At 38.9% G+C, this 72,089-nt stretch overlaps 1 protein-coding gene across 2 annotated transcripts; it reads right to left on the reverse strand.

The window, feature by feature from the left end:
* Nucleotides 1–4,774: 4,774 nt before the first annotated feature.
* On the reverse strand, nt 4,775–39,041 carry LOC139443372 (homeobox protein SIX6-like). 2 transcript variants are annotated; one of them, XM_071224360.1, is made up of 2 exons: nt 38,215–39,041; nt 4,775–7,696 (listed from the first exon to the last, which is right to left on the reverse strand). In XM_071224360.1, exons 1-2 carry the CDS (start codon nt 38,994–38,996, stop codon nt 7,492–7,494), a joined length of 987 nt encoding a protein of 328 aa, XP_071080461.1. In that variant the 5' UTR covers nt 38,997–39,041; the 3' UTR covers nt 4,775–7,491. The 2 variants fall into 2 exon arrangements, with proteins under 2 accessions (XP_071080461.1, XP_071080460.1); XM_071224359.1 differs by having other exon boundaries at nt 4,775–7,699.
* Nucleotides 39,042–72,089: the final 33,048 nt, after the last annotated feature.

Genomic DNA, 72,089 nt, shown 5'->3' on the forward strand with positions numbered 1-72,089 from the left:
TAAGTTTTCTACGGCGTTTAGCCTTCATATTATCACGCAGTGGCCTAAGCAGATTAGCATACTATTTGCCATTAATGGTCTGACTGTTCATGAGGTAGTCCACCAGCAGGTTCCCGTGGAATCACTGAAAACCGAAGACCGAAGCCATCTCCTTACCGGCTGATGGAACAGACTTTGCCTTCCTCTCGGAGAAAACATTAGAGATTTCTATTGCTTTGACGTTTGTTTAGTCTCGGGTTGTTACTGGTGAACCAAGACTCATACATAGTTAAAAAATCCCTCTTCACAATCGGCTGGGTCGGCTTCAGAACGTCGTGATTTCTCACGAGAGATGATCATGGCACGTTTCTGATCAGGTGTCAGAATCGTTGAAAACAGCGTACTGAAATCTTTCTCATAACCAGTTCATTCCTTATAATGTTCTCATCTATCTTATAAGAGGTGCCTACTGTATTGGCGCTATGTAACATGTGGTTAGTCGTCGATCATTCATAATAATACCATGTATTTGATCAACATTTTCCTTAGTGGTGGTGGGTGAATTACGGTCTTCCTGATATTGGATCATCTTGAAATCTTTCTCTTCCCTTCTTGAACTCCGCTACCCTCAATTCAACAGGGGCAAAGGAAGGAGCATATATAATCGTACGTTGACACCATGTCCCCATGGATGGCTGTTGGGGTTAGTCTTTCATGATTGAAGATGCCTGAGAACAGTTCGGTAGCCAATTTTGTCCATTTCCGTTTAACAGAGAATTCTCAGTGATGACTGCATAACTATAATGCCTGGTGTCGTATTAGTTCAAATGCTGCATGTAAGCATGGGCAGTGTTGTTCGTAATACATACACATTTGTTGTTGAGAAGTACTTTACATTCTACGTAGTTAGGTTCAGAACATGTGCTAGAGAGTGTTACAGAGGTTCCTGTATGGTGAGTCGTATGTTCCTAGTCGAGTGTTGCAAAGGTCCCTGTATGGTGAGACGTATGTTCCCAGTCGAATGTTGCAGAGGTCCCTGTATGGTGAGACGTATGTTCCCAGTCGAGTGTTGCAGAGGTCCCTGTATGGTGAGACGTATGTTCCCAGTCGAGTGTTGCAGAGGTCCCTGTATGGTGAGACGTATGTTCCCAGTCGAGAGTGTGAGAGTGGATGTTTGACACAGAGGTTGTGTATATCAGTGGTCGAGTGTCAGAGTGGATGTGCCTCAAGGAGGTTGTGTATGTCAGTGGTCGAGTGTGAGAGTGGATGTGTGTCATGGAGGTTGTGTATGTCAGTGGTCGAATGTCAGAGTGGATGTGTGACATGGAGGTTGTGTATATCAGTGGTCGAGTGTCAGAGTGGATGTGCCTCAAGGAGGTTGTGTATGTCAGTGGTCGAGTGTTGAGAGTGGATGTGTGACACGTAGGTTGTGTATGTTAGTAGTCGAGTGTGAGAGTGGATGTGTGTCATGGAGGTTGTGTATGTCAGTGGTCGAGTGTGAGAGTGGATGTGTGACATGGAGGTCGTGTAAATCAGTGGACGAGTGTGAGAGTGGATGTGTGACATGGAGTTTGTGTATGTCAGTGGTCGAGTGTCAGAGTGGATGTGTGTCATGGAGGTTGTGTATGTCAGTGGTCGAGTGTCAGAGTGGATGTGTGTCATGGAGGTTGTGTATGTCAGTGATCGAGTGTGAGAGTGGATGTGTGTCATGGAGGTTGTGTATGTCAGTGGTCGAGTGTCAGGGTGGATGTGTGTCATGGAGGTTGTGTATGTCAGTGGTCGAGTGTGGGAGCGGATGTGTGTCATGGAGGTTGTGTATGTCAGTGGTCGAGTGTGGGAGTGGATGTGTGTCATGGAGGTTGTGTATGTCAGTGGTCGAGTGTCAGAGTGGATGTGTGTCATGGAGGTTGTGTATGTCAGTGGTCGAGTGTGGGAGTGGATGTGTGTCATGGAGGTTGTGTATGTCAGTGGTCGAGTGTGAGAGTGGATGTGTGTCATGGAGGTTGTGTATGTCAGTGATCGAGTGTGAGAGTGGATGTGTGACATAGAGGTTGTGTATGTCAGTGATCGAGTGTGTGAGTTGATGTGTGACATGGAGGTTGTGTATGTCAGTGATCGAGTGTGAGAGTTGATGTGTGACATGGAGGTTGTTTATGTCAGTGGTCGAGTGTGAGAGTTGATGTGTGACATAGAGGTCGTGTATGTCAGTGATCGAGTGTGAGAGTGGATCTGTGACATGGAGGTTGTGTATGTCAGTGGTCGAGTGTGAGAGCGGATGTGTACCATGGAGGTTGTGTATGTCATTGATCGAGTGTGAGAGTGGATGTGTACCATGGAGGTTGTGTATGTCAATGGTTGGGTGTCAGAGTGGATGTGTGACATGGAGGTTGTGTGTGTCAGTGATCGAGTGTGAGAGTGGATGTGTGACATGGAGGTTGTGTATGTCAATGATCGAGTGTGAGAGTTGATGTGTGACATGGAGGTTGTGTATGTCAGTGATCGAGTGTGAGAGTGAATGTATGACATGGAGGTTGTGTATGTCAATGATCGAGTGTGAGAGTTGATGTGTGACATGGAGGTTGTGTATGTCAGTGATCGAGTGTGAGAGTGGATGTGTGACATGGAGGTTGTGTATGTCAGTGGTCGAGTGTGAGAGTGGATATATGACATGGAGGTTGTGTATGTCAATGATCGAGTGTGAGAGTTGATGTGTGACATGGAGGTTGTGTATGTCAGTGATCGAGTGTGAGAGTGGATGTATGACATGGAGGTTGTGTATGTCAATGATCGAGTGTGAGAGTTGATGTGTGACATGGAGGTTGTGTGTATCAGTGATCGAGTGTGAGAGTTGATGTGTGACATGGAGGTTGTGTATGTCAGTGGTCGAGTGTGAGAGTGGATGTATGACATGGAGGTTGTGTATGTCAATGATCGAGTGTGAGAGTTGATGTGTGACATGGAGGTTGTGTATGTCAGTGGTCGAGTGTGAGAGTGGATGTGAGACATGGAGGTCGTGTAAATCAGTGGACGAGTGTGAGAGTGGATGTGTGACATGGAGGTTGTGTATGTCAGTGGTCGAGTGTGAGAGTTGATGTGTGACATGGAGGTTGTGTATGTCAGTGGCCGTCTGTGTCAGTAATCGGATGTAACAGAGATTTGGTGTGACTGGTCGAGCGCCAGGTGTGACATTGACACGGGCACGCCTTCTGATGTTATATCCGCGGGGAGCTGTACTTAGTCTGTGTCTAACTAGTAACTTGTCAGAGATGTAATATTGTAATACTTTTCGTTGAATAAATATTCAAAATGTCTTGGAAGGGACGGGTTCGTTACGCAAGGGGAATAATATATCTGTGATGTTGATGGAAGTTGGTTGGTTTCATGAGTGGGTACCATACCAATGATGTTGCTGGCGAATGGTTGGTTTCATGAGTACAATTGTTCTAGTGTGTGCCGTATGTATAGTGCGTGCGTGCGTGCGTGCGTGCGTGCGTGTGTCTGTCTGTCTGTCTCTGTGTGTGTGCGACTATGCGTGTGTGTGTGCATTATGGGTAACAACATTGAACATCAGAGTACAACATAGTGCAAGCAAGTACAGCATTGGACATCAGGGTACAACTTGATACAACAGAGCAAAAGATGATATTATAGAGTACAACATTGAACTACGGAATAAAACGGAGTACAACATCGAACCACGGAATACAACAGAGTAAAAACATCGAACCACGGAATACAACAGAGTACAACATCGATCATAATTGAGTATCAATATATTTGCAAATCACAGTTCTGTCAGGGCAAGAGGTGAGAATAACGTGATGTTAAACATAGTATCCTTACACTTCACGAACAAGCAGGATTTCTGCGAAATGGTAGCTTCTGTGGAGGGCCATGTTCAAAGCGTAGGACTGGGCCTGGGCCCGGTCGCATAGCGATAATGAAAAATCAGCCCGTCTTTGCGGATAGATATGGCTATCACAAGAAGGTTTTGTTAATATGGCTAAATGTAGCTCTAACAGATGTGCACGACTCAATAAGTGCATCTGTAAGTCTTGGCCTTGTCCACACAGCAGAAGTCGCAGGTGTTCAGGTGCTCCACCAGGCACAACAACAGGCACAACATATTGTTAACCTTCTCGGATACACATGCAAATGCATGATAATTCTTCACCTTATAATACACAGCGGCATCGGCCTTGTTTTCATATGATGTTAAACCAAAAGCGACGAAACCCTTTTTATATTCATAAGAAATCTCTGCCCAAAGCAGGGTCGATTGTACAATTGTACTATATCATAAGCATGTGTTTATGAATAACCATAAAAAATACCAGATGATCGCGAAAAGGTGAGCGTATCCTGCTCCAGCGGTGGCATCGGTCACAAACACATGCAAACTCAAGACAATCGTGCATCTGAAAAAACACGGGAACATATGGTGAAAGCCAAAATAGGGACTTGCATCGGACATCATTCTCGTCACAGGTGCATGCCCGATTGTACCACAAAAGTTGTGAAATGTGGACACCAAGGGCCATGACTTGTTGCGGAACCACGACTTATTGATGGCGTTGACTAGACATATAACATTGCTCAACCTAGGGCCGTCAGGTAGCCCAGTGGTTAAAATGTTTGCTTGTCTCGTCGGGAAGCCAGGTTCGATTCCCGAAAGGTATAGTATGTGCAATATGTGATATCAAATCGTGTACAATAACTGTGTATCAATATAGCATAGCATAACAAAATAACGAATACTAAGAGCTGTTTTATCATTTGTTTATTTTCGGACATGATTGCACATATAAAATGAACACGAATATACGGTAACATGTGGAAACCATGAACGTCTTACTCACTCACACATAATCGATATTCATGTTGTACGAGAAATAAAGAATATAACAAACATAAAAAAAATGGAAAAATAGATTAAACTTTGTCAGCGCCCTGTGACTCAACACTCGGAGGTAAGGGCACTTAACTCTGTCAGATATACGTCCATTGTCTGAGAGGAACTTCTCGTTTACATTATATAAACACCTTTAGATATACACGTTGAGATCGACGGGGATATCCCAGAATCCCTCTGAAGGTCATGGCCACAATGTCTACTGCATTGACGCAAGTGTAACCTTTGTATCTAAGTCGTTAGCACCTGGAGTCCGTTCCACAGAGCGATTATAGAGCTATGGCTGCTAAAAATCTGCTGTAACTGCTGTAACTCATATGTTTTAAATTCGATGTGCTGCAGCCAACGCTTTGTGGTACGGAGTCAGGATCATGAGCAACAGAGATAAAAAACCTTAAGGGCATGGCACATCGTGCTGCTGAAGATTAAAGAATCAATTTAGCACTTTTTGTGAAAATACATTAGGACAATAATCAGGGACTTAAGCCTGGAGAAGTGCACTTACAGCAATGGGCAGTGACGTCATTAAACCTTTAAAAATACCAAGAGGTTTAACACTAAGAGAAAAAAATGATACATATTGACAATAAAACAGATGCAAAAATGTGTGCGTCTCTCGTTCTGCTATCTGAGTACTAGTGTACTTGACTTGGGGATCAGGGATTAACGATTTGGGTTCAGAGCCACTTTCATGTTTAACTTCCAGACTTACGATAATCGCAGAGTCATTGCTGTGTGGAACGGTTCCAGACTCGATGTTTCGGCAGCTCTCTATCTCGATTCCGGAAACACTGTTGAGTATGGCATAAGGACCAACGGCGCCCGTACGTGGTAGTGTCCCATAGAAACAGCATTATGTGGTGTAAAACTTAAAACACGAAATGGGAATTATCAACTACACGGTAGTGAGGAAACATAACACGTTTTATTCTGATTCCAGAAAACATATGATGCAATAATGTCTCTATGAAATTATCCATCTGACATAGAAAGATGTGACATAAGTTAAAGCATGCTGTAAAATATAAATTACTTTGTAATAGGAAATTCAGAACATTAATTCGAATATTCTTTAAACAATTGTTGACACACTGTATACATCATGACAAAGCGAGAACTCTGTATATTGTCTTACATTATATACATTACACGATGTACGCCAGCTCCACGCGTAGCTCTCACTGACCAGAACAATGCACACATGCTCTCTCTGGGAGTGGCCATAACGCAGTCATAAAACTTTGTAACATTTGGACATGTTTTGTTACTTGGTTCACGGATTAAACCTAACAATTTTTTAAAATATTAAATAGAATTAAAATCTTAAGGGCAGTCTTTGTTTTGGAATCTTTGTAATGAAAAATAAAAACAATCCCAAAAGAAGAGCGTAAAAAGAAGGGAACATCCTCATTATCTTGCCACTCAATGGAAAAGTTCCCCTTGATTCCAATTACCACAATACTGTTGAAACTCTCCACGCATTTCTTTATGTGTATGTATTTCTGTCTTTCAATCGTATGATATTACGAAAACAATCCTTAAACAAGTGAACAGAAGGCCTGGGGGTTTGTTTATATAAATAACTTATTTCAAGTACCACAGTCATGTACTTGTATATTAATCCCAGACTACTGAAATATATATCTCATATTTTACTTACTTTCTTTCTTCAGGCGAAAGGCTAGACACATTATGGAACCTAGAGTCTGTTTATTGATACTAAAATTTTAAACGTTAACCCAGAGGAGATAACCTGGTAGTGGCAGTGTCCAGGTCATATTGGTCAACAATTTACGTATGGTAATGCGTTCATTCAGAATTATTTTTTACCCCCGTACACTATGGTAACCCCTCATCCACACCGAAACTACTCAATTGGTTGTACCAGGAGCAGTGGGCTTTAGGTGTCGACATCATTCACTCTCGCATACATGTTTTCTTGAGACATTCCCATCATCATCATCATCATCATCATCTTCATCATCACAGCATACTGGGAACATACAAAAAAAACAAATGTTCAGATAAAACATAGCACTGTTACGTGATAACAAAGCACGGCACAGAAGGTTCGCCTTGCAGAACGTGAGATGGCAATGTCAACACCTTTCTTCCAAGGAACACCAATTACTTGGACAAAAGCTAGGAAATAAGTCCTTAAAGCCATCAAACGTCACCCCCAACACGGGAGGAAGACAGGTACGGAATGTTCGTTGATACATCTTGGAGACTTCACGCACTATTGTTGGTGTAGGTCTTAGTTTCAAACCAACGGCGTATATCGGATGTCCTCAGTTTACAAAGGACAATCCTACATAGCAGTTTTTGTCTAGAGCAAACTAGAGGTCAGAAAGCTGATGAATCAACTGAATTAAATACTGGAGACCGAGTCAGCTCATTATGGCGCAAAATACCCTCCCACAACGATGGGGCTCACATCCTTTCCAGGACTGGTCCGAAGCACATCCTTTCCCGATCTGGGATGAAGCACACCCTCTCCAGGATTGGGCTCAAGCAAGGTAACATGGCAGTTATACCACAACTCGTCAGCATGTCGTCTGCTACCAACAGGTCGAGTCCATTCCCGGATTGGCCCACTGTCAAACGGGGGGCACGGAGTGGTGCAGGTGGTGATGGTGGTGGTCCATGGGTGGCGAACAGAGATAGTGAGGTGGGATGGGCTCCGACTTGACCAAGGGCATGGACAGATTGAAATCCCGGTGGCCGTAGTCGTGCGTCATCATGGGCTGGTTCATGTTGCACATCTGGTGCATCGCCTGTTTCATGTTCTCCTCGACCAGGTCCCTGCTGAAACAGAACACTATAAATTTAACAAAAAGACCAAAGAAAGAAAGTTGTCATGATCACCACCACAACCTTCAGTCTGTAAGAAAGACATCATCATCATCATCATCATCATCATCATCATCATCATCATCATCATCACAACATACTGGGAACATAAAAAAAAATGTTCAGATAAAACATAGCACTGTTCCATGATAACAAAGTACGACACAGAAGGTTCGCCTTGCAGAACGTGTGATGGCAATGTCAACACCTTTCTTCCAAGGAACACCAATTACTTGGACAAAAACTAGGAAATAAGTCCTTAAAGCCATCAAACGTCACCCCCAACACGGGAGGAAAACATGTACGGAATGTTAGTTTATACATCTTGGAGACTTCACGCACTTCATGTTGGTATAGGTTAGTCATCATCATCATCAACATCATCATCATCACCACCGCCCTCAGTCAGTCAGTCAGATGTTAACAATTTCGATGTTATTAACAGACACTTGCATATTATACTTCTGTAATTTGACATAGAGCTGCACAAGCCTCACAAACAAGCATAACTTTGATACTCACTTCTACATGTCAATAGTTACATGTTTTACCCATTTTTACGTCTCTGGCTTTTTATACAATTAAAGTACTAAACCCTTTCAATATCCAATAGAAATCTCTGCATAAAGCAGAGTCGATTGTACGATTCCTACTATATCACGAGCATGTGTTTATGAATCACTATCAAATAGTAATGATACCAAGAGCTGTTTTTATGTTGAATTAGAGTGAAAGGCACAGTTATATGACGACATGTCAGGTGATTGTAGAAAGACTACAGTAACGTGGGCGTTAAATAAATACATAATACAAATACATGCGGGAGGTTACAATTCTCCTCTTAAATATAGCAAAAAAACAAAATGTCGTTCTGTTTTATGCAATTGCAGTGAATCATATTAATTTCGTTGTATTCCTAATCTATTGATCTGAACTTATTGCTTCTAGTATGTATGAGGGAGAGACACACATACGTCGAAACACACGTTGGACAAACGAGAGCGTGTTTGTGTATGATTTCAAAATTATCACAGGAATACGCTGCTGGGAGTTCATGGTAACCTAGACAAGACATGCTGATGATTCTCAAACCAAAAACAGCCACGCGGAACTTATGCTGCGTGAATCCTCTTGTTATTTCAAAGTTAGAGAAAGAAATTACATTGAGAATGTGCGGTCATAATTACTTCAATCTGAAGTCGCTGTTTATCCACGTTGATATTGTGTAAATTTCAATTCTAATCACAGTTCATGATATTGAAGTACTTAATAATTCATAACTCCAAACACAGACAGCACCAAATTGAAAGAAGGTCTCGATCTGAGGAAAGTCGATCAAAATAATATGTCGCGTTGGCACTGAAGAGACATGTCATTAATCACTCGACAATCTGCTTCGAGACTGATCCAAGCCACGCCGAGTGGCGGTTTAACTAAGTCTGACAGACAACTCTCGCGAGACCAACGACGAGCACCTGACATGAGAGTATGGCCGTCGTGCACGACATCGTCCCTGAGACAACTGGCTATCACCAACATCACAAATCAGTGGCTCTGATTCCTGGACAAACAGGTCTGCGTCGCGGCTGGCTGGTCCTGACACGACACATCAATCACAGGTCCCCCGCAGACCACAGCACAAACCCTGGCATAGTCCCCGTTATGATCAATCTTTTCTACACCATGGATCACTGACTGTTTCACATGGAACGGGGAATGGTTTTCTGAAATATGGCACTGGATGGTTGGAGACAATTGCATTGCGTTTTTGTTTCTGTCTCAAGCGGGCATTAATCTTTGCTTGTCAGGGTTACTTGATCGATAGTCCCACTTGCTGGGTTTAAATCTGACAACATACCCCCTGCTTCTATATTGCTAGAAGTACCCCATTCTCCACCCAGTGATGCTTGTTGAATCTCATTTTGGATGACCTCGAACCTTAACTAATTCCTCATCCTAACCTTGTCGAATCCGTTGTCATTTAAACTTATTGAAAGCAAAGTCGACCAGGATTAGCATTCAAACCAAACCCCGGTCCATTAATGATATTCGAAATATATATTAATGATGACAGTAGGTAATACAGCCATGAAGTCCTGACAGACCAAGGTCAACGATGCAAGTAAACGTTTTAGCAAAAGTTACACAGGTTTTGCTTCACGAGTGGATAAATATGCTTTTAACTTTGATTATTATTGCAGTTAGACAACACAAATTGTTACCGGAAGATAAAGCGTGTCGTGGTTGAAAGGCGAGGATATTTATAGTATGGCTTTGACAGATAAGGGCGTGGATACAGCTTATTATCACACTGCGTTTGTTAACGTGACAGAACAATAGGTCGATGAAGCATGTGTGAGTAATATCCATTATAAGCACGGTTCCTCCCTATGCTCTAATCATTATAGATCATATCTCTCCTCGCCCTAGTGTTAACGCCGCGCTTTCAAAGAAGGGATTTCATGTGTAAAACAGACATGGTTTGCTGAATTTTGCCATGTTTCATCTAAAGTGTACATCTAGATTTCGTTATTGGCATTGTCAGTGGCTAAAACATTTCCAATTAAAAGGCAATGAAATCGCCCAGTGGCGTTGATTTTTTATCCTTTTTCGGTATTTACTACTTTTATCATTAACTGTCGAATGTACGACATAACACACGTGGGATTTCATTGATAAAGATCAAAGTAATTTGTTTTGACCCGTGCTTGAAGATTAACCATTGTGACATGGCCCTTTCAGTAATCTGAAATTATACATTCATTTTTTTTATTCTGCAACAACATCGGACTTTTTGTATTGCATTAGTCGTATAAAATGTAATGTGACATATATAATAAATATTAAAACAAATGAAATAAACTATTTGCAACTGAAGATGACAAAAAGAGGAGATTTAATACAAAATGCAAAAATGTATGTAACTTATGATCTGTTTTCTTCAATTCATAGCGTTTAGGGAAACAGTATTTATTCCTCCTATGATAATCACCTCCTTTAAACTTGTTTCATCAATATGCATACTTCATATTTTGTTGAATTTGATTTATGCAGAGGGATATCATAATGAAAAATGTTCAGATTTTCAGCGTGTGTGGCGTTCCTAGGTGTTAGCGTTGATCACAATACTCCATTCATGACTTAACCTGTTACTGCGCCGCCATTATGATGTTGGCAAATAAGATTGAATGGACGGGACAAAGCTACAGTGACAAATCCACCATGACAGTACAAAAGACCGGACTCCCATCAATATCAGTGCTCAGATAGGGAATGGACGCTTGTTGTACTACAAGTGGGGACACAAACGATTATGGTTACATTTGCTTGGATAATCGGACATTTATATACTTGCTATTCAGAAACGTATACAGAAGGTAGATACGCGCTGTGATCAAACTCTGGATGTCGGACTAGAGACATTTTTCGGGTGGCGGTAGAATATAACCTCAGCGCCGATTTGACAATTTGTATTGCAATGACCATTTTTTTACAATGTGTAATAAAGAAAAACACGTATATTAAGTGTATTTCTGAAAATACATGTTCGATTGAAATGTATATTTGTATGAGCTAGTCCACAGCATTCCTCAATAATGTGATGTTCACGGTAATAGTTAGTGAAATTCAAAGGTATGCATTATAGGTTTTTTGGTTTGTTTGTTGATTAAAGCCGCACATGTATTATAGGTAGAACAACACACGAGAATGTGTACAGCTACACATTGATGACAAAATGAACATACATGAAAAATACAAATTTATGCATTTGCAAGGAAAAACACTTTGACTTAAAATGAAATAAAATGAGAAAACATATTAATCATCCCGTAATTCCGATTATTATGCAACTAATGATATTTATACTTGTTTGAACATAAATGTATCATTTGATACTGGTTGAGCGGCTTGTTGCCAGATTCCGTGTTATCACCCAGACAGTACAGAAGCCAAGCCCGAGTTCCTGCAAGTGTCCGCCCCACCCTCTCTCGGAATCCAACATGTGACCCCTACTATAAATCTCGGTGCCTTTACCCACTTATCTACAATCGTCTTTTCTGTTTTTCGTTACAAGCAAAACAAACTGACCTAGAAGAAGCGTTTCCGCCAACCCTGCCTGTTAAAGCCCACGTTATACCACAGAGAGATGCTACGGTATAGCGCGATGCTTCTCTGCAACTCGAAGCAATGTTGATCTACGTTCGTACTTGAAGACTGAAGATGTTTAAATTTGTTATAAACGACGTAACATATGAATAAATGTTTTATTCTGTAGACTTGATTCTGTAGTTGCGAAGAAGACATCTTTATATATGGTCATGTTGTTTTTTTAATACAAAGTAAATGATTGATTTCAAACATATTTTACTTTTTGAATATATATATATATATATATATATATATATATATATATATATATAAAATATATATAATATATATATAATAACGTGATCATAAATGTAATAATATCATGATATAATTAACAATTTTATAATATAAACGTTATTAATGTGGTTATAAATACATGCTTTTATCTGTGAGTGTATGATTGGTGTTCTGCGTCCTCTGTCTGAACATTCATGTGACCAGTCATAAAGCATAAGGTATTTTTTATTTGAAAACATTTCCGTTCTTTCCTTGTCTTTTTAGAAGACCATACCATTATCAATCACCTTGGATTTAGTAAGTCATGGGATTAAAATTAAACGAGCTAGGAAGCAGTTCCTTTCTTGGATAATTAACTTCACAAGTTGACTAGCACAGCATATACCGATTCACCACAATGACAGGTACTTTAGCAGACTTTCTTGGCGATAACTTTTAAACAAACTTTTGTTCGAAAGCTATACATCTTTGTCCATACAAATCCACTTTTCTTTAAAACTTGAACAAAACGTCCCCTGGGAGTTGAAATGTAATCAATCATATTTCCATGTATTTGGAATCGGATATAGTTTGAAAGAAATGGTGCTAGGTTAGCTTATGATCCCGCCTGTGGTCGCGACATCGCACAAAGACCCTGTCGACTTCCACTTACTCCACAATAAAGCTTGCCAGGTAGTTCCAAGATTTAACACTTAAAATTTGTCACTGGGGCGATTAAGGTATGTGGTAGAAAAATAGTCCCCTTTTTCCGAATGCAGCGAAGCGGTGATTTGAAACACAAAGTAATAATTCATCCGCGTCCAACTGAAATTACTTTTCATGCTCAACTTTTCATTAAGCAGCTTTACACATCAACATCTATATTCTTGTACACGAAAATAAATGACACATTTTGGTATATCTTAATCTTGTACATAATTAACTGTATGAAATATTTTCATTTATCATAGCTGTCTGTATGGATATTATCATATTAGAAAGATAAAAGAATATCATAATATTTAAGAAATATATATTTAAGTAGAATATGTATTGGGATATAGGTTTCTAGGTTTATCCTTTAAGGGTCGACGAGTGCTCTGTGAAATAATTCGGGAACATATAGTACTTGTGGCGTTACGGGCAAAACCAAGATGGTTTATATTAAAAGAAATAACATTAAATAAACATTTCAATTAAAAATTAGCAAACGATGCTATGATAACGACATCATCTACGACAGCCATCTGTTGCCTGAACGACATGGTCAACATCAGCAAGAATACTACAACAATTATTATTTGTCATATTCTACATATGTTTATTCAATGAAATTATTTTATTTCATTTCAGGAAATCAAATATTAATTAATGTTTACCTTACTTCATCAGCTTTCCTAAATAATTGATAACAACTCATATTTCAAATTTACACTTTTCAGAGAAGTGTTTGCAAAAAAGTCCTAATGCTGTAAGATGGCAAATGGTTGTTATCTGTCGCGACCGAGTGACGTCATGGGTGACGTGGCGCGCGTTCAGGGCTCTAACATCGCAGCTGGTATTAACATATGTCTGATGCGATGCCGCCCCTAATCACGACTAATTGGACAGATTGCGATTGGAATATAGAACTCTATCGTGAATAATTGATGAGAAAAGGGATGCAGAGGACTGTATGGCTTTAAATGACTACTGATTGTGACAAGCTCGTTTATGAGACAAAAACGAAAACCCTAACTCTATCTTCATGTAAAATAAATCAACCGAATACATATATAATAGAAATAACTATAACAACGTATGAATTAGTTTTGAATTGAATTTTTTTTAATCCCCCCCCCCCCCCCCCCCCCCCCACACACACACACACATACACCCGACACACACACACCCTAAAACAAAATATATAAATTTCAGTTTTACAATTTATAAATCAAGCACTCCTTCGAAGAAACATATTTTGAAGACTAATTCGAGTATCTTAGCAGTGCAGAGTACGGAGAGGGTTTCATAAATATTGATAATAGCAAAGCTGAAATGACTACTTCTTTGTTGGAGGTGTGAATGAATGTCCAGTCCCTCACATGCATCCTGACCGAACACAATAGACCATTAGCTATATAGAGGGTCAGTGGAGTTAGCCCTGGTTGTACCTGTCGGTCGCACGCTATTTAATGGTGGGTATTGATTGTTTTTACAATATTCATGGGAACAGCGTTGCTTGCTTGACTGAGGTGTCATGTTCAACTGTCTAATATCTTTGTTAGTATGTGATAAATAATATACCTTCAAGTCCTTGGGTGTAAGGTGTGTCATTAAATAAGTTGATATCACCTGATGGTGATGATCATCACTGCTATCAAATGTCGATTCCGAGGTAGAAACAAAATAAATATGATCACTATTTCCTAAAGCTAATTTACTCACAAATCTTGAAAGTAATTTGCACGATGTCTGGAGTACATATATAAAGACGATCGGGATGAAATCAATTTGCACCTACGTTGACATTTTCCTATTGAAAACTTAATCAGACTAGGAGACTATAGGCATTGTTACTTATTGGTTGCAATGTTAATATGGTAAAAGATGCTGAAGTTGTCCCTTTAAGTGGTTGCAGTCGTGGACGTCACAGCAACGATGTAGTGGCCAGGCACGCCGTGGTGTTGAGGGGAGAGGAAAAGACAATTGTAGGGTCGTCACTGAGACGCGCGACACTTCTAGAACTACATCCGACTTCCGTATGTTTCATATCCTGAGCTTAATATAGCACAACCCTCATTCACACAAACGCCTTGATATCGAACAAGTGTTGTGGCGGCCGTTTGAGAATGTCTTCACGAACGTGGGCGTCAGTTAGGCATCCCTGGGACACTTTAGGTAATTAAAATACAAAGGATTTATTTCTCACACTAGACATGAGCGTTGACGTCAGAACGCAACTCGAGCGACCCAGCAGTTACAACTCCTCGCGGTGTTTGGATGTGAATATTTATAATTTAATAAATGCGGATATAACACTTAAACGAGTTACCTTATCGGGCAATATTAGAATGAAGAAACAGGATAAAGAGGTTTTTTTTATTATTGATATTATGTTTTGAAGCATATTAATAACAAAGCAAGTTATGTTACTTTTTAAACCATAAAAATGAACGGCCGTATTTCAAAAGAAATCACAAAAAATGCTAACATATATAAAACAAAACATCATCAATGGTCATTAGCAAACCGCATGCATTGTGCACTTTATTATTAATATTATGTTTGGAGCATATCAATGACAAAGCAAGTTATGTTACTATTTAAACCATAAAAATGAACGGCCGGATTTCAAAAAGAAATCACAAAGAATGCTGACATATGTAAATCAAAACAGCCTCCATGGTCCCTAGCAGACCACATGCATTGTGCAGTCCGATATGCAATGACATTCAACAACCTTGATCCCTTAAACTTAACAATGCATTGCAGTACTTTGAACAACTACCTTCATCCTGGGTTGAAACTATGAACACTGCAGATTGAATACTGTCAACATGGACATTGTGCATGACTTGTAACCCGGCACAGAAGCAACTCTACAACAGGTTAGCGAAACACTGCACGTTCAACACTGTTGAACGGGTGACGGTGCCACCGGTTGGCAGGATACGCTCACCTTTTCGCGAACACCTGGTGTCATTACTATTGAGAGTGATTCATAAACACATGCTCGTGATACAGTCGAGTTGTACACTTGACTCTGTTTTTAACAGAGGTTTCTTATGAATACGGAAAGGGTTTTGTCGCTTTCATTTTCAAGTACATCGGTTATATCAACTAGGAAGTTAACATTGTCTTAACCACGGTTTTGAACGAGGAATACCGTACATTCTATGTCTGGCTACAACAATTCTCCATAAATGATCTCTCGATCGTGGCTGATTGTTATTTCAGACATAACTAATAGGAAACTAGAAAAAATCTGTCATTATATCTTTTCATTTCTCAATTAAACATATTTGAATTTGAGATTCTACATTATTTATTTTTTCATCAAATGTGTGTCTAATCGACTGATGGTTAAATTCCCCCATTCAGTATTTCTAACCCAAATTGAAAGCTAAATTATGTAACTTGAAATCTGTGTGTCTGTGCAAACACTCACAGTGCTGGATCCTGGAGTGTGGTGTTGTGGTCGTGGTAATAAAGGGGATTCGACCCCGGACCCCTTTTAAACATAACAAAATGTAATATGAACCCCCATGAAATAACTACCTTCGATTTTTAAAATATCTGTGTGTACTGACAAGTGGCCACTCCACGCTGATGTCACGAATTGAAAGCGTGCTACGGCACGCATCCTGGCTCCATCATTGCCTCGCGTACTGATCATGATTGTACGCTCAATATTAAATATCGTGCCATGTCCCAGTAACAAATTTGAGTTAGAGCTAACTGTACTACTACTACTACTACTACTACTACTACTACTACTACTACTACTACTACCTGTATTAAACTGTAATATCATTACAAATCTAGCCAAATATTTGTATTGTGCACATTTCGAAAGAAATATACGATTAACTGCAATTCCGCCTGTATCATAACGGTTGTACACAAAGGCATGCGACATAAAAGTAATGAAATAAATTGATTGATTGACTATTAACTATGTACAGTTTGTCATTAGATCTTTGTGTGAGCTACCTCCATATATTCTAACTTACTGCTATGTAACCTCCTAGATGATAATGGTGATCGCAGTTTATATATATTAGAAAATGAGTTTTTTAATTTCTTTATTCTAAGGTACAACTTTTAGTAATAAAACATACAGTTTCATTAAGAGTTAATTTTGAGCAAAAACTAATTTTGAAGTCATTAATGTCGACAAAGCCTACTTAAAGATTTATTACAGAAATAACATTTCATCAACACTTTCATTAATCGAGTCTGATTAAAATGTCATGCACTAAAAACATATTTTGCCAGATGCGAATATTGCAATTTGATACAAGGGTCTGGTACAAGTCCAGTGTCTGGTGAAATACACGTGAAAGACGAGCTACAAGTTTAACTGTTGACTGTTGATATACAGTACATTGTTGCATCTGGGTCATATTTCAAAAGTGACATAATGGACACCAAGTGGAAGGCTTCCTGTGTGCGAGTACATATTGTCACCCGGATGTACAGAGGAAGTGGCGCAGTTTAAGTGGAACATTATCATCGCAGGCTAGTTTGTCTTCGGACTAATATGTTACAGTTTATAGCCAGTCTTGTACAGACTGTGCATTACAGCATTCATTTGAATTAGTTTGTTTTTGTTTGTTTGTTTATTGTTTATCTCCGCACTCGGGAATGTGCCAGCTAAATAACGGCGGTCTGTTAATAATCGAGACTGGACCAGGTAAAATCCAGTGATTGAGAATTTAGTTAGTTTTACAGACTTGCCATGCCTGTTATCTTCTCTTGTTGGCGAAGATGGCTATTTTAACCCTTCCCGTAAACGTCGCTCTACGTTGCCGGTAACGGTGACTGGTGTTCTACGGGCTAGGTTGGTCGTATGTGGAGGAGACGAAGAAAAACAGAATAACTCTCCTGAATGAACTGGAATATTTGCTTTGTAAACTGAATATGACAAACGTATATATATGACCAACACATACATAGGTTTTTCCACGTCATGTATTCTTAAGGAATGTTAAATGACACAAAAACATTTTGTGGAGCAGTATTACCCGGTCAACAGCTCCATAAGCCCCAGCGTAGCAAGAGATGTCGTAAAAGAAATAAGGATTGCCAAACAAATGCTTCTGTTTTGTAAATTGTGTGGCGGTGGCCACTGATAGAGCAGGACATGCTTACCCTTTTCGGGAAAAAGCCCCACCTAGTGTCAGCACTGATTCTCAGTGATCCATTTGTATAATTGTCACCACTATTTTGCCTTTTACACCCAATGGAATCTGTTTTTGTCTGATTGAGACTGAATCGAAGTTCATTTTAAGGAAATTACTACTTGGATTAACACGCAAATTTCAGTATCCCAGGCATTGTGGTTTTAAAGGAGCTATCGACATGATAGAAGATCATGGCTCTGGAAAGATGACAATATATAGTATTCAATGATGTTATTCGTGTAATGTTGAACGTTACGTATTTAATACAAGATACCTTGAGTACAAGGAGAAAAAGATATAGATGAAGACGAAGAGAAGACGAACGCAGGAGGAACTGATACTGGAGATGGTTGCAGTGGCCTGTGGTCATTGTCTCTATTCGTGTCATGTTCAATGACGGACGGACAGACACGCAGGTATCGAGGCTGGGCCCCGTTCCACAAAGCGATCTTAGCGCTACGACTATCTTAGCGCTAAGATGGCTTTGTTGAACGGGGCCCTGGTCTTTGGGCGGAGTGATGAAGGAATGGGAAGAGGAAGAGGTAACGAGGATGTGAAGAGGCTACGGTGGTTGCGAAAGGGATATCGGTGGAACAATTCTATTTTGTGTGTGCAGAAATGTGGTTTTCAACGCGGACGACCGGCATGCAACACGAGCACCCTGACTTCCGTCTCGTAGTTCCTTCTTGCGTCTGCCCTCTGTCATCCTGGTTGTATATTGAGCCACTTCAGCTTATGCATGTTAACTGCTTTGGTTTCCGACTCGTGTATGCGAGACACTTCAGGCTGACAATGGGAAGCACTCGAGGGTCGACACTGCCCGTTCAGTGTTCGGTGACACGTGACGTCGCTGGAGAATGTCCGGAGATCGAATGGAACACTTCCTCTGACGGTTTTGTCGAAACCTCACACCACGAGTATAGTCATGTATATGCATGTGGGTATATGTATGGATATGATTATATGACGACACATCAGTTTATCTAGACAGCCGTGTTTGGCGGATCGTATTCTATCCAGGACTTACTGTGGGCATCTGGGTGTTTGTTAACAAGACATACAGTCAGCATTTCAAAGGAGGTAAAAAGTTTGTCACCACGTCGCGTGTTAGAGTGGTTCCCGAATTACGTTGACGTACGCTAATGCAAATACTTTCTTCCTTACCTTGGCTTTAGCAATTGGCACGGTTTGAGGGTAGCCTAGCGGTTAAAACGTTAGATCGTCACGACCGGTTTCGATTCCAGGATGAGTCAAATGTGCACGTAAAGACTTTTTTCTTGTGTACCCGCTGTAATAATGCTAAAATCGGCGTAAAACCATCTTAACATATAGAGGGACACTTACTAATATATCCGAACACATGCTCAAGAACCTCAGTCCAAATGCATTTGTGTTTTGACAGTTTGGGATGACTTATCTCCTCATTTGAACCTCATCTATATTTTCAGGATATGAAATTGGATTGTCACAAGAAATGACAACCATCTGGAATTTAACCTGATTTTGAAATGTAAGGTAATGTTAACATGTTAGAATAAATATCAAATGCACCACAATAGTACCATCGTCTACACTGTAAAACTACATTTGGAAGAACCAATTAATTTGGATTCGTGAAATACATAAATATCATGTTCAACGTAATAATAACACCCCTTGACAGAAGAACACAACTTAAACACGCTCTTCGCGTCTCTCCCATGCTAGCCCATGTCAACGCCGGTCAGAAAATCAATGAGCTTGTTAAAATCTCTATGTTTAAACAACACAAGAAGGGGCGGGGAAGGGCGGGGGCTAATGCGGGTCTATTAACTGTCGGAATTGTTCTCCTTCCTTTTGAAAGACGCCATCTTATACTGACGCGCTAATCCATTAAATCTTACGAGAAACATCATCAGAGGTGATTATCTACCTGTATGGGCAGATAATGAGGTTACCCGAGGGTGAGGATTTAATTAGACCACTGTCCACTGGTTTCTCACACCTGCTGGACACCAGACTCATGAAGCAATTGTTTCCAATAACTTGGACAAATTACGCAACATCGCATATTCTTGTGAGTCATAGAGTAAAAAGAATAAGATGATTGGTTTAATTAAGTGTCAAAAATTCTGTCTGTACAGAGTGTGCCGTTCTTCAGACATAAGCATGGTATAAACATACAGCGTACAGTCCATTGGATATAACATAGCATACAGCCTACAGCTATATATAGCATAGCATACAGTTTAAGTTGTACACTGGTACTGAACCACACACACACTTGTACTCAATCACGAACAGAGGTACTCACTCACACACACAGGTACTCAATCACACACACTTGTACTCTATCACATATACTCGTACTCTATCACATATACTCGTACTCTATCACACACACTGATACTCACTCACAAACATTGTTACTCAATCACACACACACTGTTACTCAATCACGAACACAGGTACTCAGTCACACACACAGGTACTCAAGCACATACTCGTACTCTATCACACACACTGATACTCAATCACAAACATTGTTACTCAATCACACACACACTGTTACTCAATCACGAACACAGGTACTCAATCACACACACTTGTACTCAATCACACACACACTGGTACTCAATCACACACACTGGTACTCAATCACACACACATGTACTCAATCACACACATGTACTCAATCACACACAGGTACTCAATCACACACACTGGTACTAAAGCACATACACGTGTACTCAATCACACACACACTGGTACTCAATCACACACACAGGTACTCAAGCACACACACATACTCGTACTCTATCACACACACTGATACTCAATAACAAACATTGTTACACAATCACACACACACTGGTACTCAATCACGAACACAGGTACTCAATCACACACAAAGGTACTCAAGCACATACACTTGTAATCAATCACACACACACTGGTACTCAATCACACACACTGTTACTCAATCACACACACACAGGTACTCAATCACACACACTGTAACTCAACCACACACACTGTCACTCAATCACACACACTGGTACTTAATCAAAGACACTTGTAGTCAATCACATACACACGCTGTTACTCAATCATACACACATTTGCACTCAATAACACACTCACACTGGTACTCATTCATACACACTGGTACTCAGTCAAAGACAAAGAGGGACTCAATCACACACAATGGTACTAAATCACACACATAGGTACTGAGCCACATACACACTGGTTCTCAATCACACACACACTGGTACTCAATCATACACTGGTACTCAATCATACACACTAGTACTCAATCATACACACTGGTAATCAGTCACAGACAAAGAGGGACTCAATCACACACATCTGTACTCAATAACACACACAGGTACTCAATCATACACACTGGTACTCAATCACACACCCACGGGTACTGAACCACATACACACTGGTACTCAGTCACACACACACAGGTACTCAGTCACACACACACTGGTAATCTATCACACACACACTGGTACTCAATCATACACACTGGTACTGAGCCACATACACACTGGTACTCAATCACACACACTGGTACTCATACACATAGGAACTCAATCACACACACAAGTACTGAATCACACACTCTCTGGTGCTGAATCACACAAACACACACTGGTACTTCATGACATACACTGGTAATAAATCACACACGCACACACACCTTAGTACTCAATTACACATAATGGTACTGAATCACACATATAGAGGAACTGAATCAGAATGTCTGAGGACGCACACCGGCACGACAGCAAACAGAGGAGAATAATGTAGAAACTCAAGCAGGGAAACACACACGCAGTGCATAGCCTGCTCAGCTCACTATCACTGACGTGCAGGCCAAACGTGATTGTCCTTACTGTATTTTAAAGTACTTTACACGGCGTCAATTACATTACTGCGAAACACTATGGTACATTACAGGTAGTCAGTTAGTTACCCGGATAGACCATACACTACTTGGGAATTCTCCTTGATGAGGGCTATTCTGCATACGAAGATCGCACAACATCTGGTGCGAAACAAATGCTCACAAAACAAGACGGTGTCAAAACTAAAGGATCAAACTTCACATAGTAATTTAAGATATCATGAATGTTTAATTCAGCGCGAGTTCCTAACTTGTACATGGTTGAATAACTAAAGTGGGACACTACGTTGGTCGGCATTGTCCCCGATAGGGGCGAGCAGCATTTAATGAAGCGGGGACGTACATAAACTGAGATCTGTTGTAATATTCATCAGACAATTGCAAGACAGAGGATTCTGACAAATCTCCACATCTATTGACATTGGTCCAGTTAGTACAAGTTCAATTTGTAGAAAACGACACCAATGTCACGTGAGAACAGGCTGAAATATTAAGTGGCTGGCGTTTTATACACTGCAATACAACTCCTATATGTTTTGCGGAGAAGCTGATACAAAATAAAGGCAATGACGCGGAACGCTGGGGTGACGTTTCCCCTTGAAAACACAGGCATCAGATTATCATCAACGAAGGAATAAAAGCCTTATACTATTTAATATTACTCGTACTTATTCAAATTACAGCTTTTGACGAAGAAGTGAAAATGGCAACAGAATCCTCAAGAGAGTTGTACAATATGATAGTGTATAAATTATTCCCGGGTCTTTATATCTTCATAGCATAATATGTTGGTACACTTTGATGTAATAACCGTTATCGCTGAGCCATAACAAAACGAAAAAAGAACAGCATATAATATAATATAATAATTATTTTTTAAATTGCTATGCTTTAGTTTAAATAAATTATACACGTGGAACGTCCTTACTAAATTTTACAAACGTCTCACCAATTAAATTTAAGTTGATAGATTTCGTTTCTTCGTATTAAGAAAATACATTCTACAAAATACTATTCGGGGTTAAGTAACTATTTCATATCAAATGTTTAATATTTAATATTGAATGACCCTTTAACTGCATAAAACACGCATGAAAATATTTGCTTTCGTATTCATTTTAAACTTTACCTATTTTATGTTACGCAACGGTAACAAAGTAATGCTGCTTGTTGTGATACGAACGAGAACTCATTTATGAAGATGCAGTTAATTAGCTTTTGAAAACATTTTGATTATGGTTGTACAGCGGTTTGTGGCAGGAACATTTCCAATGCTTTTTTCACATGCAATAAGATCTATCTTTACATATTTACCGCTTTTCAAAAATAATAACTCAAGCGAAATTTACGTATTTGTTAAGTCATGAACGCGTCAGGAGATAAGGTTTCAGAAACCACAACCAAGTATCTTCTAATTGATACAATTAATTAAGTTTCAAAATTAATTAAAGCAGAGAGAGACAGAGAGAGAGAGAGAGGGAGAGAGAGAGAGAGAGAGAGAGAGAGAGAGAGAGAGAGAGAGAGAGAGAGAGAGAGAGAGAGAGAGAGAGAGAGAGAGAGAGAGTTAAGTTAAATAAATACATAATACAAATGCACACGGGAGGCTACAAGTTTGCTCTTGAATCAAGCAAAATAATACAATGGCTTTCCGTTTCTTACAGTGAATTGCATTTATTCTCTTCTAGTTCCAATACTACCGATCAAAACTTATTGCTTCCAGTATGTTTTCTGTGAGACACTGTACAGACAGATATGCCCTTAAGGCCCTGTGTAATTTACATGTTTAAGGCAATCTTGGGTTTGTGACCATATGTGCTTAAAGAAAATAACTTCAAATTTTTAAAGTGTCCTGTACCCGAATAATGTTCTGAATTCACTCCTTCAGTTTTCATACAGATTAACACTGTCTCAAGCGTAGATACTGTTTTACTATTTAAAGAGTTACATCGTACTTTCGGAAACGTCTCTACAATCGTGTTGACACATGACGTACTCTACTCATATATTAAATGTCCATCTAATGTAATTAGTTTACAGGTTTATAATCCTAAAAAGTAATCTGCAAATTATGTATTCTAACACCGATCAATATCAAGCATCACAGATAGAAGCAAAACTTGCACATTTAATACATGCTTGTTTCAGTAAAAAAAAGTCTTAATTATATTTTATTTTATTTTTCTATTAGATTTGGTATTCGTTATGAATTTGATTTTCATGAAACAAAAATATTTCATGTAATTATCACAGCTTGGTAATACTAGTATTCTATAGTCCCTGCCCTTCACCTAAATTAAATATGTCGATCATGTTATAAAATAAAAAAATATTAACTACTGTTGTTTTATAAATACATTAAATATATTTAACAAGTGTAATATTGTATAACACTAGATATAAATGTATCTCATGTATATATGTATACGCGTGTACATGTATTTGTATGTTCATGTAGGTATATGTTGGTGTGTAATACTGTATATATGTACGTGTGTGTTACTCGCGTTACTTGTATATTATTTCTATGCATTGCACATTTATTCTGCACGATCATTATTCCCAATATTGTCACTTGTGCCAAAGCCATTTGATTTTTCGCAATAAAATAAGTTTAAATCAAATAAATCAAGCCAAATATGGGTGCTTCAGATGACAACTCATCTTCCTTCACATTTCGTGGCTGTTGAACGCCGGTCGCTTGGGCACGGCGTGCGCGTCAATTCTCGCGCCTACGGATTGAGATTCCAGACCTCACGTGTGACTAATGTGTTTAAACATCATACTCACAATGTAAAAGCTTTAGGCGATAAACTTGATAGAAAGTGTGAAATTCAATATTAACGCCAACTAGACAGAAAATAAACAATAGTTTATAGTCGGTGTTAACAAGCGTTAAATAGCAAGCATGAAAACATCACTGCGATTTCAGTCGGAGAGATGCTGGGCGGAGATGACAAAGCATTGACTGAGCGGTTCTAAATATCACTGTGTGATCAACATTAGGCTTACTTCACTGCACACGGCGATACAGGTGCAATTGTATTGTCCAGGTAATATATGCACAGCCGCTCTAAAACAATCGGCGACATTCAGACCGCCAAGTAGATCACCAGTTTCCTGAACGAATGGTTTTCAACGGCCAGACATGAGATCAATGGCTTAAACTGCGTTCCCTATGACTTCCCAGCAACTTTTGTTTCATCATTGTTTTATCATCCAGCTTCATCACTTTCCTCTTTAACGACGACAAACACACCCGGACTTTATTATTGGTATTTCGAAAATATATGTGGCATTATTAAGAAAACCATTAATATTATTAATTCACCATAAGGCAAAGTATGGTAAAACAACATGTTTGGTTTATGATCATTTTCATCCTTCGCAGCATCATTGGGATGCTTAATTAAATTTTCATGATGATGAAATGGAAGGCTCCTCGCGATTACTTCTGTCAATCATCAGCGCATTTCCAGTTCAATTTGATAAAAAAGAAAAGCCATTCATCAAATGTTGCCATAGACAAACCCAAATTAATCTGATCGCGCTATGAAAGCCCACCTGAACACAAACAGTTTTATAGCCGCCCTACTTTTACAGGATTAGGGCTAGAATGATCACGAAACACTGATAATCCTCTTAAAGACATCCTTTCCACAGCGTTCAAACCACCAAGGGAGATTAAAGAAGCTCTTGCTCCCTGTGTACTGCTCTTTGCTTTTCTAAATTATTCATATTCAAAATCTCCCAGGACTCATAAACTGTTATACTCAAGCTTTGCCTTCCACTGACGAATAGGGCTAAAAAGCTTAGGGCTCTTCTCTAACCCCTGGGATTGTCTTCGGATGGCGAAACGACACACAACCAAACAACTTAGCTTGCAAGGCCGGGCTTTAAGCACGTTGGGGCTCAACATTAAATTTGTATTAGCTCTTGAAAACTATTACACCATTGCTAGCATATTTGGTAATAATATTGAACAGGGCTCGAAGCACATTATCATACAAATCGCAAGTCACGGGGCAGTTAAGAATTGTGTGATCAAAATCCCAATGAGGCTTTTTGAATGCATGGATAACAATTGATTCTCTTGTAAGAGAAGAGAAAGATATTTGGGGGTCAAATACCACCGTGCGCCTCGGTTATCAGGTGAATATTAGAAACACTATGTACACCGATTTTGCGAGATTATTTCAATAATGTGCATGTTGCAAAGAACTGTTGTTAGTTTCTACCCTTTGTTATTTTCCAACTTTCGTTATCTTATTAATTTTGTTGTCTTTACTTGTACATATATATGCTCTCTGCCTCATGGCATTCAGACCCGTGAAGATCCGGGGTAGAATAGATCTTCAGCAACCCATGCTTGCGGTAAAAGGCGACTATGCTTGTCGTAAAAGGCGGCTAACGGGATCGGGTGGTCAGGGTCGCTGACTTGGTTGATGCATGTCATCGTTCCCAATTGCGTGGATCGATGCTCATGATATTAATCACTGGATTGTCTGGTCCAGACTCGATTATTTACAGACCGCCGTCATATAGCTGGAATATAGCTGAGTGCGGAGTTAAACAACAAACCTACCAACCAAATCATGGCATTCATATACTCCGAACCGTTGTGTTCCTCATAATAAAGAAATTGACATCCATACATTCTCTTCATTATGTGTAACACTTCTAAATGCCTTTCAAAGACCTGATATAAAAGAAGTATATTTTTAAAGAGAAAGAGAAAGAAGGCTTCTTTAACGTGATTCGTTTGAATTCCAAAACTTCAGTACAGACTTCAAATGGTTATCAAATCATAAATATCTCACACACACACACACACACACACACACACACACACACACACACACACACACACACACACACACACACACACACACACACACACACACGATAACAACACACACCACACACGCTCTCCACACCACACACACACACACACGATAACAACACACACACGCTCACCACACCACACCACACACACTCATAACACACACATACACACACGATCACAACACACACCACACACGCTCACAACACACACACTCTCACCACACCACACACACTCATAACACACACACTCTCACCACACGACACACACTCATAACACACACATACACACATGCTAACAACACACACACGTACAACACATACACGATCACAACACATACATACAACACACGCTCACAACACACACACGCTCACATCACACACACACACATATACAGATGTATATATACATCGGACTTCCATGATTGTTTAATTAAAGGATGAGAATGATTACTACGAGACATCATTGTAAAATCATTTTAGCCAAGGGTTCCGATTTCAAATGCCTGTACATGAAACCTAACGACTATTTAACTGACATAGTCAGGTAATGTGTATATAGCGGTCATCGAGTGAAGACTACCTGCTCTCATTTAAAACCACCATCGTTTCCTCGTGTGCATGCCTTTTGAGCTAAAATGGTATGTTCTTATTACTGTGTATGCTTGTACAAGTGACCGTCAAACATATCGCTGTATTTTAATTCATTACACCTCGTCAGTTGACTAAATATTAAAGAATTGATACGATTTTAGACAGTAATCATTTGACTTTAATTTTAAAAGATTTAACAGTTTAATTGTAAACAATTATGAGCCATCTTATGCTGGGCACTTACATTAGTAGTTAAAATAATCAGCTGTTTCGGATAAGCAAATAACTCTCGCAAATTATTTAAAAGGAAAATGAAGAATAGAGATAAGATCTTGTCGAGGAAAACAATAATTTGTCGTTGCCTATTTTTTAACATTCTATATTTCTTGGCCTGTCACGTGTTAAGATTACATTTTATTCTAACAGATTTTCATATTCATCAAACGTATGTCTGTTAATCTACAGTTGGTATCAACATGGACGAAAAGTATCACGTTCTTTTTCGTACAATATATCTGTTAACTTACATGCTTCATTAGGCCATGATCAGAATGGACGGATAGTTTTACATGTGTTGAATTTGACTATATCAACAGTGCCACAAGAACGTAATGCAGTTGTAAGTGCATTGAATGGTTATTTTGTATGTTTTCTGAATATTTATACCTTCTTAAAAAATATGCGAAGGTGAATATTACAATTCGGACTCCGGAATAAAGAAACGAATAAGAAAACGAAATATAGTTTGTTTTTATATTTCGTGTATATGATTCCTCAATTGTATCATGTTAAATCGGAAATGGGAGGAGGTAGGATAAGGGCCCGCTTTGGCTCGTTGGAACTTTCAAATTTTAAAGAAAACTTTGAAATATTGGTATGAGAATTATCAGATATGTTTAAATGGCTGACAACGTGCCTGTTTTCTTTCTTACACTTGCACGTTTTGGACCGCTGACGGTAAAAAAATATTTAAATGCGTCAAAATGGAAGGTTTTAGAACTTTAAATGAAATCTTTGTACGAGCAAATTTGGTCATGTTAAAATATTAGAAACACGCTCCGTGAAAACCTCTAAAACCAATCTGCTTTTGGTGTTGTCCTAAGTCTCAAACATGTAATTGTTGAAATGGGCAATGTAAGTTTAGTTCATTTGGATATATCTGATAGGTTTCTTTACAATTTCTAAAAGTTTGGATGAATTCTTAAATTTTGCAGATATTGTGATCCAAAACAGGCCCTTATCCCACCTCGTCCTTTGTTGGTAAATACACCAGGTGTAAAATACTACCCGTTGTTTCCATTCCCGCACATAGAGTAACGCCAAAAGCATCAAAGAGATAATAAATTAACGTCAAGAGCGTCAAACGGACAGTAACATTTACCTCAATAGCGTCAAACAGTAACATGCACATAAAAAAGCGTCAACAAAGAACATTTGCACCTACAGCGTCAAACAGACAGTAAACTAACGTCATCAATGTCATACAGAAACATCCACGTCAACGGCATCAACAACAAATCAACATCGACGTTCATAGCGTCAAACAGCGTCTCCATTAGCCGACGATTCCACTGAGTGTAATGGGCAAACTTAGGGTGAAAATTATATGAATGGATCACTGAAAAATCGACGATGACACCCCGTGTTTCCGGAAAGGGTATTCACGTCCTGCCCTACCGGTAGCACCCGCCACTAACACAATTTGCATAAAAATGTTTGTTGCCTGATGCTGCACAGCAGTAACATCAACGTCAGCAGCGTCATGCAGACAGCAACATCCAACAAGCTGCAGCCGACCCCCCAGTGAGTATAAACTGTATACATTGTATCATTACGTCTATCGAATGTAAATGTTGCTATGGAAACATTCATAAACGTATTATGAATTACTTCATATGCTGAAACGCATAATCGATCATTGAATTGTCCATGGAAAGCTACAATTTTCTTCAAATTCATGGCTTTGTTGGATTGCATTTTAAAACAGGATAAAAGTAATTTTCAAAATGAAAATAGAATTAATAGAATTTAAGACGTTAACAGCCCTACTTGTAAATATTAAACCTTGTTTTATTAAAAAAACAATGTCTGAATTTGCTTCTTTCCACGAGTTACTGTATGACATATACTTGATGAAAGCTGTTGATGAATATTTAAGAATTAATGATAAAAATATATTGTCTGACCATTGAAGCCGGGAGGCATTTTGATGATAATAAGCAGGTGGGCATGAAAACAAATCTCAAACAACCTAAAGACAACGTTTGTTATGTGTATAGTTTTTCGTTAAGAGATTGCATTCTGTATGAATAAACACTTTATTAAAATGTGGAGTTAACATCCTAGGAATATGTTTCGTTTATATGGAAGTATTCAAAGTCGATGTGTGTGGCCAGGCGTCTCTTGGGGACGAATAGGAAATATCGTCTCATAAAGAGATTAAAGTACATTCTTTAAATATGGGTTAAATGAACAGGGGAAAATACTTAAAAATACTTTTTGGGGGATTGTTAAATTAATTACCCTAATTTAAATACAAAGTATAATAACATTTCATATATATTCATATTCTAATTTAATATTTTTTTTGAAAAAAGGATTTGTTTGAACTGACACAAAACGAAGGCCAAATTAAGATTTCAAGATATGGATGGCAAAGGCCCTTTTGTTAAATATCTTAACGTGCCGTTAACTTAGGGCGCTCACACGGGTAAAATATGAAATTTTGGAGGAAGTTGAGTTGAATACACGTCGCACTGATAAATCATCTGTGAAGATAGTGTGTGTATGCTTAGTGAGGTAATGACCCCGAAAGCCGTTATTTGGACATGGTCCTCTTGGCAGACATAAATTAACCGACGTTCAGACAAAACCTGACAAGGGCTTTGATTTTACTGTTTCCAAGAAGCGTCACCTGCTTCTGTGTAATGTTAAATAGGGAAGCTTACAAGGTGAAAAGCGTATCTCTCGTGTTGTTCAATGGCTATACCTGGCGTTACGCATATAACCCACGCTGTTGCGAAATACAGAAATATAGACAGGGCAATGCACCCATTATCTGAATGGCTCTCTGTATATAGATCACCGAGTATTGGGATTATTTATACGCGAATGATAATAGCGACGATAATGATGATGATGATGATAATAATAACTACAACAAATATCAAGAAACTTAAAGATATTATCAAGGTGTCAAAGGGTATTGATCAGTATCTGTGGGGCGGCGGTTGTGACACTTTGGACAACATCGGAATCGTGGCTAATGTTTGACTCCCGAGATTTTTATCAAGTTAATCATGCAGATATATGGGTGCTGAATATGACAGGTGTAATGAATTGGAATAATTTTGAAATTTGGACAGATTATCAAGGTATGAAGAATTTCCATTCTAGGAACAGAGTGCTTAATAGTTTCTACCCTCATCACCATATAAACGATTCATTGTCCTTACACCTAAACTGATTCTTACCATTAAAAGTTTTTTGTCGACGGAAATTATATGTGTGGATTAGCCGTGGGCTGTAGCAGTGTCTATTGTTTGCCGAAATTCCATATATTCCGGTAGGTGGACTCCAGTTTCAACACAGGCGCTAGAGTGGAAAATTTTGTATAATTTCAGAGGTTTGTTCTGTCCGCAGTTAATAGCACGCCATGGCCCCAGCGGGGTCTTCAGCAACGCCGCATTCAGCTTCTCGTCCCCCTTACTCCTCGCTGACGGAACGCGGACAACTTCACATCTCCCTGAATATAATTAATAACTCGTGCTTTTTCGCATGACTGTTCGTCGTTGGATTTATTATTCTGGGAGAATCCATCTTTAGCGGAGAACAGTAGGGGGCGAGTCTTCAGCCCCCCGATCGTTCTAGCTAGTTAATAACGTGTTCACGGCCTTCCAACACAAGATATTGTCATAAGCTCGGGCCATTGAGGCACGGCGAGTAGAGTGATAGGAAGGGTGACGTCTCTACCCATCGGCCCTGGTGGGGATCGGCCTGTCGTTGCTCCCACCCTCGATGTCTACTTTGTAATGATTAAACCAGTGTAGCCGGGTCCTGTGGCACAATGGCCGGACCGGGGAAGCTGGGTGCCCCTTAGTGTGGCGGCACAGACGCCAGGGATGCTGATTTACGGCCGTCAAAGGATTACAGTGAAACATGAAGAGTTCGAAAGGAAACACTGGCGCAATAACTGTTGTTACGCTGAGAGCAGTATTGTAACAACACAAACAACGTGTTGAAAACAGATATGAATATTATTGTCGCGTGGCGGTCTAGTTGAACGTAGTCATCTGTCACAAGCGAAGGAAGGGAAATAAGGTTTTAATTTGTCCATATATCATAATACATCATAAATATAAAAAAACACAATTGTCGGATAAGGTTTGTCATCAGCTTGTCGAGCATTTAACGCGAGAGTTTTGTTTAGCACCTTGACAGAAACTTGAGGTTTTTCTGCATAAATTATCCTGTGGTAGTGGGGTATTTAGTTACATATCCAAAAATTAAAGCAGAATGCGAATCACGTGACATCACGTGACTTTATAAAAAATAATATTTTGACACCTGTTCATGTAGATGTGTGTGATCGATGACAGATATATGACAGGTATTTACCTCCATGCATACAAACTTCACAACATTATGTGTTGTAAAGCAGTACAAAAACAATTTGATTTAGCGTGAATTATAGCCCCATTCACGATCTAATACCGAGCAATATTCTGCATCCAATAATTTTGTCTACAAGAACTGACATCGTTTGTTTTTTCTATATGTCACCGTACAATTACGCCTTCCCGTAAATCAAGTTAAGTTTCCATAATGGTCGAATTGAATAACACATATCCTATTTTTACCGTCTATTTGTCTGCAATGGCAAATAAACTCTCGATGTTTATGCACACAAATTTCCTCAGAATCATTTCATAACGCGTGGATCTAATGAACTATAAGTCCAGGAAGGCTGAAGTAAACGAAGCGCATTCACAAGCTTCTAACCTGTCACATTAGTCAAAAAGGCGATAACTATATGGAGTTAAAATGCCACGTCATTGTTTCGACGAGCGCGAGTCTACTTCCTACGGTTGCTATTATCAGTCAATTCGAGGTCACTGTCAGGCGGTGACGAGGGTTTTCCCAGTCGAGGAGACATTGCGTCACGTTCAAACTGACCCTCCCTGGGCTGGGCCCGATGCAATTATGAGAACAGCATTTCCTGAAACTGGTCCAAGTAGCGGAGATATGATTCATATATTCTACATTGTTCTGGCTCTAAATGGAGCTTGGCATCATTTAAAAGTGAAAAGTGGCCCATTTTATGCGATCGGTTGTTTTAATAACCTATTCATTTAAAAACTTGTTTTAACAACCTTTTCAAATATAAACATGTTTTTAATAACCTATTCCTATATAACATGTATTTTATTAACCCATTTATTATAAATGAGATGTTTTCTGATTGCGGATAGCAAACAGGCCCTAATAGGCAGTATGTATGAAAACCGAGTTGACTTGTAGATCATAACTTCTTTATCATTTTAATGTACCGTATCGCTACAGATGCTAATATCTTCATCACTTACTTGAAAAAGGTACCAGCATCTGTATCTAACCGCCCCACATTGTCTTAATTGTATTGCAACATTTGTATTTATCTTCTAAAATTCCATTTAAAGATAACTGAGATGCAAAATATATAAAACCCAACCCAAAACCTTTCCTAAATCATAAGAACTATCTGGCTCCAGGCATAAATACCGTTTTGTTCCTCAGTCTGATCGAACTATAACTAAATATTGCCCATTGCCTGCTTGACAAGAACCAGAACCAGATGCAAGGGAGCGATCTGTTTGCCATTTTACCATCGGGATAACGAGAAGAGTATTAACGCGTATCTGTTTGTGTTATTGTGACGTAAATTGACAAACCCCAGACTGTTTTGGCGGAGAACAATAGCTAGACAACACCTTCAAATGGCGCATGTCAAAAAGTTATCACCGCGAACTCCCCTGGCGCCAGGCGTGACGTTGTACAAGTACTCTACTTGGAAGAAATAGAACATTCTCAATGATCATGCCACAAAATGCGAGTCGATCGTTTAATTAAACTTCCTGTGGGTCCAGCAGTTGGATTAGCGGAACTGACCGGTACCAAACCAATATAACATTGAGCGGGCGGTGCCCTTGGGCAGTACAGAGTCACGTGCATGATATTTCTAAAAACTTATATGTTTTCTCACATTCTCTCTCTCTCTCTCTCTCTCTCTCTCTCCCTCTCTCTCTCCCCCCCCCCCCTCTCTCTCTCTCTCTCTCTCTCTCTCTCTCTCTTGTCCCCTTGTGAGAAGCATCGCCTCTCCGAATCCACTACTCGCGCTGTGTTGTGATAGTTGCTATGGTGATACTATCGCTAGTCATACTTTAATTAAATCCGCGATATGTTTCATTCCAGTAAAGAGAAATAATTGTTTCTTTTTGTGTTGCAGCAATACTCTTTCAAAGACACAATGCTGGTTCATTTGTCATCTGCAGAATCAACTACATCAGCGTTATGCATAAGAAACTAAATTGCCCTTTTCATTTCAGACATGGCTTCTTCCAAATGCTTTGGTTTACTGATAGTTTTTTTTTAATGTTTTGTTTTTTGCCTGTAGGCGTTAAAGAAACCAGTGTATATTAATTCTGCTTCTCCAAGACTGTTTAAGTTTTTTTTTACACACTATTCATTTCTCACTATGTGATCTACACAGTTTGAGGAAATATTAATATAGTTAGTCGCAATGTGAATCTGGAAAACAATCGTAACATACGCTAACATAAATATTGCTAGACATGTGACCTTTGTAGAACATTAAATTCATACGGACAGTGGAATGAAAGTTTGATTTTGCATTTCTATGAATAAGTAGACATGTTCATCATTTGACAACATCTCTCCACGTTTACGAAAATGACCTTATCACGAATATAAGAAGAAATATCGTACGATGATTACAAAATATTTTTTTCCAAAGTCGTTACATGCTGTCGACGTACAGCGATAAAACTAGTCTATGTGCTCTTTCATTGCAAATCCACTTTTCTGGGCCACTAAGCGTAAACATAAATCGTCTCCATAAAAGCCGGTTAAACACAAGTGCTGGTTGAAAATAATGTGTATATATTGTTTATAGCGAGATCATAATTGAACGGCATGCATACACTTCCACTCGGGTGGAGCTTTGCTATACAAAGCCGGGTGATAAAGAGAATGGTCCAGCCACCAGTTTTCCCTCGGTGACGATACGGACAGGCGAGGAAATTGCTTGCAGTGATGGTTATCCCGATAGTTAGGCTCTGTGAACACTATGAATGGGGACTAAGCGATGATGAAGTCTTGTCCCTGGGATTAAGGGGTATTTTCCCCAGGACTGGGCACATTATTCTGACTCCGCTGTGGCACTGGCTGGTTGATCCTGGGCATGGCTGAGCGACTTGGCCATCAACGCTACAGGTTGTTCATCAATCACAGACCCTGACAAGTCTCCCTGCCGTCCCGCTCCCGCCTCTAGTCCTGCACACAATCAGCTGAACACTACCGAACACTACTGAACGTTGTGGTGAACCGTAAGGTAATGAGCCGCATCTGATATAGCTCATGTATTTATGATATATGTGTTTTCTTCAAGACGCCATTGTACCCTGCCCAGCCCGCATCGTCGCAGCTTTGTGATGGAGACCATTTGCCACAATCGCGTTTAGCGTTGTATTCAGGGTAGCCATAAACCTACCCGGGTATAGTCTATGTGTCACACGTAGGGAGTGATGTTCAATGTTTGAATGGGGAAATGAAGTCATTGACTAAGTTATGTATTCACACAGCGAAATTCAAGTAACTCTCTACAAGTAACAAAGTCCGACCTATATTCCTTCATTGTAACACCTTAACTCGTCATTTTCATATAATGTCAACATTTAAAAGCATCATTTTCATGTACGCTTGCTCACTGATGTTTAAAAATATTCTATTGTATTCTCACACAAACATAGAGGATGACATTATGTGATTATGTGACCAGTAGAGCACGACAGCAGTGAAGACACCCAGACAATCACCGCTGTAAGACAACAGGTTACCTGTATTTATGAACATGTTGCCAACACGTTAAATATGTTCTTCGTGAGAAAGCATTGTTCTTGTGTTTAATGAAGGTAACTGTGGAGGAAGATACCTGATTGCAGCTGAGAAATCAAGGTATGGATGAGGCTGTGTCTCCACGAATGAAACATTTGCCTACTAAATATCACCATATGTGTTAGGAAGTTGCATTTTTCCTACATCAAGCTTGGATATTTCTTAATATTTTATGTCGGGTAATTACTGTCAGTCCAATTCATTCAGTTATTATTTGGACATTAAACCTTTTCTTCCTTCGTGAATTTAGGTTAACGATATATTAATATTACAGTTTTCATTTTACTACAGAGATAAAGAACACAAATTCTGTCAAATATACAACATATCGTCTGAAGATATCGATAAGCAGATGTAAGGTATCAGTTTACACAGCTTAAAGAAAAAGTTAATGAGGTCCACACGCTCCTGAAGTCAGTATGGGAAATGACAAATATTAAGACCGTCATTACGAGGTAACCAAATGACGAAAAACTCCATTGTCGTCTTCTATTTAAAGTCAATAAAACAGAAGGTAAAATAGATAAGCATCATCCAAATAAGTAGAAGCCTTTCACGAGAAGACGTCACCAGTGAGTAAATTAAATAATATACATGTGTATTAAACATAGATAATTCATAATAAATACATGATATATCTCTGTAAGGATCTATTATTGTTCACAGATCATGTCTAAAATAACTACATATCTAACAATTATATTTATTTTACAGGTTTTAATGAGTCTTTTTTAGGAAGGGATTCATGAACGAACTCCTATAATGCGGCATTGCTTATGTCCATTGTTAGACACTGGCTAATGTTATGATTGATTTTTAAGTAGTATTTGGGTCAGGGAAGATTTTTGTGAGCGGGGATAAGAAGCAGACCCGTGGCTCAATGTGCCTGTTGAACATCTTGTTAATATTTAATACACTAGGCAGGGATTGTTGATGACAAGTTGGCTTGGCTAGATCAACTCAGACGAGAAGAATCCACTCTCAACGATTCTCTTACATCTGACAAGGACAAACTATAGCCTTCAATATGCATCCGGAACCGTTCCCATTGATGATTCATGTCACCGAACGCATGTAATAATATTATGACATTCAATAAACGTCTTTTCCTCTTTTCTTCTATTTCTTTTTGATTAACCTGTATTTTGATTTATTTATGAATCAACTATTAGAATTCACTAAATGGTTTGTTTAGAGTTGTTTGAATAACGGTAACGTGATGTCTAACTTGGATTTGATGACAAGCATTATTTCATTGTATGGAATCGCTGCCATAAATGGTAAATAAAAGCGAAATATCAGTTTGTACGATTCCGACTCTATCATGAGCATGTGTTTATGAATCACTATCAAATAGTAATGACACCAGGTGTTCGCGAAAAGGTGAGCGAAGTAATGTATTAATTGTGTCAGATTCCATGATCCAACCAACTTTACCCACTACCAACCTGTCATGTTGTATATTACCATTAGTAAAAACTTCTATACAATAATAAGCATATATTGATATTGTTATAGAAATTCGTTCTTTTTTATGTCTGTATAACTTAAAGGTTATTAAGGTGTAGTGGTAATATCTAACATAACTTTACCATTTACAGAAAATGGATATTATAAATATCAATATAGATATATAGATAGTTTGTAATTAACACATTTGAGAAAAAAAGGTTTTGGACTCCTGCACTTTTAAAGTTTAAATATAGGTTTGAAGTAGAAGATATAAACCATTTGTCTAAAGTTGAAGTTCTGCCAAATATGTTCTAATCTTACTGGATTCAGAAGAGTGTATATCTCTGATGGAAAATATTATTCCAAAGAAATTTTAACAGTAGGGCTTTGGGCGTGTAACGTCGCGTATGGGCTATAAAAACAATTTATCATGAAACATTAAACTTCAAAAACACATATTTTAGTAATTTAAGCAACATTGTGTCAAGCAACATTTATGATAGATCCCTCAATCTCCGAACAAGAGTAAAACTGTGTCGGTAAAACGTGTGATTTATAAAGAAGTTTTTGTGTCAGTCGGAGGTCTGGGGGAAACTTCCCTCCTCTTCTAAGATGAGGTGTCTGACGATGCGGGGAGAAAAGGGAGGGGGAGGAGGAGGAGGGACCCTTCCGACATCTCGCGTTATCGCTCCCTCAATCTCGTCTTGGGCGGCTTGCTATTGTGAAGCGAGTAATCCCTAAAATAAACCTCGCACTTGAAAACAACCTACCGGATTTCAGACGGGGTACGAATTTCTTTTTGCTAACCAGTGCTACGTGATTGTATCAAATGAACGATATTTTGGAAAGCTTAGGATTTGTTTGAATTGTAAAAATTCAATATAATTGATGTCATAGCGAAAACGTGCCTATGCGCTGTGGCGATCTACGCGAGCCCATGTTAACGTGATGCTGAATACCGAGTGTCTCCTCTGCATTGTCCTCGGATATGAAAGGGCAAAATCAACAGCCTGACAATGTTCTGCTCATGTCCCCGTGCTCATCGTTAGTAAATATATCGGTGACACTATCCAAACAACGGTGCCGACCCTAGTACCGGACCGACAGCATATGCTAAAGCTCGGAATCTCAGTCCCGCTGATACCGGGGTCTACGTGCTGTTACACTCACATTGCGACAAGGGAGATTGAAAGCAAACAGCGTTTCAGTGTCATTAAAATGCAAATCAAAAGGTAAGGTGTAGGTATTCTCTACTCACTGTCCTCCATGTCCCTGGCTATGAGGGGTTCTGTCTCGCTGTCGGCGATTCTTGAACCAGTTGCTCACTTGCGTCAACGTCAGTCCTGTTTTTTTGGCCAGATTCCGCTTCTCATCTGGTGTAGGGTACCTGTTCTGTTTGTAACACTCTTTCAGAGCTTGTCGAGATTTCTCCTTGAAGCAATAAACTGTCTCTTCGCCATCCCAGATTGTTTTAGGAAGAGGGAACTTCCTCCTTAGCCTGTACTTATCGACAGCCCCGAGAGGCCTTCCTCGAATCTTCTGAGCCTCCATGTAATGCGCTTTATACCACAACTGCTGTAAAAACGCATGATTAGAGCTTTCAAAACTGTGACTCTCCAAAATAGCATAGAGTTCTCTGTAGCTACCCCTATGAAAGGCGACAGTTGCTCTTGCTTTTAGCACGGCTTCGCTCCCTCGTAACAATTCACTTGGAGGTAGAGACCACAGGAATCTAGCTAGTCTTTCTATGTCCCCCTTCTGTTGTAATGCCTCGCAAACACACGCAACCTGCTCAGGAGAAAAAGTCAAATTTTTGCCAGCCAGTAATTCCGAGTTGGATGTTGAAGATGGCGATTTTACATCTGAAGATCTGTTGTTGCTGGTGTTGTCAGTTGCCGCCACTGTGCTGTGGACGTCCCCACCCCCTGCTGTCGGGTCCCCGGGGGTGAGGATAGAATCCTCGGAGTCTCCATTCAGACAGGTGGGTGCCGTTACGTCAGGGCTGAGGCTTGGTTCCATGTGAGATGGACTTGGCTCCATACTCTCCGTGACAGCTTGTCTCGTGTAGCAGACACAATGTTTACCCGCGTGACTGCAGTGCAAGAGAGCTCATGCCCAACACTTTTATAATTACCAACTTACTGGAACGAACAATTCTCATTGGCCGTCTGGGCGTTCACTTGACACATTCTGTGAAAGCGATGGGCGGGGGCCTGTCAGTTTCTCAGCCTATCACACCAGGCAAGGAGCGACTCGGTGATTCAGGAAGATATTCAATTGAAGGGGGACGGTCCCTCGTCGGAAATATACAGTTCTCAATCACACTCGGACACTACGTGAAATGAGCTGGAAAATAGTAAAGGAAGTCTTTGAAATAATTGATTAAAATTTGATTTTATCTTCGTCAGCCGTGATTACACCTGTAATACGCCAGGTCGATGTGTGGATTTCTCTGAAATCCCGGATCGGACACATGGGACAAGCGTTAACAGATGCTGTTGCACAAAATTAACGTTGCAAAACTGACGTGATTAAGACAAGCTGCCGATCTGATTCTTGTTGTCTTCACATTTTTGTAGCACAAATGAACGTGACACGCGCCGGGTGTTATTCAACCTCACACGTGCCACGTGACCTCACGCGTGACACATAGAGTACCCAGTTGGACGACAGCATACAGTGGACGTCCACAAATGTTCATGTTTTATGAAGAGCCTGTAGAACACCATGTAAAATCTCCAACCCCCTTAGTAACTATTTACTTTACTGAACTGAAACTAACTAACTAAAAGAAATACATAACTAACGACTAACTGATTGATTTTCTGAGATATAACTAAATAACTAAAGGACTACACCAATGAGTAAATATATGACCAAGACATTGATTGACTAACTGACTAACATGAAACAGCCAATGCTGATCATTGACCCCCCGAGGAGGAGATTAACTATTTACGACATCTCTTGGAAGTCGGGTCGCTATATGGCTGAAATAATGCCTTTAATTTTAACTCACTCACTCATTCTAGGAAGTGATGATGAACCACGCGTTGTGATGTCTCTATACACATACTGGATGCCTTTAGCATACTACTCAAAAAGAAGTTAAACAACATCCGATTCTTTCATATTACTATGGTTATCCTGTCAAGAAGATCTGATTATTTCATATTACTAATGTTAACCTGTGTAGGAGACACCCGATTCTTTCATGCAACTAGTTAATCTATCATGGAGAACGCTCGATTCATTCATATTACTATAGTTAATCTGTCATATCATGACATATTAACTGTAGTAATATGAAGAATCAGGTGTTCTTTAACTTCTTTTGAGTAATATATTTGCTGTATTGAACTCCGTGTCTGACTTCGTTGTCATTGCCAAACCGATTACTGAATTTATTGAACTGAACTTTATTTGAGAATTACTTCGGCACTTACTTTCAATAAATGTTTTTAATTCCCTTTGTTCTCCCCCCTTTAATACACAGGAGTTCTGAAGTACTAGCTATTAAAGTATCTTGTTCAGTCAGCTGAAGAGCTACAGTTCCTGATAAATAACAGCGTTACACATATATTAGAGAAACGAGAACATTTAAGTATCAATGTTAATGATAATTGAACGCTTTAAGCGACCTCTTTGAAACTGAACAGATAGTATCTGTTTCAAATTAAATTAAATCGTAATACTTTTACATCAAACTCGACGTTGCTACATTCCTCCTAATCTGAGAGCGTAATAAGGGGGTGTTGTGAAGCTGGCCCAATACTCGACATGCATGTGCCTTTGATAGGGCATGCTTGAGATATCGGATTTTTTAAGTCGTGATATGGTTAGGGGATTAATTATCTACAGTGTAAATAAAATGTCGGTTACGGGTTTCATTCATTGTGAGTACATTTGACATCATCAGAAAATGTGACCCGTCGGATATATATCCTTTCCTCTAAACACTTGACCTATTATGAAATACTCATAGGCAGGATAATTATCCGAAATATATCCGATTGTTATGTATAGCAACCAAGGAGATAATACAGGCGGTTGCCTAGTAATGAATGTGGTGGTGCAGACGTTATTTCCGAAAACTCAGACTTGGCGTTCTTGAAAAGTTAAAGGTCAATATCACTTCACAATTGCGTTTGTTATAAACTTAATTCCAAGTACAATATGCCACTAAAACGAATTTATATGACACAAAATGTAACATACAGCTTATATATTGTACTTAGTGAATACGTTATACATAGTAAGGTAATATGAGTTGAAGGGATTTAATAACCACTTTTATAAAAGTGAGTAACTTATTCATCTTTTCAAATGGAAATATTAGGATCCTTATACACTGTCGACAGTCAACAGCTACAATAACAGTGAGACACCAGTGGTTTGATCCTCTGGTAACATAAATCACATTCATTAACGTATTATTCGACGTCAATATCCGTGATAACACCAGGTGTTACAACCAGGTAACACACGCTACATCACATTCAATGCTATAATACCACCTCAAAGTCAGTGATAACACCAGATGTTCACTCCTCCGGTAACACATCATTGCAGTAATTAGGGAAAATAACACTTACAAGAAACTTTATTTAAGTAAATTTTACAACATTATCTCTTAGAATTATTATTCATTATGATATTATCATATGATATCTATTATTGTATTTATCATTATATTTATCATTAAGATTCAGAAGCAACAAACATGATTGATAAGAAAACATGACAAATTAGAAACAAATTTACCGTAAAATGCTTATTATATAAGAGAAATCACAGGGAAGATTAATTATTACATTAACATACATAGTATTTGAGCATGCACCCTGAGCCGTTCCAATGAAGCCAACAAAAGCAATATACATATAAAATTCAACGTTTGAAAATCACTTAATTCCAGACCCTAGCTAGTTCATAAGACAACATTCTTTTTATCTCGAATATCTAAGAACACCAGGGTAACACATAACACATCAGTCTTTCCTGATAGTCACACCACTTCAATATCCATGGTAACACATCACACTCATGACGAACATGCAATTACAATATCCATGATAACTTCAATATCCATGGTAACACATCACACTCATGACAGTCATACCACTACAATATCCATGGTAACACATCACACTCATGATAGTCATACCACTTCAATATCCATGGTAACACATCACACTCATGACAGTCATACCACTACAATATCCATGGTAACACATCACACTCATGATAGTCATACCACTACAATATCCATGGTAACACATCACACTCATGATAGTCATACCACTTCAATATCCATGGTAACACATCACACTCATGACAGTCATACCACTACAATATCCATGGTAACACATCACACTCATGACAGTCATACCACTACAATATCCATGGTAACACATCACACTCATGACAGTCACACCACTTCAATATCCGTGGTAACACATCACACTCATGACAATCACACCACTTTATTATCCGTGATAACACCAGGGTCACACATCACACTCATGACAGTCACACCACTACAATATCCGTGGTAACACATCACACTCATGACAGTCACACCACTTTATTATCCGTGATAACACCAGGGTAACACATCACACTCATCACTCATGACAGTCACATCACTTCAATATCCGTGGTAACACATCACACTCATGACAGTCACACCACTTCAATATCCATGGTAACACATCACACCCAATACAGTCATACCACTACAATATCCATGATAACACCAGGGTAACACATCACACTCATGACAGTCACTCCACTTCAATATCCATGGTAACAAATCACACCAAAGACAGTCATACCACTTCAATATCCATGATAACACCAGGATAACACATCACACTCATCACTCATGACAGTCACACCACTTCAATATCCACGGTAACACCAGGATAACACATCACAGTCATCACTCATGACAGTAATACCACTTCAATATCCACGGTAACACCAGGATAACACATCACACTCATCACTCATGACAGTAATACCACTTCATTATCCACGGTAACACCAGGATAACACATCACACTCATCACTCATGACAGTCACACCACTTCAATATCCACGGTAACACCAGGATAACACATCACAGTCATCACTCATGACAGTAATACCACTACAATATCCACGGTAACACCAGGATAACACATCACACTCATCACTCATGACAGTAATACCACTTCAATATCCACGGTAACACCAGGATAACACATCACACTCATCACTCATGACAGTCACACCACTTCAATATCCACGGTAACACCAGGGTAACACATCACACTCATCACTCATGACAGTCACACCACTTTAATAACCATTGTAACACCAGAGTTACACATCACATCCATGACAGTCATACCACTTCAATATCCGTGATAACACCAGAAGTTTGCAAATATGGTTATTCCATTCATTTGTAAGCAGTAAGATGATAAAAAGACATAAAAACCTAAGATGGTTTCCATTTTACCACGGAGGCTGTGAATGCCACGATGTGCTGGTTTCATATACGAGTGTCCAAATTAAAAACACATCATTACGTAATAACCAATTCGACGACAACGAGGAGACGACATGGATTAGTTCCACTACCTCCATTCTCCTCTTGATCAGTTTGTGTTAAATCATAATATGATGCGTCAGGCACATTAGCCCGCGACGCAGGTATTATTTTAGATTGCATCCAACTTAAAAGAAAAAAATATATTTTATCTTCATGGTGAAATTCATATTAAATCTAATAAATAATCACGTCTTATGGATATTGTCTTATTATAGACATTACAGGTTATCTATAGGTCTCCAGGAACAATGACCACCTGATTCCAATATGTGTCGTGACCGTGGACATTAGTCTGTCATATGATATGCGATGGGAAACAATGGTTTTCTCCGTCCATATAGAAATACTACAAGATTCAGAATTAGAAACAGTATTATGTTATTCAGCAACAATCAAAACATGCAATCACATTTCAACCTTTATGGGCAATGTTTGAAAATAAGAAACAATGTCAAATGTCAAGGCCGACAAATTATCCACAGAATGAGCTAATCAGATGGGTTCCATGTAACAGCAAAAGCATATATTTCAATTTTCAACAAGAAACGTTTCTAATGAAAATAGGTTTCAGACTAATTTCATTTTGGAATTGTTCTTGCCAAGATACTGATTCGTAAGTAAAGCACATTATTAACGTATAACGATTCTGCTACACAGTGATTGCTTTTTGACAGAGATTTCTTAAGAATATAAGCACTGTCGCCTTTCTTTACAGATATAGCCAACGTCAATATCGATTTGTATTTTACAGTTTAAATAAAAGGCGTGACATAATTTGTTTGTGATTTGGATAATGCGACGATTATTAAATACTATTGAATTGTACACTATTGAATATACCTAATCAACTTATTCTTTGTTCCACTGGATATCATGTAAGACTGTGCAGTTAGATGGCTCTTAATGCATTGACCATTCACAAGTGCTTATTAAAAGCAATGTTTTGTCAAACGTTTAACTACAGAAGAATCAGACATTCGGATATTGCTGAACAGAAATGATGAATTTCTGATTTAGCCTGGATCTTGATGTTTAAGTACGTGTAACGTCTCTTTGAACAGTGTTTCGGTTGTGTTAACGTACTGTGGAAAGTAAGACTTAAGTGATGTAGGCCGTAAACGTTTACGTCTAGGTCGGAATTTGTGTTGACAATCTGAGGATCATAATCTCGTCTCCAATTAGGTCAGATGAGGTGAAATGGGGTTTAACATCGCGTTCAAGATTACTGCACTTACATAGCGATACATTGTGAATGTATATATGTACAGTGTTTCTCACGTCGCTCTTCTCCTACAGAAAGGCCATACTGTACTTTGTAATCAGAGTTAGATTTTTATGAAACCCGCAGTAAAAAAACCTGGAAACACTGGAAAGAAGCAGGGATATTTCACATCGAGGCAGAAGGACACGTAATCGTTACAGTTCCTCATGTTAAATTTGTTATATTTTTTTTATATTAAATACATTGACTTTCATTGCTAGGTCCAGAATTTCTGCATTTTCCATTCTTTGAAATTAAGGGTATTGTTCTATTCTGTAAAAGTAAAACTTTTTATATGTCCATTTTGTGTTACTCTTTTGTTGCACAAGCTTTTGGTAAATCTAACCTTGGAAAATGATTTAAAAAAAGCTCAAGTAAACTAGATTTAAAAAAATGAATACATACATTCCGGCTACTTTAAGCCTTGTCAGTTGAACTGTGGTTGCTCTGTGACAGCTGATGAGTCGAGGCGAGATCGACTTATCCGAGTAAATGTGTGTTGGTAGTACATGTTTGGAAAATGACTTTGATTCAAGCGTAACTTAGACATATCCGATTCGACATATGAGAGGTTAGATTATGATTAATATAAAAGGAATAAACAGGGACCAAAGTTTTACTTCGAGATAACCGTAAATTCGACACATCAAAGTTCGACACAACGGCGTTTGTCTTTGTTTATAATTAATGTAAAGTCGCGGTTCGGAAGAATATTAACATTCTGCAGTTTGAGTTGGTTTTTCGCTGACATAACAATCCGGAAAAATAATATTTAATTGTTTGGAAATTACCTAGAAAATTACAATTTATAATAAACGCTATATTTGCTGCACGGTATCTGACTAAATCCACATAATCAAAGTGTTATGTACATACATCAAAGGTCAGATGTATTATCTATTGCTGTCAAACATAGTCTGTTATTAAGCACGCGATAGGTATGGACTATATGTAGACGCCGGGCTTGACCTTTGAAGGTCATACAGACAGAAGACTATTATTGGAGTATACACCTCTCCAATATATTACAGTGGTGTCATGCTAGGTATTATAACCCGAGGTGGTGTGACTGACGTATATTTCCAGGCCGCTTTAGCGTTGGGAGAAGTGATACAATGAAGCTATGTGGTGTTCATTGTATGTACACCCTGTTAACGCATCGTTACCCTCTAGCTAAATATTGACAAGGCAATGATCCAACGGCTCCACTCAATATATATACATTTAACACCAACTCTGGCTAAACTTCTTTTTTACCTATGCAAACACTTGTTGATAATAAGCGACTATGAGTAGCGCGGGCGACAGTGGAGGAGACGCAGCCAATATACCCCATCCTCTGATGCCGAATCATCTTGAAGTCAAGACCGGGACCATCTAATCCCTTTACACTCCTGGCCAATGAACAAATCAGCCCACTGTTTATGTATAGATTTGACGAGCAGAATAAAGATACAAAGCCTATAATTTGCTATTATATGTACGGAAGCCCGGGAGCGTCATATGGGGCTGAGATGGTCCTTAAGGCAGTTCTCAAGCCCCGGACCTGTGTGATGGTGTGTGGTGTTCGACAGACCGGGGCAGAGAGAGGGGCGAGAGGGACGCTGTGAATAGGAACGCATACAAAACTTGGGTCCGCTTGACAAGCTTGGGCGAGCGGGGTGCTGAATTCAATTTTTTAATAATAAAAACGTTATGATTGCCTTGAGGCGATGGCATTCTGGAATCACACGTTTTGTAAAGACTATTTCGTCTTTGTTCCTTATCAAGATCTTTAAGATTTTTATACATTAAGAGCTTTTGGTATCAAAAAAGGTTCTGCATTTGAAGTTTTCATGACCACCTGATGGAGTCGTAGCTGGCTTGAATGCGGTTTAATTGGAGGTCAGACTCAACTTCATTGGAGGTCTATGTGAACTCCATTCATGATGAAAATACGTGGATAATAGGGACTGTATCTGAATATCATGCCAAATGAAAAATGAATGCACGAATCTCTATTTGTGTGTATTGCGTTTAACTACAGCTCCTAAAGCCATATATATATTCTATTGTATAGACTGAATGTGTGAGAAAAACGATACACGCTTGCACGACATGTAAAGTGTGATATTCGTGTGCCGTTAATAAAGACAAGACCTTGTTGTGGTGAGGATTAGTACACGTCACAAAAGCTAAACAACAACATACGCACTTACTCATCAACGTACGCACAATCACTAACTATTAAAAATAACATTATTGAACACGTGTGGCAGTAGTAGATGTTATGGTGATGTTACAACATCAGTTGGCATCTGCTACAATGTATTGGCAATGGGGGACATGGCTGCAGCTGGAACCTATGATTGTGGGTTCGAATCCCGGTTCGACCCGATTACGTTTCTAGGTTTCTCAGGACATGTCCGTGCTCGTGGGCTTCACTAAAGTGATAAACACCTAAGACCTGCCTGACTTCGGGCTTCCTTCTCATTAAACTGACACGCCGTGATATAACTGGAATACTGTTCCAAGCGGCGTTGTACCCAACTCACTCAGTATTGGTATTACAGTAAACTACGGTTATAACGAACACGCTTATAACGAACTAACGGATATAACGAACTAACTTTTTAGACCCCACTATTTTCTGTAGTAATACTGTATATATGCTTATAACGAATTACGGTTATAACGAAGTAAAATTAGTAGTCACTTTGAGTTCGTTATAACCGTAGTTTACTGTATTACGTATTATGACGGCAGGGTAGTGTATAACTGTGTCGGCTGCACTGCCATCACCGTCAATATCCTCCTAAGGCAAGGGGTTTCATTCCAGCTCACATAATGTCACAAACCAGTTGGATATTTGTATTGTGAATCGTATTTCCTTGACGTTCTCTGAGACTGTGTTCAGTATCCCACGGGTCCAGTGATTTAATGTCACCACACTGAACATTAAAGTGTGATATTGACAGCCGTTTGTACTGTCAGTGATATTAAGAAGAATGCCACTAATCCGATCTCTTCTCTGGTGCACAGAGAGATGTGAGGCTTCATTTTCACAAATGTTTATGACATATGATACGAGTGACTAGAACTCCACAAAGACGACCTTTCCCAGTCTAGACTAATTAACTACTAATTCTATATATATGGAATTGAACATCTTACAGTTTTATACATTGTTTCCCCAAACACGATTGAGAACAGAAGAACTGATTGCAGCGTGGCACAAATTACAAATCTACACGGTAAGTAAATTAGAAGTTGTGCTATTTTCCAATCACTGTGAAAGGTTGTACTATCCTATTCTCTCATCACTATTAAAGGTGGTGCTATTTTCTAATCACTCTGAAAGGTTATACTATTCTCTAATCACTCTGGAAGGTTATACTATTCTCTCATCACTATGAAAGGTAGGGCTATTCTCTCATCACTATGAAAGGTAGTGCTATTCTCTCATTACTATGAAAGGTAGTGCTATTCTATCATCACTATGAAAGGTAGCGCTATTCTTTCATCACTATGAAAGGTAGGGCTATTCTCTCATCACTATGAAAGGTAGGGCTATTCTCTCATCACTATGAAAGGTAGTGCTATTCTCTCATTACTATGAAAGGTAGTGCTATTCTCTCATCACTATGAAAGGTAGTGTTATTCCTCTGGTGATATGTAAATGACATTCCCCACCTCTGAGTGTGAGATGTAAATGACACCCCCTCCTCTCAGTGTGAGATATAAATGACGCCCCCCTCCTCTGAGTGTGAGATATAAATGACGTCCTCCTCACCTCAGTGTGAGATATAAATGATGTCCCCTCCTCTGAGTGTGAGATGTAAATGACGCCCCCCTCCTCTCAGTGTGAGATATAAATGACGTCCCCCTCCCCTCAGTGTGAGATATAAATGATGTCCCCTCCTCTCAGTGTGAGATATAAATGACGTCCCCCTCCCCTCAGTGAGATGTAAATGACACCCCCTCCTCTCAGTGTGAGATATAAATGACGCCCCCCTCCTCTCAGTGTGAGATATAAATGATGTCCCCTCCTCTCAGTGTGAGATATAAATGATGTCCCCTCTTCTCAGTGTGAGATATAAATGATGCCCCCTCCTCTCAGTGTGAGATATAAATGATGTCCCCTCCTCTCAGTGTGAGATATAAATGATGTCCCCTCCTCTCAGTGTGAGATATAAATGGCGCCCCCCCCCCCCCTCTCTCAGTGTGAGATGTAAATGAAACCCCCTCCTCTCAGTGTGAGATATAAATGGCGCCCCCCTCTCTCAGTGTGAGATGTAAATGACACCCCCTCCTCTCAGTGTGAGATGTAAATGGCGTTCCCCTCCCATTCCTTTTCCCAATTAATCTACAAAATATACGGATAGACAGAACCACTTTAAGTACAGATTATAATTTTTTTATATTTGAGACATAAATAGACAGAAACACTTAAGTACAGATTATTTGTAATTATATATTTGAGACATAAATAGACAGAAACACTTTAGGTACAGGTTATTTGTATTTGTCAATTTGAATTCATATATCTAACTTTTCTTAAATATGATAGTCTTTCGGCGCATCCTTAAAGATCATTCTAAAATAACCCGAAGATTATGTAATGAAATTGCTTTGCCAAAAGAGGTTTGTAAGGGACATTTTTTAAATTAATTTACTTCAACTGATCAGGACCTGTATCCATTTACCCCAAGATAACCTCAAGGACCAATGTTTGAAATGAAATACCAACTCCAATCTGTGATGTACGTAGGTGAGTGTTTGCTAATTAAACAATTTAGCTTTAAAACTGTTATTACACATCAGGTTCAGCCATGTTGTCCTTAAGAAAATCGCGCAGCTATGCAATGATAACTTTTTCTCTTGAAATAATCAGAATTTGAATTGCAGGTCAAACAAACGTTTGCAAACAGTCACGTGACATAAGGACCGGATCAGTTGCCAATGTTGTGGCAATATGACACTAGGTCACGTGACGGGCGTGGCTGCGCACGCTCACTGACTGTAATGAAGAAAATTGCCCTGGGATCTGTCACCCGATGCTAGTACCTGCTACAAAACCTTATCACTTCGTTGCTAAGTAGGGTATTACTCCGCCAGACGCGCGTGGCGCGCACGTGCAGGAAGATTGTCACAAAATAGCACACGCGTCATAGTTCCTGGGAAAGATGACTGAGTGTATCTTGTCGGCAATCTGCACCTCGTCTGCATTTACTTCGTAGAGCAACATGCGTATTGTTGAAGTATTCCATCAATCAAATAGCACCAGCGTTGTGAAGGCATATCGTGCATTATGAGGCTAAAGCCAGGCTAACGCCAATGTTTGAGCTCCCCGTTGCGTTAGTTCATATGTTTTAATCACAGAATTTTTTTCTGGTACACAACACACGTTCATATAGGATCATTCAGTTTCTTAGTTTCCGATTCTGAAATACTCCAGTGATTCATATATTCAACTGGTGATAACACGAAGTTTGAAAACGGTTTGAGGTTTGAGACATTAGTTACATACAGTATGACGTTAAAAAACTATGCAACCTGATAGTCTCTATTCAATGACAATATAGTAGAGATTCAATGACAATATAGTAGAGATTCAATGACATTATAGTAGAGATTCAATGACATTATAGTAGCGTTTGAACCTTTAAGCGTCATTGTTGACATCCTGAACAATCGGGAAGAATAACCTGGTTGTCTTCGATCATTTTATCATTCAGAATGCGGAAATGTGAAATATTGTGAAAATTAAATAAACGAAAAAAACAAAATGGCTGTATCTAGCCAGCATAGGAGACGATCAATAGCGCTGAAAGTGATGGAAGCGGCGGTAAATGCACCCTTGCCGTTTTCGCTTATTCCGAAAACTCTGTGACTTCTCCCCGACTAAAAGTGAGTAAAACTAACCGCTTAACAGCTGGGAAACAGATGGCAAATTTGATAAACCACATTTAGTCCGAAAACTGTCAAAAAACGTTTTTATTATGGTAATGTAATACCATTAGAGTGTCCATAACATTTCACTGTGGTAAATGACGTAACAATGATAAAAGTGATTCTGATATTTCATTATAACAATTCTTTATTAACTAGAGATGTAATTGTATTTGCGGTTTGTCCTGCCACATGAGACTTGAGTCAAGGTATTTATTTCTGTCTGTGAAATATGATCCGTTAAGTCCCTGCCTTTCAGTCGTAACGTTCGTTTCAATTTTAGTGTTGACATAAAGGGGCAATTGACGAATTATGTACCATAGCACCGAGAGGAACCATCCTGCATACAAACACACACATTACGTAAAGTAACACGGGACGAGCATCAAATAGCACAGATGGACTGGCAGTAAAACCCTTAACACAACTTGGTAACATTCAATACTATACTCAAGTGTAACGAACCATTCATATCAAATTTTATCCCATGAGTATAACTCATTATGTCTGTCCAATAAATAAATAGGAATTATTCTCTTTGTCGTATAAATCCCATGAATGATTCTACATGATTCAGCGTCTTGAAACTTAACACCACTCTGAGCCATCGACATCTAGTTCAGGTATCATATTGACGAGATCCTGCCGTCATCCATGCTGGCGTTATTCTAACTAAAGGCAGAAAAAAAACATTCTAAGACATAAGAGTACATTAAGAACTCAAGAAAGAACTCTGGAGGTAACTTAAATATGAAAACTTAACCTTTCAATTATGAACACATATTAAATTTGTTATTCAAGCTGCCCAGTTTGTATGCCGGTTGATATTTACGAAAGTAAGATATTATTACTCTGTATTTAAATTACATTTACATTGTGGAATTCACATCAATCAATTGCAAAACCGAAAAAGAAAACGTCGAAAAGATGGGGAAGATGACTTAATTTGAAAACTCTATTGTCTTTCCGGACCGCTATACCGACGAGGTGAGGTGAGGTGAAATGTGGTTTAGCGTCGCGTCCAAGATTATTGCACTTATATAGCGACGTGTATGTACGTCTGTGTGTTTGTGTGGCTGCTTGTACTAGTCCGGACTGATGCCGATTTATAGTGCTAGCTCACTGAGATACCATGCCACAGTTTAACATGAATACCCTACTCAGACACAGTATACTGACTCCGAGCCGACCAGTCCTTGTTTTAGCCCCTTAATGCAGAGCGCCAGACAGGGTAACAACAAGAACCATCTTTTAACGTCTTTTGGTATGACGCGGCCGGGGATCGAACCCCGGACCTTCCGTTCTCCGGGCGGACGCTCTACCATTAGACCACGGAGGCGTTTGCTATACCGACGATGCTGGTCCCATCGTGTCAAACTTCTAGGGCAGAGCATTGTCAAACTGCTGGTGCTGCAACTGCACTGAACATTACACTATACGTGGAGATTTAGAAATTAAACCAGTGGTATTCAGTAAAGAAGAGACAAGGAACAGATGATTATGCTTGGTGTACAAGTTACATTTTCTTTGCATCTTCCAATCTTGATTGTGACTGTAGTTTGTCGAGAGTACTAGGGGGCACGGGTGGCCCAGTCGCCTAAGGCGCCGCGATTCGCTGTGCAGAGTTGCGTCCCTTGGTCATGCCAGAAACCTATGATTGTGGGTTCGAATCCCGGTTCGCCCCGATTATGTTTCTAGATTTGTCAGCACCATACCAGTGCTCGTGGGTTTCACCGAAGTGGTAAACGCCTGAGACCTGCATCACTGCGGGCTTTCCTCCCACATTAAGCTGACACGCCGTGATATAACTGGAAAACTGTTAAAAGCGGCGTTAAACCAAACTCACTCACTCACTCGAGAGTACTTTCTTGTTATTTGGGATTGAAAGGTGATAGGCACCAGGCTATGGTGCGAATAAATGGATTAAATGAATAAAGAAATTGAACTAATCTGAGATTCTGTCCGATATAATTCCGGGCAGTGAACAAATTGTATTTCTTACACCCCCTTGGGTGAGAAGCCTATTTGCGATAACCATAATCAAACATATTCATATTCCAGGGCTTTGATTGGCTACTCCATGGTTATGACCTGAGGTCAGATTATGACGGACTACTTTCCTGACCGAGCTACGTTAAATGAGTTTCTGTAATGAGACGTAGATTCATCTACACCTAAAGTTTATGATTTCAGAGTATTTAATGTGTTATTTGATCTTATCTAGTTTGCATCATCATAATTGCCTTGATGACATGACTGTAACATTATTGAGGAGTGTCTCTCAAGGTATGAGCACCCTGGATTTTAGCGTGTGTAAGAAATAATGTACTGTGTAAATGGTATATGGGAGCTTCATGTCTTAGAGAACATAGTTGTCATTCTGGCTCTCTACGCAGACACTGATCACAATATATAACTCCGCAGACAATGGACAGGATGTATGTCTTCAAAGAAGGTGGTCACAGCAAATATCTTCGCAGACAATGGACATGATGTATGCCTTCACAGAAGGTGTTCACGACATTTATCTTCGCAGACAATGGACATGGTGTATGTCTTCACAGAAGGCGGTCACAACATATATCTTCGCAGACAATGGACATGATGTATGTCTTTACACTAAATGGTCACAACATATATCTTCGCAGACAATGGACATGATGTATGTCTTCACAGAAGGTGGTCACAACATATATTTTCACAGACAATGGACATGATGTATGCCTTCACAGAAGGTGTTCACAACATTTATTTTCGCAGACAATGGACATGATGTATGTCTTCAAAGAAGGTGGTCACAGCAAATATCTTCGCAGACAATGGACATGATGTATGCCTTCAAAGAAGGTGTTCACGACATTTATCTTCGCAGACAATGGACATGGTGTATGTCTTCACAGAAGGCGGTCACAACATATATCTTCGCAGACAATGGACATGATGTATGTCTTCACACTAAATGGTCACAACATATATCTTCGCAGACAATGGACATGATGTATGTCTTCACAGAAGGTGGTCACAACATATATCTTCGCAGACAATGGACATGATGTATGTCTTCACAGAAGGTGGTCACAACATATATTTTCACAGACAATGGACATGATGTATGCCTTCACAGAAGGTGTTCACAACATATATTTTCGCAGACAATGGACATGATGTATGTCTTCAAAGAAGGTGGTCACAGCAAATATCTTCGCAGACAATGGACATGATGTATGCCTTCACAGAAGGTGTTCACGACATTTATCTTCGCAGACAATGGACATGGTGTATGTCTTCACAGAAGGCGGTCACAACATATATCTTCGCAGACAATGGACATGATGTATGTCTTCACACTAAATGGTCACAACATATATCTTCGCAGACAATGGACATGGTGTATGTCTTCACAGAAGGCGGTCACAACATATATCTTCGCAGACAATGGACATGATGTATGTCTTCACACTAAATGGTCACAACATATATCTTCGCAGACAATGGACATGATGTATGCCTTCACAGAAGGTGTTCACAACATATATCTTCGCAGACAATGGACATGATGTATGCCTTCACAGAAGGTGGTCACAACAAATATCTTCGCAGACAATGGACATGATGTATGTCTTCAAAGAAAGTGGTCACAACGTATATTTTCACAGACAGTGGACGTGATGTATGCCTTCACAGAAGGTTGTTGACAATATATATCTTCGCAGACAATGGACATGATGTATGCCTTCACAGAAGGTGTTCACAACATATATCTTCGCAGACAATGGACATGATGTATGCCTTCACAGAAGGTGTTCACAACATATATCTTCGCAGACAATGGACATGATGTATGTCTTCACAGAAAGTGGTCACAACATATATTTTCACAGACAGTGGACGTGATGTATGCCTTCACAGAAGGTTGTGACAACATATATTTTCACAGACAGTGGACGTGATGTATGCCTTCACAGAAGATTGTGACAACATATATCTTCGCAGACAATGGACATGATGTATGTCTTCACACTAAGTGGTCACAACATATATTTTCACAGACAGTGGACGTGATGTATGCCTTCACAGAAGGTTGTGACAACATATATATTCGCAGACAATGGACATGATGTATGCCTTCACAGAAGGTGTTCACAACATATATCTTCCCAGACAATGGACATGATGTATGTCTTCACACTAAGTGGTCACAACAAATATCTTCGCAGACAATGGACATGATGTATGTCTTCACAAAATGTGGTCACAACAAATATCTTCGCAGACAGTGGACATGATGTATATCTTCACACTAAGTGGTCACAACATATATTTTCACAGACAATGGACATGATGTATGTCTTCATAGAAAGTGGTCACAACATATATTTTCACAGACAATGGACATGATGTATGTCTTCACAGAAAGTGGCCACAGCATATATTTTCACGGACAGTGGACATGATGTATGTCTTCATATAAAGGGGTCACAACATATATCTTCGCAGACAATGGACAACATGTATGTCTTCACACTAAGTGTTCACAACATATATCTTCGCAGACAATGGACATGATGTATGCCTTCACAGAAGGTGTTCACAACATTTATTTTCGCAGACAATGGACATGATGTATGTCTTCAAAGAAGGTGGTCACAGCAAATATCTTCGCAGACAATGGACATGATGTATGCCTTCAAAGAAGGTGTTCACGACATTTATCTTCGCAGACAATGGACATGGTGTATGTCTTCACAGAAGGCGGTCACAACATATATCTTCGCAGACAATGGACATGATGTATGTCTTCACACTAAATGGTCACAACATATATCTTCGCAGACAATGGACATGATGTATGTCTTCACAGAAGGTGGTCACAACATATATCTTCGCAGACAATGGACATGATGTATGTCTTCACAGAAGGTGGTCACAACATATATTTTCACAGACAATGGACATGATGTATGCCTTCACAGAAGGTGTTCACAACATATATTTTCGCAGACAATGGACATGATGTATGTCTTCAAAGAAGGTGGTCACAGCAAATATCTTCGCAGACAATGGACATGATGTATGCCTTCACAGAAGGTGTTCACGACATTTATCTTCGCAGACAATGGACATGGTGTATGTCTTCACAGAAGGCGGTCACAACATATATCTTCGCAGACAATGGACATGATGTATGTCTTCACACTAAATGGTCACAACATATATCTTCGCAGACAATGGACATGGTGTATGTCTTCACAGAAGGCGGTCACAACATATATCTTCGCAGACAATGGACATGATGTATGTCTTCACACTAAATGGTCACAACATATATCTTCGCAGACAATGGACATGATGTATGCCTTCACAGAAGGTGTTCACAACATATATCTTCGCAGACAATGGACATGATGTATGCCTTCACAGAAGGTGGTCACAACAAATATCTTCGCAGACAATGGACATGATGTATGTCTTCAAAGAAAGTGGTCACAACGTATATTTTCACAGACAGTGGACGTGATGTATGCCTTCACAGAAGGTTGTTGACAATATATATCTTCGCAGACAATGGACATGATGTATGCCTTCACAGAAGGTGTTCACAACATATATCTTCGCAGACAATGGACATGATGTATGCCTTCACAGAAGGTGTTCACAACATATATCTTCGCAGACAATGGACATGATGTATGTCTTCACAGAAAGTGGTCACAACATATATTTTCACAGACAGTGGACGTGATGTATGCCTTCACAGAAGGTTGTGACAACATATATTTTCACAGACAGTGGACGTGATGTATGCCTTCACAGAAGGTTGTGACAACATATATCTTCGCAGACAATGGACATGATGTATGTCTTCACACTAAGTGGTCACAACATATATTTTCACAGACAGTGGACGTGATGTATGCCTTCACAGAAGGTTGTGACAACATATATATTCGCAGACAATGGACATGATGTATGCCTTCACAGAAGGTGTTCACAACATATATCTTCCCAGACAATGGACATGATGTATGTCTTCACACTAAGTGGTCACAACAAATATCTTCGCAGACAATGGACATGATGTATGTCTTCACAAAATGTGGTCACAACAAATATCTTCGCAGACAGTGGACATGATGTATATCTTCACACTAAGTGGTCACAACATATATTTTCACAGACAATGGACATGATGTATGTCTTCATAGAAAGTGGTCACAACATATATTTTCACAGACAATGGACATGATGTATGTCTTCACAGAAAGTGGCCACAGCATATATTTTCACGGACAGTGGACATGATGTATGTCTTCATATAAAGGGGTCACAACATATATCTTCGCAGACAATGGACAACATGTATGTCTTCACACTAAGTGTTCACAACATATATCTTCGCAGACAATGGACATGATGTATGTCTTCCCAGAAGGTGTTCACAACATATATCTTCGCAGACATTGCTCAGGTGTCTTTCTCCACAGAGGTGATTTTTGCTGATGAAAACGTTTCTGATTAATTTAATAAAAGATAAGAAAGAACGAGTTCATACATTCTAATCTCAAAATAGACACCGTGTCAGCTGTGGAAAGTTATATTTAGTGTGTCATGTCTTGAAATAAGACAGCCTTCTGTCATACGATACGGGTAAATATTACAAATGTAAAGCAATTTTGTTTTCCCGATCGTGTACACATGTTTCTTTGTGAAATAACACTACACTATTTATTCCTTATATCTGACAGTGATGCCATTTTGTCGGCGACATCTGCTATTAATGAGACACTTTTTAGGAATAATTGGCAACGGTCTGATATGGACTGGTGCTCATATTGCACTTAAGATAATAGATGACATTTAGTTCATATATGAAATTATATATGTGAGAAAAGTATGATGACATAAAGCGACAAAACCTTTCCATATTCAATAGAAATCTCGGCTAAAAGCAGAGTCGATTGTCCAATTCCGACTATACAGTAACAATATCAGGTGTTTGCTGAAAAGTGAGCATATCCTGTCCCACCGGTGGCACCCGTCACAAACACATGCAAATAACTGTCAATTGTTAACCTAAAAAATCACGGGAACATATGGTACAAGTCAAAATAGGGAATTGCATCATGTTTGTCTCTGATGCATACAATTTGGAAATGTCCTCCATATGTCTACCATAAAACTTTTTGAAAGCTTTACTGAGGCCTTGAATGTTGTAACCTTGATCAAACAACTCCTCAGCAAGAGTCGTATGACGCTCTTTGAAACCTTGGTAGAAAGAGCATGACTGAAAATGTTGAATGATAATGCTTCATTTGAGTACACATAGTATTAGAATGTTGCGAGTGTATGTATAGCTACGATGGACAATATTACAAAATCCAGTCCACATAACCATTTAATTAAGTATTCTAGTGTTTAGAGGAGTAGAATATGTAAACACTGTACATGCCTCCATTATGCAATAAGAGTGGCCAAGTGAACGAAGAGGCATCAGGACTATGAGAGCGTTCGCTCGTCACGCCGAAGGTCCGTGTTCAATTTACAATAATTTTTTTATTTGAAGTTTACACGATATACGGCTTTTCCATTGGACGAGAGAGCGGTCACATGACCGCGAAATTGACGTTCATAAGTGTATGAACGACACAATTTGACGTTCATACGTTTTTCACGAGACCGTGTTCTTGAAATGACGTAAACACTGACGGACTACTTCCATATTCCTGGGGAAAACCCTGGGAATTCCCTAGCACGAAAACGCACATAAGCGTTCTTTCTGATCATTTAGAACCTTTATTCTTGGTCTCAGCGTTTCAGTATACATTGAGAAATGTCAGAGAGCGTGACTGCATGATTGTTCACGAATATCCTCGCTGCGGCCTATCGTAATGAACAAACGATGAAATTCACATCTAAACTATCGTAGTGTCGACTCGATCCGTGCCTAGGCTGACATTGACCATCTCCAGCTATCTATGAATTTACCTTAGTGTCTGTTTGACGCATCTTAATCACCTTTCAATGATCGGCCAGTTGATCAATGATGACTAACACATGTAATCGCCACACGTTCATTAACAACTTCGGAAATCCCTCCCTTCACGTTTATCGTGTCGGCCATTTTGACGTCTTGTACTTGCTGTAAATGTATTACGACGCGCTGTCATTGTGACTGACTAACTGAGGTAGTTCTTCACAGACGCTTCTCATCTAATGAGGATATGATTTGAACACATTTGCTGCTTAAGATGTTTCTGAAGAGCAAGTTGTGCATCCATACGCCTATGTCACCTCTCTTTTTGAGGAACTATTTTACTCCGCGATATAGATGGTTGTTGTATGGCTGTCAGTGTAAACATGAAGTCACACGTACTAAATAAAATTGTGTTTAGATCTTGGCCTACATCCTTTGAGGTAAGAAATTGTGATAATTTTTTTATAAGAATTGACTTTCACTTTGTGTGAGTTCATTGGAGTATGAACCTTCATAGAGTGAGGGCCAAACTGTATGAACGTCGGAGCTTGCGACGACGTTCATAAAATGTTTGGCCCTCACTCTATGAAGGTTCATACTCCAATGAACTCACACAAAGTGAAGGTCAATTCTTATATATCTGAACCCCATTCCTGGTGTCCTCAAAACCCTATCTATGGTCATGAGAAATCTAATAAGAGCATTGCCAAATTTACGATTCCGACTATGTCATGAACAGGTGTTATTAATCACTATCAGATAGTGATTGATACCAGGTGTCAGCGAAAAGGTGAGTGTATCTAGCCACACCGGTGGCACCTGTCAATAAAGCGTCCTTTCCTTATCCAAAACCCTTTCCACATCCAAAAGAAATCTCAGGGGTTCGCGAAACGGTAAGTGTAACCTGTCCTACCGGTGGCGCCCGTCACAAACACATGCAAAGGCAAGTCAATTGTTCACCTAAAAAGCCCCAATAAAACATTGAAACATATGAAGTCAAAATAGGGTATTGCATCGGACATAATTTTGTCACTGATGTGTCAAATTTGGAAATGCTTTCCACATGTTTACCATAAAACCTTTTGAAAGCTTTACTGTGGAATATATTTTTCTAAAACCGAACAGTAGATGAGTATATGCAGCTGGGTCTGTGAAGGGGTGAGACTGGAATTGGGTGAATGTTTCAAAATATATGCTTTGGGTCTGTAAGAGAGTATTCGCCTTTAAGTTGACAGGATTAAGATAATGACTGGTAGAGTAAGAAGGGCATGTCAAGAACACCAGCCGCATATGAGGAAAATACGCGGATTCATTCGATTCATCAGTGGACTAGTTCGTATAACATGGACAGATATTTTTTGAAGACAGATGAAATATTCTGTACTTGACGGAAGATATGTATACGATCCGATTTGAAGACAGATTAAATATTCTGTACTTGACGGAAGATAGATATTCACTCTTTGAGTGAGTGAGTGAGGTTGTTTTAACGCCGCTTTTAAGATTATTCCAGTTATATCACGGCGTGTCAGCTTAATGTGGACGCAACTCTGCACAGCGAAACGCGACGCCCTAGACGACTGGGCCACCCTTGCCCCCCTACACTCTATGAAGACAAAAGCAGAAGCATACGTGTTTGAACAGTTATATTTTCACGACAGCCTGGAGATGACGAAACATTACACTCTGTTCTTTTACCGGCTTAATTGTTTCAAACACCAATGGAATAACGTACAGTCCCTGAAATAAGCGATTTACAAGATCAATACAATAGTTCTGAAACGGAACCCTCGATTATGAAAGAATCCAAATTTCAGGAGGTAGAGAATGGTATGAGCATATAATATGGATAGATTGTTAACTAATTCCTACTTCGTTACAACCCATTGTTTGTCATTTTTAACTCGTTACAACCCATTGTTCGACATTTCCAACTTTGTTACAACCTATTGTTTGCCACATCTAACTTCGTTAAAAGTTCTGAAACGGAACCCTCGATTATGAAAGAATCCAAATTTCAGGAGGTAGAGAATGGTATGAGCATATAATATGGATAGATTGTTAACTAATTCCTACTTCGTTACAACCCATTGTTTGTCATTTTTAACTCGTTACAACCCATTGTTCGACATTTGCAACTTTGTTACAACCTATTGTTTGCCACATCTAACTTCGTTAAAAGTTCTGAAACGGAACCCTCGATTATGAAAGAATCCAAATTTCAGGAGGTAGAGAATGGTATGAGCATATAATATGGATAGATTGTTAACTAATTCCTACTTCGTTACAACCCATTGTTTGTCATTTTTAACTCGTTACAACCCATTGTTCGACATTTGCAACTTTGTTACAACCTATTGTTTGCCACATCTAACTTCGTTAAAAGTTCTGAAACGGAACCCTCGATTATGAAAGAATCCAAATTTCAGGAGGTAGAGAATGGTATGAGCATATAATATGGATAGATTGTTAACTAATTCCTACTTCGTTACAACCCATTGTTTGTCATTTTTAACTCGTTACAACCCATTGTTCGACATTTGCAACTTTGTTACAACCTATTGTTTGCCACATCTAACTTCGTTAAAACGTATTGTTCACCCTGTTTTACTTTGTTTGAACCTATCGTACATATATTTCTGTGATGTGTCACATTGTATATCAAATAATAGACAAAACTTTAGTTTGGTTTAAATGCGCCTCGTGAATCTTACGTATTTTTTTGTTAACATTATGATAATGTCTATCTGTATTATTGTTGCAGTTGATTCTGGGCCAGGAATTGTCTGGTTATTCTTATCGTGCATTTTAAACAGGTTAAACTGACGCAACTGACGCAACTACAACACAGAAATAACAATCTTAACCTGGTTTATATCATAACCTGGTTTATATCAGAGAAATCACCCGAATCTGTCAATTCCAGAAGTAGAGGCTAGTGGGCCCGTTGATTCTACTCCCGGAAAAAAACAGATTCGAATAATAACCCTCTTCCATGTACAGTAAACTACGGTTAAAACGGACTGAAAGGGACCACTAATTTTAGTTCGTTATAAGCATATATACAGTATATATTCGTCAAATGCTCGGGACCGAAATAACAGTTTTATTCGTCAGTTTGTTATAAGCGAGTTCGTTATAAACGTAGTTTACTGTATATGCATTTGTGACCTATGGCATTTCTCCTTTCATTGCCACGGACATGGAAGTCAAAAATACGACTGCAACCCCCATCTATCACACCAAGGTGATAGAGACCATTAAGGCGGCGTAGACGTTGACGCCTTCTCAGCCACGCCAAGAAGATTGGTCCAAGGCTACTTTACTGAGAATGTCTAACCACGTTTCTGTAACGCATAACGTGCAAAAACATCGGTATCAACCTTCAGCAGAAAAGAAATACATTTTGGCAATATGATATCCTTGATATTTAGAAACTGATATAGCTTAGATTTAACCTATCATGGATTAAGTGAATAATTACTGGTGGTTACATTACATTGCCTGTAAATACAACGAGGTATAGGTTACAATCTCTGTCATCACTACATCTAACTGACATGAGTATTGACATATAACCTGGAACCTTTGGGGGAGTCGTTTCTTTATTGCCTGACTCCCTACTCAATGCATTACAACGTGAAACCTAGGTACAAGCAACGACTCCGGCATTGAATAGCCAACAGTGACACTTGATTCTTGACCCATTGACAGTTTTAACAGTACACATGCGATACATTTCCAGCTTTGCTGTTACCATTAACGCCGATGCAGATAGAGTTTCTCTCGTTTACGTTTAATTCTTAAGTAGGTATGTTTTATAGCAGGATTACGTTAGACCATTCCGTATCATGTCATACAGTATACTTAAAGCCAAACTACACATAATAATATGAATCTCTCGCTGAACAAAAAGTGCCGTTTCATCCGTAATTCTTGTCTGACGATGGCGGCGTTTCAGGTACTGGTGATTTTATTTTTGGTGGGGTCAAATTCGTATAGTTAAAGGTTGAATAATATATTAATTGAAATGGCATGTCTTTTCCGTCAAGCAGCATAGAATATGACGCTTTCCTCGTAAATCACGGTGACAGAGATATAAATTTTCTCGAGACAGTCATGGAACAATAGAACATTAAGCGAAAGCATCGCTGGCGGTTAGTGATATGGTCTTGTCTTGTGCAATCAATTTAATGAGTATTAATCAGTATTCGTATTTTCTTAATGAGAATGTTTGTAACTCTTCTGGTTTCTTCAGGACGAGTTTCATTTACTCACATTATTTTTTAAGTTTGTATATACATGGTCATAACAAAATCTTGTGTGAAGGGTCATGGAGAAAAAATCATGTGTTTTACATTATTAGTTCCACACATTCTCACCATGTTCCAAACATATTTTCTTTTGTTAGGTTAATATGCTTTATACTGAATAATATGAATAATAAAACACAACATGACTCTTTACATGTTTGTGGATATGGTGTAAATGCATACAAACTGTTCAATTGCCAAGGTAAGTAGTTAAATAATATGCGCGTGTAATTACGTAAAGTGAGAACCATGGGATCATTATAATTCTCACACATGCATATACGGTTACATAGTAGCCTCAGGCAGCATTGCGTCCAAATTCTCGTAACGTTTCAATTTGTGATTGTATGTTTCCTTGGTGTGTTGCAAAGAGCGTCATACGCCTCGTGCTCAAAATCTGAAATGTGGAGGCCATTTCAACATTTTACTTGTCATTGTCAAAAATGATGTCCGATGCAATCCCCTGTTTCCAGTCCTTTTTTAAGATGAAAAATTGAATTGCCTGTGCATGTATTTGTAATGGGCGCCTCCGGTGGGGCAGGATATAATTTTGACAGAACCAGGTAACTGCATTTAAATTGAAAAGGAGCCCCGGTGAGATTCAGGAAGATTCAGAACCTGAAGAAAATCTAGACTTGCTTCATTTAGGACTTTTGCATTTCACGGCTGGGTGGAAAGGAAAATAATATGGTTCAGGGACTGTGAGACAAACTACAGCAACAAGCATAGTGTTCGAAATGTAGCACCTTAGTAAAGATGTCGGTATGACATTAGGGGATTTGAAGTTATGTAAATAGCAGTAAGACATCATGATAAACTTCCAACCAAAAGAAAGTACGCTTTTGAAAATTGGAGTTAACCACTAAATTACAAACGTCATCAAAACGTTACTAGGCTGACAACAGTCACCGAAACACAACAGATTTAAGGTCCAAAGCACAACAATGTTACACGCATCAAATACATCACCATCGACTTACCATTGTTTACATTTTTAGCCACAATCAATTAATGGTATATACTTTCTTTTGCACGGTAGTGTATATTTTTATCTTTTCAATAATGAACACACATCTCCTTTTCAGTGACATTAAGAAATACCAAGTGAAATTACTGTCAGTCAACTTATAACGGACCGGGGCTTTAAGTTCATTTTGTATCAGGGGTATCAGGGAGTGAGTGAGTGGGTTGGTTTTACGTTGTTTGTAGATTTTCCCCAAACATATCACGACAGGGGACTGCATGAACACTGTACCCTTGTGAAGAAATGAACCCTACTCTAAGGCGTGACGAATGAAAGCTTTAACCACTAGGCTACTCCATCCCCCTCTTGTATATGAAATTATACATACACGTAATGTACCATTTACTGAATATCATATTTAGCGCCAGATTTACACTCAGAATATTTTGTTTAGCGCGTGACTGAGTGTGTTTTGTACGCCGCTTTTAGCAATATTCCAGCAATATCACCCAAAAATGATTTCACACATTGTTCCCATGTGGGTAAAAGAAACAGGGCCAGGTATTGGCAAGGTATTTTTAAGTTAAGTTGTTTTAATAAGATATTCGGGAAAAAAAACGCAGCAAAATCCTTTCCATATCCATAAGAAATCTCTGCTACAAGTAGAATCGATTGTACGATTCCGACCATTTCATGAGAATGTGTTGATGAATTAGTGATGGTATCAGATGTTCTCGAAAAGGTGAGAGTATCCTGCCCACCGGTGGCACCCGACATAAACACATGCAAAGGCAAGTCAATTGTTCACCTGAAAAACATTAAGACGGTTTCACTGGTCTCTTCATCCAACTTCAGGCGTGTAAATCAATGGAAGGGACTTGCCTAGTTGTTTATGTTTGTCAGACTTTATCTCCAAAGAGAATCGTTGACCTATCGAAAAAAATCACCGCTGACAAGTTGACATATGTTAACTGTTGACTACTGAACTTCCACGAAATTAATCATCGGGAATGATGCAATTTATAAGAGAAAGAAATAAATCAGTTCAATTAGTTCTAAAACTGGGATTAATATGAAATAAAAGAAGCAATTTCTATCTAATTCACAAACAAATCCAAAGGAGATTTACCATTCATCAAAACTATGTATAGATTAACGCTCTCTTCAAGCTCCTCACAATAGTCAATACGTTTGATTAATGTAATCTTGTGCCCTCATCATAGTTATGGCACTAATAAAGCAAGACGGCCATCTTGTTCTTCAGCAACAGAGGGCGAGCTACTAATTATTATATTCGTTAAAGCTGCTGTTAATCTCAGCCTGTCAGATGAATTAAACCGTTGAAAATACTTGTATATGGTCTATCGTCTAGACTCTGCGACAAGACGGGAAATAACGTGTCTTCATTTAATGACTATGAACGAAGTTAATCATAATTGTATCATATATTAGCTGACCTGAGCCCATAAGAGTATCTTAAATGGTGAACATCAATAGAATGAATTGGTGACCTTTTGGAGATTAGATGTGATTGCCTTCTAGAAGTACTTCTATCTATCGATAGCTATCGTTGTACAATAAGTTCCATATTGACATTAAACTCGTTGCTTTTCTTGCTTTAAGGGTGAAGTTTCAATATGGGAAAGACAGCTCTTCTCTCAAAGCCGACTAAGGCCTGAAGGAATCGATTTATGGTTTCGCAGATATCGTCGCACCGATACCATTCCCACCCCAAGCTCCACCAACAGAATCTTATACGTGGGTACTTATGTACTACCTTGACAGGAAAGTGGATGACAAAGGGCACAACGCTATAACATAGACTGTGCCACATAACCCTCAAACAAAATAACAAATATGTTTGTGAGTTTTGCGAGATGTCTATTTGTTCTTAGAATTTTGTAATTCCTCATAACCCTGGTATCATAATTCATAATCACCCTTGTATCATCACTTTTATGTGAAATAAAAACTTCTTATACCTACTTCTTTTGGAAATTGTTTTCATGTTTAATATTCATATCACTTACAGCTTTAACGTTATAGATTACATCTAACAGACAATCACAGTATTTACTTCTAACATGTAATGTCAGTTTTTACTTCAAACATATGGAGTCAATATTTACTTCTGTCATAATCATAACGTCAGTATTTACCTATGACATATAATATCAATACTTATGTCTGACGATTAATATCAGATTTCACTACTAACACATAAAATACTGCTAAGAAGAAGAAGAAGAATATTTATTGTACATAAACACCCACAGGGGGCAGGGTACAAAACATGAACATGACTAATTAAACTTTGACATACACATGAATACAAATATTGCTTTGATTATATTGCTACGGAGGAGATGCAGATTTTATTTGCCTGAACATTTTTTGAATGAAATTGGAGATTTTTTTGCAAAAGGCCCTGGTGGTATTTTTTAGAGATATTGGGTGTATAGCCAAGGTGGATGATGAATATCCTGTATCAGGTCTTTGTACAGAGGACATTGTAACAGGAAGTGTTCCTCATTTTCTATTTTCTACATCAATATTTCTTTCTTCTGTTGGAGTGTTAAAGTATCTTCCTCTCTCAATTTCTCAACATGTAATCAGTATTCACCACTGTCGCAACAAGCTGCTATTCCCCACCGTCGTATCAAGTTGGCATTCACTTCTATCATTGAACTTCACAATTCTGAATTCAGCACATAATAGCAGTACTTGCTTCCAGACATAATGTAGTATTCACCATATCATAAAATAAAGTCGGTATGAGCGTCTACAATGCATACCATCACATTTTCCTCCAACCACATATCGTCGGCATGATTTTCGACAATACAGTTTCAGTATTTACCTCCACCACACAACGTCAGACCTTGCCACGTCACGTCACACATTATTGTCAGTATCAATTTCCCTGCCTTATGTCAGAATCCCTGGTTCATGACCTCGTTTAATTAGATGTTTATTCCTTCGCTAAAACTCAGATACAATTTCACTGCTGTCAACTGGCAATGTTACCAGTCGTAAACAAGTATCATCACCATGGTTCACGTGACCTAACCACACCTCAGCAAGCACTATAGACAAAAGCACTAAAGGGTCAAATCCTATTGTGTACTGTGCAGGCAATACAATTAAGCAGATTTGTGGAATCCCGTTTGTACTGTTTTGCTAGAACGGCCACCACAGCTCTATGTTTTCATCGCCGACCCATGTGTATTTTGGTAGCAGCCCAGTGGGCGCTGGTGGCCGTAATTTGCTCTCATTTGATACTCAGGATTATGCAAAATCACAATTTAAGGAGCTATTTACGATGTCGAGAGCCTAGCGTTTAAACAGAAAGAAGAAACTATAAGAGTGTAAAGCGAGATATTTCCAATAATGGTTGCCGGCAGTATTTAGTCTCGCTCGTGTTTGGTCCGCCGGCCGGAGAGAGAATATCTGTTATTACAGCCTGTAGGCTCAGGTAGCGATTGGTAATTTGAGCTATCCAGCGTCCCTCTTTGGTTCTTGTGCATATGAGTCCTCGCTAGCCTAGACCAGGCTGTGCTATGGGAGTAATACACTACAGATTAACAGTGTAGAAGCAAATAAAAATCTAGTAATGGCTTCAGAACTAATCAACTTGAAAATGGGTGTCGTATTTCACAAGTATTGCTTTCTCTCCCTGCCCCCAAAAATGAGTGTCATAAAGCTGAATATTGTTGAAGAGGTTTTATCGTGATGTATGGGTTGTTTGTCCTCATGAATCGCAGATACAGTTCGGATGTGCTCAACAGATATTTCCATTGATTTACCATGCGATTAAATTAGATATAAACAATGAACAGAAACGAACATGCATGTTATGGCTAATTCAGATTTACCTTAATTTTGCCTATTGAAAAGGGAAAATAATAATCACATGCGTTCGATTCTATCTGTTAATGCATGTTCTATGTACCTCGCGCTAAATATTACAGATGTACATCTCATCACGCGAAGCATTCCATATGTACATCACACAAAACATTACATTTGTACATCTCGCTAAACATTGCATATGTACACCACGCTAAACATTGCATATGTACATCACGCTAAACATTACATTTGTACATCACGCTAAACATTACATTTGTATATTACACTAAACATTACATATGTACATCACATTAAACAGTGCATATGTACATCACGCTAAACATTACATATGTACATCACGCTAAACATTACATTTGTATATCACACTAAACATTACATATGTACATCACGCTAAAAAGGGGATATGTACATCACGCTAAACATTACATTTGTACATCACGCTAAACATTGCATTTATACATCACGCCAACCATTACATATGTACATCACATTAAACATTGCATATGTACATCACGCTAAACATTACATTTGTACATCACGCTAAACATTGCATATGTACATCACGCTAAACATTACATTTGTACATCAAGCTAAACATTACATTTGTACATCACGCTAAACATTACATATGTGCATCACATTAAACATTGCATATGTACATCACGCTAAACATTACATTTGTACATCACGCTAAACATTGCATATGTACATCACGCTAAACATTACATTTGTACATCAAGCTAAACATTACATTTGTACATCACGCTAAACATTACATATGTGCATCACATTAAACAGTGCATATGTACATCACGCTAAACATTACATTTGTACATCTCGCTAAACATTACATATGTACATCACGCTAAACATTACATTTGTATATCACACTAAACATTACATATGTACATCACGCTAAAAAGGGGATATGTACATCACGCTAAACATTACATTTGTACATCTCGCTAAACATTACATATGTACATCTCGCTAAACATTGCATATGTACATCACGCTAAACATTACATTTGTACATCACGCTAAACATTACATTTGTATATCACACTAAACATTGCATTTGTACATCAAGCTAAACATTACATTTGTACATCAAGCTAACCATTACATTTGTATATCACACTAAACATTGCATATGTACATCACGCTAAACATTACATTTGTATATCACGCTTAACATTACATATGTACATCACACTAAAGATTTAATATGTACATCACGCTAAACATTAAATATGTGCGTCACGCTAAACATTACATTTGTGCATCAAGCTAAACATTACATTTGTACATCACGCTAAACCTTACTCACAAACATGACGCTAAACATACCATGTGCACATTAAGCTAAATATTACCTGTGTACATGCGTAAAGCATTACATGTGTGCATCACACCAAATATTACATCTGTGCATCACACCAAATATTACATCTGTGCATCACACCAAACATTCAATCTAGGTTCGATCTACAGAACCTGTATCTTCGAAAAATATCCCTCACTCACTCTATTTAATTTGGTTCATCCGTTACACTACCAGTTTATTTTGAACCGTGCAAATGTTATTACTAGAAAAATGTATAATGTTCTAATACACTATCTGACACGTTACAATCTGTATTTGCATGTAAAACAATACGTTATATTAACAGTCCGCAGCACTGAGAAGGTAATAATGTTTGTAGAAACTGAACTCAATTATCCGAACTCCTGTTCCTATGATATCCTGCAGGTACATCTCACTGATTAAATAATCACGATTGTACATGTTACTTGAGTTGATACGAACCCGAATGTCCATATGTCATTGAAGGTTTTAACTTACTAGGATGATCTAAAATATCAAGGACAAACAGGAATCACAACGCACTGATCGTTAATTAAACACGACATCTATTCGTCAATTCATGAAACAGACAAAAATGAACTTTGAAATTTGATCCTCAATGAGATTAGACTACTTTAAAGAGAGAACATGGCTGTTAATGGCGAGCGTTTAAAATCTTCTGTGTTTGAAGTAAAGACACGAATGATTCGCGTCGCCTTTTGAAAGTTTAAAGTTCATCCGTGTAGATAAATATTCTGGGTAAATACCATTTCATCATTTCATACAATGCAAATAGTCTTGGCTTAATTTGGCACAAACTCGGTCGTGTTGATGAAACAGATTGCTAGAAGAAGAGTCACTGTGATCCTAGTAGGTGGGTTGACCACTAACAAACACGACGGTATCGCTGGCATATACAGTGTAGCAATTATATCTGTGTATTGAAACGTAAAGATACTGAGGCGGCCATAACCATAAAACAAAGGCTAGAAGGTATTGTATAGTGCGACCATGAAGCAACATGAATCACTATCTTAAGCACCATGGAGGGAGTTTGACAGTGTTGCAACATGAAGGAGAAATGAATGTATTTCGGTTTTCAGCACCGTGGGCGGATTGAACGTTTTGCGTTCTGAAGCTAAATGGATGGGGAATCATGAGGATGAAACATATTAGATGTTGAATGCAATAATAATAATAATAATAATAATCATAATAATCATAATCATAATCATAATGATTAGGAACAAACTCCAGAATGCCCATATCAAGGGCAAACTTCGGGCAGAGTACAAATGTAGACTAAAGAAAATATGGAGCTTGGAGCTGAACGCTCGCAATAAAGTCAAAACCACAAATACGGATGCTGTGCCCGTCCTTTCGTATTCTTTTGGTGTTGTTGATTGGACGAAACAAGAAACTCAGGGTATTGACACCCTCACGCGAAGAATCATGTCAGACAATAGATCCCACCACCCTTCGCTCTTCCCTAAATCGCTTCTATTTAGCAATTATTATGGGAGGGCGTCGTTTGATTGATGTGGAGGCTCTTCATGATCGAATTGTTTTGTACACTTTTGCACCCGTTTATTTGTCTGATGATCCTCTTGTGAAGCATGTCAAGACTCATGATGAAAACAAGGCATTCCACAGTTTTCTAAAACGAGCCAAGGATGTGGGACATAATCTCAATGTCGATGTTGATTTTGTTGATGGTTCTGTACTGTTGGACGGCACAGAAATGAGTGTCAACCAAGCGATGTGATCGATACCATGAAGAAATGAATGTTTTCTTATCTTAAGCATTGTGGACAAAACAAAAAGTGTTCATGGAGCAGTTCAATATTATTGGAGCCCTATTAGGTATTGTAGTCATGACGCACTGTAAGGTATTGTAGTCATGACGCACTATAAAGGTATTGTAGTCATGACGCACTATAAAGGTATTGTAGTCATGACGCACTGTAAGGTATTGTAGTCATGACGCACTATAAAGGTATTGTAGTCATGACGCACTATAAAGTTATTGTAGTCATGACGCACTATAAGGTATTGTAGTCATGACGCACTATAAGGTATTGTAGTCATGACGCACTATAAAGGTATTGTAGTCATGACGCACTATAAAGTTATTGTAGTCATGACGCACTATAAAGGTATTGTAGTCATGACGCACTATAAAGGTATTGTAGTCATGACGCAATATAATCATGAAGGTATTGTAGTCATGACATACTATAAATGTATTGTAGTCATGACGCACTATAAATATATTGGAGTCATGACGCGCTATATAAAAAAGATTTGTAGTCACGACGCACTATAAAGGTCTAGTATTCATGGCGCACTATAAAGGTATTGTAGTCATGACGCACTATAAAGGTATTGTAGTCATGACGCACTATAAAGATATTGGAGTCATGACGCTCTATATAAAAAAGATTTGTAGTCACGACGCACTATAAAGGTCTAGTATTCATGGCGCACTATAAAGGTATTGTAGTCATGGCGCACTATAAAGGTATTGTAGTCATGACGCACCATAAGGTATTGTAGTCAAGTGATCGTCAAGACGCAGAGGCGTGTAGTGGGGTATTAGCCTTCATTGATGGAATGTGATCGAGATGGAGCGTATCGATACCATGAAGAAATGAATGTTTTCTTATCTTAAGCACTGTGAACAAAACAAAAAGTGTTCATGGAGCAGTTCAATAGTATGGGAGCCCTATTAGGTATTGTAGTCATGACGCACTGTAAGGTATTGTAGTCATGACGCACTATAAAGGTATTGTAGTCATGACTCACTATAAAGGTATTGTAGTCATGACGCACTATAAAGATAGTGTAGTCATGACGCACTATAAAGG

The sequence above is a fragment of the Haliotis cracherodii genome, unplaced genomic scaffold (genome assembly GCF_022045235.1).
Source record: "Haliotis cracherodii isolate W230 unplaced genomic scaffold, xgHalCrac1.p SCAF_5, whole genome shotgun sequence".
In the NCBI taxonomy this organism is placed as follows: Eukaryota; Metazoa; Mollusca; class Gastropoda; order Lepetellida; family Haliotidae; genus Haliotis; species Haliotis cracherodii.

What these genes read in the sequence shown, in the direction of transcription:
- LOC139443372 (XM_071224359.1), bottom strand. Translation starts at nt 38,996, where the DNA reads ATGGAGCCAAGTCCATCTCACATGGAACCAAGCCTCAGCCCTGACGTA. An exon ending in AGCCAGGGACATGGAGGACA is followed by an intron (nt 7,700 to 38,214) that starts GTGAGTAGAGAA and finishes GTTCTGTTTCAG; the next exon opens with CAGGGACCTGGTCGAGGAGA.